General features: G+C 50.9%; 3 protein-coding genes across 4 annotated transcripts; 2 read left to right on the top strand and 1 right to left on the bottom strand.

Annotated features, from left to right (window-relative positions):
• Positions 1 to 12,750: 12,750 nt before the first annotated feature.
• Positions 12,751 to 19,283, top strand: RND1 (Rho family GTPase 1). The gene is made up of 5 exons (XM_030835224.2): positions 12,751 to 12,962; positions 13,737 to 13,824; positions 16,435 to 16,544; positions 17,418 to 17,552; positions 18,235 to 19,283. Exons 1-5 carry the CDS (start codon positions 12,843 to 12,845, stop codon positions 18,478 to 18,480), a joined length of 699 nt encoding a protein of 232 aa, XP_030691084.1. The 5' UTR covers positions 12,751 to 12,842; the 3' UTR covers positions 18,481 to 19,283.
• Positions 19,284 to 23,048: 3,765 nt separating this feature from the next.
• On the top strand, positions 23,049 to 38,119 carry DDX23 (DEAD-box helicase 23). The gene is made up of 17 exons (XM_030835225.3): positions 23,049 to 23,152; positions 27,449 to 27,657; positions 28,066 to 28,170; positions 30,650 to 30,743; positions 30,854 to 30,919; positions 31,471 to 31,609; positions 31,898 to 32,031; positions 32,168 to 32,280; positions 32,524 to 32,667; positions 32,763 to 32,988; positions 33,300 to 33,445; positions 33,777 to 33,954; positions 34,692 to 34,934; positions 35,375 to 35,526; positions 35,730 to 35,838; positions 36,624 to 36,798; positions 37,236 to 38,119. Exons 2-17 carry the CDS (start codon positions 27,449 to 27,451, stop codon positions 37,457 to 37,459), a joined length of 2,457 nt encoding a protein of 818 aa, XP_030691085.1. The 5' UTR covers positions 23,049 to 23,152; the 3' UTR covers positions 37,460 to 38,119.
• Positions 38,120 to 39,021: 902 nt separating this feature from the next.
• CACNB3 (calcium voltage-gated channel auxiliary subunit beta 3) lies at positions 39,022 to 51,533 on the bottom strand. 2 transcript variants are annotated; one of them, XM_030835227.3, is made up of 13 exons: positions 51,365 to 51,533; positions 44,188 to 44,310; positions 43,843 to 43,965; positions 43,266 to 43,381; positions 42,919 to 42,983; positions 42,699 to 42,718; positions 42,420 to 42,500; positions 42,151 to 42,209; positions 41,873 to 41,982; positions 41,418 to 41,569; positions 41,109 to 41,204; positions 40,845 to 40,994; positions 39,022 to 40,389 (listed from the first exon to the last, which is right to left on the bottom strand). In XM_030835227.3, the coding sequence occupies exons 1-13, from the start codon at positions 51,404 to 51,406 to the stop codon at positions 40,075 to 40,077; spliced, it is 1,452 nt and encodes a 483-aa protein (XP_030691087.1). In that variant the 5' UTR covers positions 51,407 to 51,533; the 3' UTR covers positions 39,022 to 40,074. The 2 variants fall into 2 exon arrangements, with proteins under 2 accessions (XP_030691087.1, XP_030691086.1); XM_030835226.3 differs by lacking the exon at positions 51,365 to 51,533 and adding an exon at positions 47,950 to 48,517.
• Positions 51,534 to 61,834: the final 10,301 nt, after the last annotated feature.

Below are 61,834 nucleotides of genomic sequence, written 5' to 3' on the forward strand. Positions count from 1 at the left end.
TAGCACAATTCTGGCTTCTCCACAGAGCCCATTATAGCATTCCCAACCCCCTGGCCCTACCAGCCCTCTCCCCACCTCACACCAGAGCAGACTGGGGAGACCTCTCAAAACAGCCAGGGCAAACCCCACGTCCCAGAAGAGCAGGGGTTGGGGGGGGGCAGGCAGTAGCTATAAGCCACCCCCTCCCCTGGCTTTGTTTACTGGACTAGTGGATTGGAGATGGGATGGGGTAGAGTGGGAGCTAATTCAACACTGGCCCTACGACCCAACTGCTCTTCGAAGCCCCTGAAATTGAATATAAAATGTTGTATATAAGTTCATTATAAGCTTTTTTCCTGGGTACTGGGTACTTAGCTTTCCTCAGATCCACAAAAGGGATCTGCGATTTCAAACTCCCTAGATCTGCCATTTGCTAGCTGTGAGAGCTTAGGCAAATTACTTAACCTCTCTGAGTCCTCACCTGTAAAGTAGGGATCATAATTCTTACTTCCTCCGCAAGATTGTTGATATCTGGTGAGCACTCGGTAAGGGGTTATTCTTGTCATAGTTATTATTACTATGAGAGGGGGCTAAATGGAGGACCCCACCCCCTTATTCATTCCACACCCACAGCCCCTCAAAGTGACAGGTCTGCCCTCTCAGTAGGAGGCACTCACCTCCTCCTTCCTCCTTTCCCTGCCCCGCCCCAGGCTGGGAAAGTGCTCCAGACTCTGATGGGAAGCTGGCAGCTTTCAAGAGCTTCGTCATGAGGTGGAATTTCCAAGCTCAGGTCACCAAGTTATGCCAGTTCCTGAAATTCCTAACTCCGATTTCTCAGCTGTTGCCATGACCACTTTTTCCCGTTTCTGGTTAGGTTAGTCCGTGTGTGTGTGTGTGTGTGTGTGTGTGTGTGTGTGTGTGTTCCTTTTCACTGTATTTTTAGACTTCGGAAAAAATAAACACAGTTCACACACTAGCACCCACCTGATCTTTCGTTTCTTCACAGGCATGGGGGTTGGGACATTTCTTTCCATGACCATTCTTCAACCCTGCCCCACCCCATCCATTCTTACCTTCCGCTGAACATTTCCAGACTTATCCCACCCATCTTTCATCACTGCCTCTCTCATCCCCTCAGCACAGATAAATGTCGATTTTAACATGATTCTGAACTGTATGTGTCTCTGGGTCTTTCATCCTTTCTATACTTTTGTCTTGTTTCCCTCCTGGAAACTTCTCCCACTCTGGCGTTTTTTTCCCTCCCTTCAGAAGAGGCAGCTCTATTTCTGCAGTTCTATTTCTGCAGTTCCTGGCTTGTCCCACTGTGACAGCACCCTGATTCAAAGGAGGAGCTGGGGAGCCAGATGAACCGAGGAGCCTGCACCCCACCAATTAGGTTTAGGCTTCGTCATCAATAAAACAGCATTTACCTAATAGAGTTGTAGAGAAGTTTAAGTGAAATAATGCAAGGGAAGTACTGAGCACAGTGCCTTGTAGGTGGCAAAGGCCTTGATAATGGAGCTGTCATTCAATGAACCTGAGGGTCCTCCAGGACGCGGGGCTATTTCTCAGCCCTCTTTCATTCAACTCCATCCACATGCCAGTCCGAGTCCCGGAGCTGGACTTGGTGCCGCCAGTGTCTGAAGACACAGGTGATATCGAGAGGCGGCAGAGGAGAGGTGTGGGAAGGGCTGAGAATTAGATTTGCGAAGCAAGAGGAAAGGATTTGGATTATTCAGTCTGGGGAAAATCGGAAGGAGGAAGGCAAGCCTCTTAATAATAACAGACTTCAGGGCTCTCTGTGTCAAATTCTGTTTTCTCTCCCTCAGGGAAGAGGAAGTGTTGGGGTGGAGAGACTAAGATTGGTGAGCAGAAGAATGTCGCAGCTGTGGATGAAACCCTGGCTCAGGAAATCCACGTCCCTGCCAAGGAAACCAAGGCTCACAGAGGTTGCCTAAGGTCACAAGGTAGCAAATGCTTGAGGTCTTGGGCACAGACCTCAGCCCACTGGACACAGAGCCAAGGCTTTCAACCGGCTTGCTGTAGCCAGAGGCCAGGAGTCCCAGGGGGTCAGATGGGATGGCAAGCCCAGCGGAGACTCCTAGTTTGCTTAAGATTCCCAATCCCCAGGAAGTGCTGGCAAGAATGTGAAGTAACGCAATGACTGGAGACGTGAGAAATCTCACCCAGTTCACATAACTGGGAACAGGATTCAAACCTGGGCCGCGTGGCTTGAGCCTGGGCTCTCCACCTGTGCTGCCTCTGGAAGCATTGAGTCAGGTTTTGTACCTGGTGGGGCTGACTCCTGAGCGGAGGTGCTAATGAAGTCCTGGACCGCCTCTTGGACCCTCAGAGGACTGAGGATTGAGTGAGACAACGCAGACAGGGCACAGCACACAGGAAGGACCAACATGCTTGTTCTCGTTATGTCTGGCTGGCTCCAGTTCTGCCTTTCCATGTTTTGCTCTGTGCCTGGGTTTATACCTTTGGCCTTCACTAACCTAGAAGCAAGTTTCTGTCCTTCTTCAGTATCTGTCCTCAATAAACAGGATTGTGGGCTAACAGGTGACCGCCTGACCCTCTCCATCCCACCCACTGCCAGACTCTGGTTATCTGGAGCACATCCTTGGCGTGCCCTGGAAGACTGGACTGTAGGTAAGCCGGAAGGCATCCAGAGAGTAAGTCCAGCCTCGCACTTTGTAGATGAGGATGCTGGGGCCCAAAGAGAGAGAGAGGCCGGATCAGGGTCATTCCTTCGTTCTATCAACATTCACCGAGCACTGCCATGCTCCAGGCACCATTCTAGACGCTGGGGATACGGCAGGAAACAGTAGCGAAAAGACCCCACCAAGTCCACTTTATCAGAGTAAGCCAGAAAAATATCATGGTGACAAGTGCCAGAGAACATGAAAGGGAATGGGCAAGTGGCCACTTGAGTCGAGTTGACCTCTCTGGGCAGATGCCACTAAACCCAAGAACTAAGGGATAAAATGGTACCAGTGGCGATAATCAAAGAGCAGGGCACTCCAGGCAGAGGGAATGCAGCGAAAAGGCCCCAGGTACAAGTAGAGTACACTGTACCTGGTAAAGGTGAATGTTTTGGGGAACTTTAATGTCAGCATGAATGTGTGTGTGTGTGCTGTAAATATGTATTTATATGTAAATGTATATGTACATAAATTGTGAGTGTGTGTATGTTTTAGGCTGTGATGTAACATGTATTTCTTTTTTTTTTAACATCTTTATTGGGGTATAATTGCTTTACAATGGTGTGTTAGTTTCTGCTTTATAACAAAGTGAATCAGTTATACATATACATACGTTCCCATATCTCTTCCCTCTTGCGTCACCCTCCCTCCCACCCTCCCTATCCCACCCCTCCAGGCGGTCACAAAGCACCGAGCTGATATCCCTGTGCTATGCGGCTGCTTCCCACTAGCTATCTACCTTACGTTTGGTTGTGTATATACGTCCATGCCTCTCTCTCGCTTTGTGTAACATGTATTTCTGACTATGACTTGGGACAGAAAAGTTTGAGAGCCATAATTGGAGGAAGCAAAAGTTCAGCATGGCTGGAGCATAGTAGGAGAGGGGAAAAATGCCAGGGGACAAGGCAGGTCATGTATGGCTCTAAAAGAAACTGAACTTTATTCAAAGTAAACCTGACCCCATAGGAAGACTTAAGCAGAGGATGGACATGACCTGTGTAGTTTCTTGGTTTTGTTTTAATCTTGCCATTTAGAAATAGAGAAACTGAGTCTCCTTACTTACAGTCATTTTGCCACCAAAACAGGTTTGCCTTGCTTTTGCAGGCAAGAAATTTGAGGGCAGGCAGAGGAAAGTTATACTTCTGTCCATCTTTGCCTGATCAAGGACCTCCTGGAGGAGCCTGGGAGAGTGGACACACAAAGATCCCCAGGGAGGGACTTCCCTGGTGGCTCAGTGGTTAAGAATCTGCCTACCAGCTCAGGGGACACAGGTTTGAGCCTTGGTCCGGGAAGATCCCACATGCCGCGGAGCTACTAAGTCCGTGCGCCACAACTACTGAGCCTACACGCTGCAACTGCTGAAGCCCGCGTGCTCTAGCCCCCGCGTGCCACAACTACTGAAGCCCGTGCGGCTAGAGCCTGTGCTCTGCAACAAGAGAAGCCACCTCAATGAGAAGCCTGTGCACCTTAAGGAAGAGTAGCCCACACTCGCCACAACTAGAGAATGCCCGCGCACAGTAACGAAGACCTAATGCAGCCAAAAAAAAAAAAAAAAGGAAAAAACAAAACCCCCAAAACAAAGGTCCCCAGGGAGGCTGTAAATGAAGGCAGAGCAGAAGGAACTGAGAGAGTAGAGGAGGGTGAGGGATTTGCCACACTGGAGGATGAGGAAGTGGCTGGACATGGGAAACTGGACAGGGAGTATGTCTGGCTCAGGGTTCACATCATTTCCCAGCTGACTCCCATGTTCCTAAGGTCCTCTCCCCCCACAGAATTCCCCCTAGTATGAGGGCTCCCTACCACTCACTCAGCAAGCGGCCACCTTGGTCCTGACCAAGCCCTGGTGGTGGCAAGAGAAGGCAGGAAGCCCTACGTGCTGTGGTCTCCCCACTGTCCTGTGCTCCGAGTGCCTATTCCATGTATGGGAGCTGCACTCACTTTGGCCACGTTCTGCTCCTCTGTTCCCCACTCCCACCCCCCAACTCAGCCCAAACCAGACAGAACAAGGCTTCTTCAGGACCACTGTCCTTACCGCCTCCCCATTTCCCCTCCTGTCCCATCCTCAGCCGTCTTTTTCCTCCTAATTCAGGTAGCTTTTTATCTTTCTTCTCCTATATAAGCCTTTACACACACACACACACACACACACACACACACACACACACACACACACACACACACATGCATTCACTGGTCGTCTTCCTCCATTTCTTGCTTCCATGCCATCCCATTCCCCTAGAACATTGCCTATACCCTGGCCCACCTCTCAGCATCTTATTCTTGTTTTACATCATAGCTCAATGCTACTTCCTCCAGGACATTTTCCTAGAAAATTCTCTTTCCTTTTGTTCTTCCTTCCGATCTCTCACCAGATTCATATAACACCACCCAGCTCCCACAAAGAGGAACACAAGAAAGAGAAAAGCCCCAGGAATAGGCCTGGCCTTCATAGCTAGATTTTGGCTTTCTCCTGTAGAACATAACACTTTCACAGAATACCAACATCAAACGAGGCCACCCAATGCCCGTGACAGATCAAGAATAAGACCTTTTCATAGTCGCATCCAAACACAGGCAAAAACAAGAACATTGTCCAAGCCACAAAAATGAACAAACAGGGACTTCCCTGGTGGCGCAGTGGTTAAGAATCCGCCTGCCAATGCAGGGGACACGGGTTCGAGCCCTGGTCCAGGAAGATCCCACATGCCATGGAGCAACTAAGCCCATGCACCACAACTACTGAGCCTGCGCTCTAGAGCCCATGAGCCACAACTACTGAGCCCATGTGCCATAACTACTGAAGCCTGTGCGCCTAGAGCCTGCGCTCGCAACGAGAGAAGCCACCGCAAGAAGCCTGTGCACCACAACGATGTGTAGCTCCCGCTCGCCGCAACTAGAGAAAGCCCACGTGCAGCAACGAAGACCCAATGCAGCCAAAAACAAACAAATAAATAAATATTTTAAAAAAAGAACAAACACCCCCCTATCCTAGCTAATACGAGTGGCTGCTGCTCCTTTACCAATCACAGTGTTAGCCCTGCTTCATTCTTTTTTTTTTTTTTTAAGCTGTGTTGGGTCTTCGTTGCTGCACACGGGCTTTCTCTAGTTGTGGTGAGTTGGGGCTATACTTCGTTGCAGTGTGTGGGCTTCTCACTGTGGTATCTTCTCTTGTTGCAGAGCGTGGGCTCTAGGTATGCGGGCTTCAGTAGTTGTGCCGCACAGACTCAGTAGTTGTGGCTCGCAGGCTCTAGAGTGCAGGCTCAGTAGTTGTGGCGCACGGGCTTAGCTGCTCCACGGCATGTGGGATCTTCCTGGACCAGGGCTCGAAACGGTGTCCCCTGCATTGGCAGGTGGATTCTTAACCACTGCATCACCAGGGAAGTCCCCCTGCTTCATTCTTATTTAAGGTACCCAACTGTAGAATCCTCCAGCTTCCTGACAGCCTCAAATCCAGAGTAACCTCGCTTTCCCGACCACTCCCCCAATCAGAAAATATAAGTCCAAATCCTAAGCCCTTTTCCTGGATGCCCCATAGTTCCGCCATGGTGTGAGTTCTTATTGAAATGAGTCCACAAACCCAATTTTGTTCAGCTACAAGTGTCTGCTGGTGGTCTTTGGCTGGAGGGCGTTGACAATCAAGAACAACATACAGGGACTTCCCTGGCGGCGCAGTGCTTGGGAATCCACCTGCCAGTGCAGGGGACACGGGTTGGAGCCCTGGTCCGGGAGGATCCCACATGCCACGGAGCAACAAAGCCCGTGTGCCGCAACTACTGAGCCGTGCTCTAGAGCCCGCAAGCTACAACTACTGAGCCCGCATGCCACAACTACTGAAGCCCGCGCACCTAGAGCCCGTGCTCTGCAATGGGAGAGGCCCCACAATGAGAAGCCCGCGCACCGCAATGAAGAGTAGCCCCTGCTCGCCACAACTAGAAAGGGCCCGCGCGCAGCAGCAAAGACACAACGCAGCCAAAAATAAATAAATAAAATAAAATAAATTAATTTAAAAAAGAAAAACATACAGGTATACTTGTATGTATTTTTTTAAAACTACAAACTCCTATATTTCAGATTTTAAGTGTATTTAATGATATTTTAGTACCAGATTTCCTTTCCTAATTATGTTTTCAGGCAAACTGCCTCACCCCCCCAAATCATCTGCTCTAGCTGGTTGCATTGATTCTTCAGTCCTTGGGCACGCTTAGCATTTTCCTGCATCTGTCCTCTGCCCTTACCAATCTTGTATCAAAATTGAGGTCCAGGGACTTTCCTGGTGGTCCAGCGGCTAAGACTCTGTGCTCCCAATGCAGGGGGCCCGAGTTCGATCCCTGGTCAGGGAACTAGATCCCACGTGTATGCCACAACTAGAGATCCCGCACGCAGCCGAAACAAACGAACAAACAAATAAATAACATTGAGGCCCAGGTGAAACCACCCTCTTGGATAAGCCTTCCAGGATCACCTAACCAGATCTGACCCTTCCCTCCTCAGCACTCCTACTGCACTTGGTTTCAATTACCCACCAGGCTTTTGCTTTATCTCCCCATCATTGCTGTAAACTCCATGAAGACAGGGACTGAGTCTTTTTTTTTTTTTTTGCGGTACGCGGGCCTCTTACTGCTGTGGCCTCTCCCGTTGTGGAGCACAGGCTCCGGACGCACAGGCTCAGCGGCCATGGCTCACGGGCCCAGCCACTCCGCGGCATGTGGGATCTTCCCGGACCGGGGCACGAACCCGTGTCCCCTGCATCTGCAGGCGGACTCTCAACCACTGCGCCACCAGGGAAGCCCAGGGACTGAGTCTTAAAAACTTGGTTAACACTGTAGTGGCTGCTCCAGCTAAAAAGCCCAAAGGGTCAGGGGTTCCCATGGCCAGGAGCCAGGGATCCCTGAGATCATGAGAAGTTATGGTGTAGGACTGAGAAGTGGAACACCTGAGTCATACTAAGGAGGGGAGAATGGGCCTTGCCCTGCTAGACCCCTGGCAGGGTGGCAGGGTGCCTGGGAGTTCTTTGTAAGGATCCCTAGGGCAGAGAAAGTACTGGGTTTGTGTATGCTCTGCTAAGAGTCAGAGTGGATTTGAATTTGCTACCACACTGAACACCTTGGTATATTATGCCACTGTCCCAGATAAGGACCTTATCACAGTAATCAGAGCCAAAAAACGATAGGGCAGCCCTGAGCTTTGAATGTGTGGTACACACACACACACACACACACACACATTATCCAGGCTAGTGGTTTTTAAACTGTGTTCCCTGGAGTTTGTTCCTTAGAGGTACGCCAGGAGGGGAGAGAAGGCTGAGTGAGCCTCACTGCAAGTGCCTAATTCTGATTCAACCACTGCAGTTTTGTTTTCCATCTTTTTTCACATTTTGGAATACTGCATAAGACTTAATTTGTAAAGGAGTTTACTATGAATACATGTTAACAACACCATGGAGATGCAATCAGCAAAATCCAGAATGTGGAAAACACTATAGAATAAACAACCTGGTTTCTTCATCACATAAATTGAGAGGAAAAAAAAAGGAGATGGAACCTATGAAATAAAAGACACTTAAGAGCCGTATCAATGAAATTCAACGAGTGGACCTTGTTCAGATTCCGATTTAACTAAACCAAGGTGTGACACGATTGGGGAAATTTTAGCACTGACTGGATATTTGGTGATATTAAGGAGTTACTTATTTGTGACAATGGTATTTTGATTATGTTAACGAAGAATCCTTTTCTTTTACAGATGAGTACTGAAATCTCTATGGATTAAATGATATGATGTCCAAAATTTGTTTTAAAATCATCCAGGACTTCCCTGGCGGTCCAGCAGTTAAGACTCCATGCTTCCAGTGCAGGGGGCATGTGTTGGGGGCGTGGGTTCGATCCCTGATCCAGGAACTATGATTTCACATGCCACACGGTGTGGCCCCCCCAAAAAAATCCTTTAAAAAAGTAAATAAAAAATAAAATCATCGAGTAAGGAGGTGTAGTGGGGAGCAGTGGCTGGGGGGATAGATGAAGCAAGATTGCGTGGATGATTATTGAAGCTGGGTGTTGGTTACCTACGGGTTTATTGTATTATTCTTTCTACCTTTTTAAATGTTTGAACATTTCCACACAAGTTTTAAAAAAAAAAAAAGTTAAAGGAGGGCTTCCCTGGTGGCGCAGTGGTTAAGAATCTGTCTGCCAATGTGGGAGACATGGGTTCAAGCCCTGGTCCGGGAAGATCCCACATGCCGCGGAGCCACTAAGCCCATGCGCCACAACTACTGAGCCTGTGCTCTAGAGCCTGCGTGCTGCAATGAAGAGTAGCCCCCTTTAGTCACAACTAGAGAAAGCCCACGCGCAGCAATGGAGACCCAATGCAGCCAAAAATAAATAAATAAATGAATGAATTAAAAAACAGCAAGTTAAGGAGATTCCATAAAGAAGATTTGGAATTATAAACTTATTTTTAAAAAAGTAACAGCTTTATCAAGATATAATTCACATACCATACAATTCACCAACTTAAACTGTACAATTCAGTGGTTTTGAGTATATTCACAGAGTTGTACAATCATCACTACAATCAAATTTAGAAGTTTCATCATCCCAAAAAGAAACCCTGTACCCATTAGCAGTACTCTCCATTCCCCCAGCCCCTAGAGCCCCAGGCAACCACGCATCTACTTTCTGTTTCTTTGTTCTGGACATTTCATACAAATGAAATCATATAATATGCGGCCTTTTGTGACTAGCTCCTTTCACCTTAGGATAACACTTTCAAGTATAACCTTGTTTAAAATTTTTCTGGTCTTGGTGGGAAAGAACAATCTTATAAATTTATTACTCTGGCTTTGGATTTTCAAATAAAGACTCTTGGAAGAGGTTTGAACAAACTTGGGGGAGGGAGTCTAACTGCAAAAAAAAAAAAAAAAAAGGCTAAAAAACCCTTCTTTAGTCCAAAGCCCTCACATTACCTACAAGGAAACAGGGGCCCAGAGAGAGAAGAGACTCCCAAACACACACAGCTTGTTAAGGGCAGAGCTGGTCCAACACCCAGACCAGCTGAATCTTGGCTCCATCCTTTTTTCACGTTGCCACGCTGCCTTCTGAACACACACACACACACACACACACACACACACCACAACTCATAAACTTGTGACCCACAAAATACCTTTGGAGACACATCTTGAGAATCAGCCATGATGGGGGCTGCTCCATCTCACGGCTCAGGCTTTCTGCTCCTCTTCCCTGAAATGCAGCCACTCAGGGAAGAAGCAGTGTTAGCACCAGCTCCCAGAATTCCTATCTCAGTGGACCTTATGGATGGCAAACTTATTAGAAGCCAGAGGAAGCTGTTTGCAGGGCAAGAACAGTTTTTACTTATGTGAATGTTTATTTGAAGTGGCTTGGGCGCGGGTATGTGTAGGCGCAGGCTGGTAGAGAACATGGGGGAGAGAGAGGGCTAAAGCCTTTGGGGCTGCCATTGGAGGGAACCCAGTTAAGGGTTAAGAGGCTGTATGGGAACCCCACTGATGCCTCCAGAACTGAGTCCAGATGAGACTGAGGGAGGAAGGCACCAGGAAAAAGGCTGAGGGAGGGGACTCCAAGCTGAGGCAGACTGTGATCTTACAGCTGTTCCTGGAACGCTCCCAAACCATATTTATGGGCAACTCAGAGAAGCTGCCAGCCTGCTGGAAAAGGGCAAGAAGAGGACAAATTCTATAGGCAGAACATTACCTGAGGGCTGAGGATGAGGCCTGGGGAATGGTAGGGGGAAGAAACTTCCAGAGAGCCTGCCTGGGAAAGGAGGGTAACCAGCCAATGGTAGCACCTGGATAACTGTCCTTCTACCCTGGAGGTTCCCTGAGGTGATTCCTGATCCCTGGAAAGAGAGCCTTAGGAGATGGGCAGAGGACAGCGCAAGACTTAGCCTCAGAGCCCTTAGCCAAGCAACTTGGACTTGGATGCCATAGGCTTTGATGGGAGGCACACTGGCTAGGCTACATTCTCAAAATACTCTCCATTCTCCTGTCTGTCGAGGGCATTGCAATCTTACCCTTAGAGATCTGTCCCTTTGGGTCCAGGGAAGATTTTTAAATTAATTAATTAATTTATGGCTGCATTGGGTCTTGGTCGCTGCTTGGTGTGGGCTTTCTCCAGTTGCGGCGAGCGGGGGCTACTCTTCTAAGGTATGTGGGCTTCTCATTGCGGTGGCTTCTCTTGTTGTGGAGCATGGGCTCTAGAGGCGTGGGCTTCAGTAGTTGAAGCACGCAGGCTCAATAGTTGCAGCACATGGGCCCTTGAGCGCAGGCTCAGAAGTTGTGGCACAAGGCTTAGTTGCTCCACGCATGTAGGATCTTCCCGGATCAGAGCTCGAACCCATGTCCCCTGCCTTGGCAGGCAGATTCTTAACTACTGTGCCACCAGGGAAGTCCCCAGGGAAGACTTTTTGGGTTTTTTTTTGCGGTACGCGGGCCTCTCACTGTTGTGGCCTCTCCCGTTGCGGAGCACACGCTCCGGATGCGCAGACTCAGCTGCCATGGCTCACGGGCCCAGCCGCTCTGCGGCATGTGGGATCTTCCCAAACTGGGCACGAACCCATGTCCCCTGCATCGGCAGGCGGACTTTCAACCACCGCGGCACCAGGGAAGCTCTCCAGGGAAGACTTTTAAACATCCTTCGTAACAGGGAAAATACCCCTGGGTGGGGCAGCAATGATGGTGAATTAGAGTAAAGCTCAGATGGAACAGGACCCCGGCTGTGCTCCAGAGGCACTGGCCTTGACGAGGTGAAGGGACCTAGAGAAGTCTGGCATGCTCTCACTTTTGTCCAAGGTCAGTCTTACTTCAATCCCTTATCCCCAGGACGCCTCATCTGGGCTGTCTTTGTTCCTGAATAATCAGCGGGTTATTCAGGCTGCGGACGTACAGTGGGTCTGTCTAGCAGAGAGGCAGTAAGATGAAGGCCCTGAGGGCTGAGGGCTGGCAGGCAGTTACGTAGCTCATCTCAACCTCATCTTGCCCTCCAGCTTCCTAACCCCGAAGTCCCAGTCCCAGTCTTCCATTCTGGACTTTAACCAGGTGACACACGCAGTACCTCAGCGTCAGTAGGTGTCAGCCTGAAACTGGACCTGTGCCTGATTCATCCAGGAAGCTGAACCCAAGCAGCAGAACAAACACTCCTAAAGCAACTCCTGCCAGGCCTGGAGTGAGAGGTTGTCTGGCGGAACAGACAGCGACTTTGTTTGTTTTCTACTCCTTGCTCCCATCCCCACTTGCCAGATTCCCTCATTCCTTTCTCTCTGCCCAGCTGTGGGTCAGGAGCTCTGTGGGTTTTTTCCAGATGATGCAAGAAAGTTTCTTAACTTATTTATTTTTGGATGAAGGTGATTTCTGAGAAAGAGACGGGAGTTGAAAGGGGTCCAGCAGGAGCTGATAAAGGGGTCCAGCAGGAGCTTCTGTGGGAAATGGTTTGGGTGGGGATTAGATAGAACAGAGGGGTCAGAAATTTCTGGGACCGCCCCTTCCCCAAGGGGTGTCACCAGTCTACAATTTAGGCAAGTCCTGTTCTTCTCCTGGGACAACTCCAGCTCGACCTCACTATCCACATTCTTAGCTAGTTTTTTTTTTTTTTTTAAACATCTTTATTGGGGTATAATTGCTTTACAATGGTGTGTTAGTTTCTGCTTTATAACAAAGTGAATCAGTTATACATACACATATGTTCCCATATCTCTTCCCTCTTGCGCCTGCTAGTTTGTTTTTGACACTAACTGGTGGCCACACAAGACCATTAAATTTTGCTTCATTCCCCCTCCTACTCCCAACCCCAATACAAATGCAAAACAACGTGGGAATCCCCTTTCAGAGGAAGCAAAGGTGCAGCTTTAAGAGAAAGGGAAAGAGCTTTCAGAGAAAGAGAAAGAGGACTCTGACTCAGAACCTCCTGCCATTGGCTGCTGGAGGGGATCCCACCTCAGGGATTGGCTGTGGCAGAGTCCGCCCCCTCTTGTGATTGGCTCAGCCAGGGTGATATAAGGAGGCTGTGCCGGCCTCTTTTTCAGTTGGAGAGACACAGGGAATCGGGCTGGGTCGTGTGCTGAGACGCACCTGGCGCAACGTTATCCTCTCTGAATCCGAGTCCAGGTCCCGCGGAGGCTGCAGCCATGAAGGAGAGACGGGCCCCCCAGCCAATCGTGGCCAGATGTAAGCTCGTTCTGGTGGGGGATGTGCAGTGTGGGAAGACAGCTATGTTACAGGTGTTGGCGAAAGACTGCTATCCCGAGGTGAGCTGCTCGCCCGACGACTGGCCAGCTTTCCTCCTTGCCCGTATGCCAGCTGGGGGTAGATTCCCACCCGCCCAGGGGAGCTGTCTCACCCCGCCCCACCCCTCCCCATCCTCAGCCGCTTTCTGGCTGGAGGACCGCCCTGCCTTAGCTTCCCCTGAGACCTGTTCCACTTCTGCCGCCCCGAAGGCTCCTCCTCACCTCTTCACCCATAGGTCCCCCCATCAAATCCCCTCCTACCTCCCTTCATCCTGGAGTCTGCTCTTGGGAGAGGGAACTGGAAGCATTTGAGAGTCTGGGGTTTTTTCTTGACGTAATACCTGTCCATCCCTTCACCCATCCTCAAAGGTTCTATGCGCTTGTCCCCAGGCAGGCTTCTGCTGCTCCTTTCTGCTGCCCTGCTGGTCCAAGGGGCTTGTGGGGAAAAGATAAAGCGCTAGAACTGGCTTGTGGCTGTGACATTGGAAGACAGACAAATCTGGGGACAAGAGGAATCTTTGTGTGTGTCTCCCTAACCATCTAGGATATGGGGGGCTTGTCCCTGGCAGGCAGTCATTCACATTTCTTACTCTGATGGAGCAAACTGTCTGTGCCTCTACGCTCCCCTCCCTCTGTCCCATGTGGTCCCTCCTGCCCCGGGTATCCCCTCCTCTCCTTATCTCCTGACACTTTCGTGTCTCACTAAGATGAGCGGCTTCTTGTGTAGCCAGAACTAACTGGAGGGTTACAAGGGTAGGGACGCCCAGGGTGTGAATAGTTCCTCTCTTTTCACAGACGTATGTGCCCACTGTGTTTGAGAATTACACAGCCTGCTTGGAGACAGAGGAACAGAGAGTGGAGCTCAGTCTCTGGGACACCTCAGGTAAGACTGCTGGCCCCAAGTCCCCGCCTTCCCACCCCTACTGGTCTGCTGCAGCTGCCGTCTTTTAGAAATTGTTTCCCTCTTTGACGGGGAAGAAGGAGTTTGGTGCTTGCTGGAAACTGAAAGAAGGGGACCTGAAGATTCTTTGGTTGGGGTTGTGGGGAGAGTTTGGCCAACTCAGTTGGCTGGTCCAGGGGTTCAGAGTGGATAAACCCCAGAAGCTACTCACTTCTCTGGGTCTGGCTCCATCCTTCAGAGGGCTGAGATGGTGAGGTGGATGGACCCCGGAAGACTACTGGAGGAGGCAGTTAGGGCTTCTCCATTTCCACTCCCTGCCACCCAGCACACGCACACACAGGCTTTACTGCCCCAGAGCAAAGCCAAAGAAGAGGCAGGAGGCAGTGCTGCTGGAGGCCGTTGTGGGTGAGGCAAGGAGACAAGCCTGCTTTGGGGGAAATATTGCTCCTGACTCAGTTTTCTCTCCCGCATTCCATCTCAGGCCACTGCTGCCTGCTTGCCTGCCGCAGCTCAGCCCCACTGTCATACCTCTGCGGCTGAGGGATGAAGCGATGCATCGTCAGTGTTTTGGAGGGTGGGGGCTTAATATGGGGCATGGGCACGTTGTACCTAGTTGGGGGGGCTGTTGGCTCTGACTGGGCTCTGTCTTTCTGGATCGTAGAAAGCAGTATGTTTCAAGCCTCTCATCCCTAAACCTTCAGTGCTAGTCTATCCTTTGCTTTGATTCTGACCCCTTCATTATCTCTTTAGCCCAGCCCTTTTTTTTAATAGACTGAGCTCAGAGTCATAATTAAGGACTAAAAGCCAGGAATAGGAGAAAGAAAATAAAATCCACTTCTCTCCAAAAAATGCATATTCAGGCTGAGTTTAAGAGGAACTATAAATCACTAGGGGTTTCCTGTTACATATAAATATGCCATCCTACTCCTCCAAAGAGCTGTTATTCCCAGCATCCAATTTTGAGGTCTCGAAAGATTGGAGGTAGGGGATGGGTAAACGGAAAATGAGACTTCCTTTTGCTCCCCACTCCCCGAAACAAAACAAATTCCTCAACCTCAACGGAGGCATGCTTTCCTCCATTGCAGTTCCAGGGGCTGGGAGGCAGGATTCTGGTTTTCCTGGACTGTGCTGTGCTGGCTGGACTGGACTGGAATGCAGCGTGGCTGCATGATGTATGGTTTTTCGTCTGCTGTGCTCTGCCCACCTCTCAATCTTCCCAGAATCTTACTGCAGCTCATCTCTTTTCACTACCACCACCCCAAAGAGCCCCTCCTTCTCCTCTCACAGTCAGAATGCAGCCCTTGAATCCCAGTCCAGATAACGGAAAGTCAGCAAGGTGGTCTCTGTTCCCTGTGTCGCATCCCCCCAGCCCGTCCCCCACCCCCCGAGTTCTGAAAGGTTGCAGGCTATCGGTCATCCTCAAACTCCCTCTTGCAAATGAAGTGCCCACAAGGGAGAGGGAGAAGCAGGGGTGTGTGGGATGGGGCTTCCCAGCACTGGGGCCAGGGTTGAACCTGTTCCCATTATTCACTTGCTGGTCTTAGGGGAGGGGGATCGCTTGGAGCCAGAATGGAGGCGTCCTCCCCTCCCCCTTCCCCAGTGCTGCAGTGCTCCCTTTGCTCGGTGATGCTGTGATAAGACCCCACCTCAGAGAGGGATGGGGACCAATTGCTGAAGGAGCAAGCAGCTATCCCAACTCCCCTTTACTCCTTTTTTTTTTTAACAACTAACCCCCCCCCACCGCCTCAGCTTGGATTCCCCCCAGTTTCCATGGCAATTGCGGTTCAGGGAGAGGGGCTGCTTGCTATTCTGAGCACGGATTGTCTGGGTTCCAAATCTGCTACTCTTCCTTCCCCAGGGTGGAGGGGGGCAGGTTCAACCCCTAGCATTCTCCCGTATTGGACCACCTGAGTCTGCATTGCCTACTCCCCTCCCAGTGAAGGACCCTTATTCGAGCCTCTAAATCCCAGCTATGGGTGCTGCTGTCTCTGAGAACGCCTCCCTGAGATCTTGGGATAGGGGCTGCAGCTTTCCTTGTGCCCTTTACAGCGTAAGCTGATTCGGGTGGGAGGAGTGGGACACTGAATTCTTGATGCTCTCCCTCCCCTGCCAGCCTCCTAGAGTTCTGACCCCACGGCAAAGAAGCGGGGCAGCCACTTATGTAACAGGCAGATTTGTTCCTTCACTGGGGAGACCCTAGAGCAGAGGTTGGGCAGCAGGCAGACTCCAGAAAAGAGACCTTAAACAAGGCCTGGTCTCTCTGTAGGGGTAGGAGCAGCTTCCCCTGGGACTCAGAAAACTGGCGAACCTTCAACTAAGCCCACTGTAGGAGATCCAGACAGGGCCAAATTATACTCCACCTCCCTTTCATTTTGCCCCCTTTCCCTTTTTTAGGACTAAGGAAGATGATATTCTTGTACCGCAGAAGGCGGTCAGGTCCCAAGCTCCGCACTGGAGCACATTCCCCTGGGGCATGGGTGGGGCCATCTCACCTAAGGGACCAAGCATGGTATTCCCAGGGCTCTTTTGGTTTAGGCCTGTAGGGAGGGAGAATGCCATGGCTCACCATCAGCTCTCTCTCGTCTCTACCAGGATCTCCCTACTATGACAATGTCCGTCCACTCTGCTATAGCGACTCAGATGCAGTATTACTATGCTTTGATATCAGCCGTCCAGAGACAGTGGACAGTGCACTCAAGAAGGTAAGGCTGGATAAACTCTGCTATCTCTAGCTCAGCCTGAGAACAAAAAGGAATCTTGGGGACCTTGTCATCTAATCCCCTCTTGTGTAACAGGAAGAAACTGAGGCCAGGGAAGGCAGAGATTTGCCTGAGGCCACATTAGCTACAGCTCCAGGACTAGAACCCAGATCTCCAGTCCCCTCTGCATCCTGCCTCTGCCCCTCTCCTGCACTGCTCTGTCAGAGGCCCAGCAAGGGAGGGAAGTGTTGAGACTCAGGAAGTGAGGGATTGAGAGTAGAGAACCGTCTGGTGATATGGTTTGAGGGTCGGGGAAGGGGCCTTTTGGTGGCAGCTTTCATTGACCTTGATCCCAGGCCTTCTGGACTGGGCAAGCCAGGCAGGCCTGAGCCGAACTGCTGGTAGGAAATGCCTTGGTCCGAGTAGCAAGGTCTGCCCATACTGAGGAGTCCCAGGAAAGCTTGTGGAACTAGCCTAGTTTCCCAGAAGACTCTGGGATTATTTCCTTCCCTTGGAAAGAGACCGGTTGGCTTCTTCTTGGCTTTCTGGACTTGTGAAGCCCTCTGGGTTGAGGGGGCAGACCCATGCCCCATATGCTTGCCAGAGAGTGGGAGATTTGCCTCCGTGCTCTCTCTGGTGACTGGGCTGTTGAATTTGGGGACAGACTCTTGGAACAGCATTCCTGTGGCCCCAAAGCCCTCATGGGCAGGAAGATGATGTAATTAGTGCAGTGGTGGTGCTGTGACTCAGAGGGAGGGCTGAGCTGGTGGTGTACTGGATGGTGTGTGTGATGTTGCCAACTGGGTTTCTCCGGGTGTCCGTCAGCCACTGACTCTCCTTCCTTCCTCCTTCCCATCTTCTTGCATGGCTCTTCAGTGGAGGACGGAAATCCTCGATTATTGTCCCAGCACCCGCGTCTTGCTTATTGGCTGTAAGACAGACCTGCGAACAGACCTGAGCACTCTGATGGAGCTGTCCCACCAGAAGCAGGCACCCATCTCTTACGAGCAGGTGTGTGTGTGTGGTGTGGGGGGGGGGGCCCTCGTGTGTGTTGGGGGCTGAGTTGGGGAAGGCTACAGGAGAGGGCTTGAAATGTGGCCCCTGCTCACACTCACTCACTACGGCAAGAGAGAATTGGTGTTCTGTGGGGCCATCTGTAATCAGGAAACTAGTTACCTGGATAGAGGTGCTGGGTACCAGTTTACCCAGATTCATGCTATAGTTTGGCAGGTGAGCCATTCCTGTGTGTGCCACCTGCATTAGAATCACTAGAGGTGCTTTTTAGAATTCCTGACTCCTTATCTATAGAGTCACTCTGGGAGAAAAGTATGGGGATTGCATTTTTAATTAAGTCCCTGGATAACTTCTTATGCACATGGAAGTGTAAGGATCGTTTCTTTTAAACCAGTGTTTCACATTACAGTCATCCGGGGAGCTCTTGAAAATCCTAACGCCTCGGCATACCCCCAGAAATTCTGATTTACTTGTTCTGGCATCAGTATGGTTTAAAAAGTGTGCCAGGTGACTTAAGGTGCAGTCAGGCTTCACCTTCAGAAGATAATCAGCAGAGGGTGGTGGTGGGAGACTGGCAGTTGGGTCCATCGGAGCAGCCCTGGGGAGGACCACTGACCTTAGAAGGCAGTGTTTCAGAGCCATTTGGGGCACTGCATTGATGACCTCACTCCTCCCGCAGGGCTGTGCAATAGCCAAGCAGCTGGGTGCGGAAATCTACCTGGAAGGCTCGGCTTTCACCTCAGAAAAGAGTATCCACAGCATCTTCCGGACGGCGTCCACGGTGTGTCTGAACAAGCCCAGCCCAGTGCCCCCGAAGAGCCCTGTCCGAAGCCTCTCCAAGCGACTGCTCCACCTCCCCAGTCGTTCCGAACTCATCTCTTCCACCTTCAAGAAGGAAAAGGCCAAAAGCTGTTCCATTATGTGAAGCTGGGGTTGGAGAAGGGAGACAACCTCCCACTTCCCCCCTTGGGTTGCAGAGGCATGGGGAGAGGGAGGAGGAGACAATTTAGGACACTGGATGTGAGGTTTTCAGACGGCCACGGTGAGGGCTTGGAAGGAGACAGGAATGGGACAAGGAAAGAGCCGGGCCCAGCTTGAGGACCTGACACTGCGAAAGAACCATCACACCCCAAGCCAGGCACTAGGTGGTGGAGGGGCCAGCTGCCCCAGTGCCCTCCGCTCCAGAGGCAGGAAAGGTGTGGGGCTTTTGGGGGGGGGCATGCTGGCCTCATGGCTTTGGTTGGGGGCCTACAGGAGCCTCACCTTCAGCATCATGCCTCTTCCACACAGCGTTTCCATGCAGGCCAGGGGATGGGAGGGGTCCCTGAGCCCTTCCCTTCCCCTCCGAGGAGGCCACAGAGGAATGGAGAGTGGGGAAGCCAAGAGGCAGCTCCTCTGGGAGCTGAGCCCAGGTGCTTCGTAACTGGTAACTGAAATCAGAAGAGCAGGAGCTGGTCAGAGCCAATGAGAAGGAAACCTCATCTTTGCATAGCCCATGCCTCATGGAGAGGTGACATCATACATTCACATGCTTCTCACCTAAGTCCCCAGGGTCCAAGGGAGAAGCCCCAGACCCCCTTCTCTTGCAGCATGGGGGTGGTGGTGCTGCAGGACGCAGGGCTGGGTGGGGGTCACCAGACTTTTTCTGCCCTTAGGGCAGTATAGCTGGCATTTGTTTTATAGACTCTTGTCTTTGGAACCGGGGGGAGGGGGGAGTGTTTCAGTCTGTTATATGTTCTGTGTTTAAAGAAGAAAACCTATTTATTACTGAACAATATAGTACATATAAAGAAGTTGGCTCCGTATTCTTAGTTCCTGTCTCTGTTCCCTTTGGTCTTCGATAATGAGGAAAAGCTGTCTTGAGGTCCTTTCTGTGGGTTGCAGAGTGGCTGCCTCCACTGTTCCCTGGCACTTGCAACAAGGATCTCCTCCCTCTGCCCCACCCCCTGCCTCATCCCCTTCCCCACCCAAGTCCTGCTAAGCCAATGAAGATCTCCTTAGCCCTAGAGCAGGGTTTCTTAACCTCAGAACAAATGACATTTTGGACTAGATAATGCTTTGTTGTGGAGGCTGTCTTGTGCACTGGAGGATGTTTAACAGCATCCCTGGCCCCTACCAGCTAGGTGTCAGTAACACCCCTAAGTTGTCACAACCAAAAATGTCTCCAGATATTGCTAAATGTCCCTCAGTGCAAAATCACTCGTGGTTGAGAACCATTGCCCTATGGAGAGTCTAGAGGAGAGAGACAAGGTTCAGCGGAATCATCAGAAGGAGATCCAAGCTGCTGAGATCCCAACCCCTGCAGAAGATAGACAGACTGAAGCCAAGGCTGGGAGGTTCCAAGGGTTCTGGTCTCCTCTGAGTTCAAGGCGAGGTGATGCCTTCTGCTTTCTGCAACTTCCAAGTCCATGGCCTGTTGATGGCAGCTCAGGGGCCTTAACATCCCTTCTCTTCAGCTGCTTACAGCTCTTTTTTCCAACTTTCACAGTGTACTGGAAATAGTTACTGTGTATTGAGTACTTACTATGTGCTCAGTATTGTGCTGAGTGCTTTACCTACAATTTCACATTTTTTTCAATTTAGTATTTTTAAAAAATTTTATTGAAATATAGTTGATTTACGATGTGTTAATTTCTACTGTACAGCAAAGTAATTTCGTTATACCTATACATATATATATATATATATTCTTTTTCATATTCTCGTCCTAAACTGCCAATCCCAAACTCCCGATCCTCTCTACATTATCACATTTAACCTCATAAATGAAAATAGCTAACATTTGTTAAATGTTTACTATGGGTCAGGGCTGCTTATAAGTTCTTTATAAGTTACTTATTCCTCTGATAACGCTATGGGGTACTACTGACGTCATTCTACAGACAGGGAAACTGAGGTTCAGAGAGATTCATGTGCCTCAGGTCACACAGCTAGAAAGTGATAGAACGTGGATACAAATCCAGGCAACCTGGCTCCAGAACATGTGCTTTTTTTTTTAAGTTTAACCATTTAATTTTTTTTTCACTTTTTAAAAATTGAATGAGTCTTCAAATTCTATAGTGCTTTACAATTTTCAAAAGTTTCACACACATGATTTCATATAATCCCATAATAACTCTCTTTTCCCCCTACCCCTATATTGCCCCTTCCCTCTCCCCTCTGGTAACCACTAGTTTGTTCTCTACAGAACATGCACTTTTTACTGCTCTGCTATCCTAGCCTGGGTGGCAAATGGTATTATTATCCCTCTTTTATAAAAGAAGAAATAGAAAAGCCAGAGATTCCACATAACTTGTACAAGATCATACTCTGGTTAAGTAGTAGAGTCAGGATTCAAACCCAGTCTCAATGTTAACTGTAATTCCATGGGCCCCTTACTGCTAGCCATGCGGTACCTAACTAGGAGACTCTCTCCCTATGGTCCTTACTAGAATGTAGTCCCTCTGTCTCCATCTCCAAAGATGCATATTTGTGAAAGAACTAGCAGGGTAGGAAAAACCATGCAAGTATCCTTTAAGCTCAATGTCTTACATGTGCCGTGAGAGAGGTGTGCACCAGTACTGGGGGAACTCTGCCACTCTGAACTTGGACAAGCTTCATCAACTTTCTGGGTCTCAATTTACTGATCTTTAAAGATGACTGAGAATGGTAGCCTGGAAATGGGGAAAGAGTATCTACTCTGAAATTAAATGAACTTGGAGTTGAATACTGGCTCCATTCTTTTGACTATGTGGACTTAGAATCTTTCTGGGCCACAATCTCCTTATCAGTAAAATGGAGATAATGCCCATCTTATACTATTAGAAGAACAAGTAAAGTTAGGGCTTCCCAGGTGAGGCAGTGGTTGAGAATCCGCCTGCCAGTGCAGGGGACACGGGTTCGAGCCCTGGTCCAGGAAGATTCCACATGCCGTGGAGCAAATAAGCCCATGCGCCACAACTACTGAAGCCCATGCGCCTAGAGCCCATGAGCCACAACTACTGAGCCCGCGTGCCACAACTACTGAAGCCCGTGTGCCTAGAGCCCGGGCTCTACAACAAGAGAAGCCACCGCAGTAAGAAGCCCGCGCACCGCAACGAAGAGTAGCCCCCACTCGCCACAACTAGAGAGAAGCCCGCGTGCAGCAAGGAAGACCCAACGCAGCCAAAAATAGAAATAAATAAATTTATTTTTTTTTTAAAAAGTAATGTAAGTTAAGTGTCCAGCACAGAGTTGGGTACTAGGAGGTATCAATACTTAGTAAATAGCAACCGCAGCTCTCCACCTTTGGTCTGATTGTTAGCTCCACTCTGTGAGTGGATAGCCCTCCAGTGTTCACTTGGGTGAATTACACCCAACAGACCTGAGACAACTTTTCCATTCTCTCTGTGAGGTCCAAGTGTGCAGCTCAAAGACTGCAGAGTTCTAAGAGCAGAAATGTGCCTATCCCAGAGTTAATTTGGGCCTTTATGCTTGAGGCTCAGAGCTTTAGGATTATTTGGGCCTATCCTAGGCTCTGCTTCAGTAGAACTGAACACATTCAGAGAGAAAAACCAGAACTAAAGCTATGTGGGATTGAAACCAAAAAGCTGGTGATGGGAAAAAGGGAAGGAAAGAGGCATTAGTTACTTCCTGGTATCTATCTAAACCGTCCTAGAAGTTGCCAGAGTTTTTGTTTTTGTTTGGGAGGAAGGGGGGTAGAATTATGAACCATGTGACCAAAGAGAAACAAAGTGAAAGTACAATTTTGGGGGAAAAAATCTCATTGGAGGACTGAAAAGAGGAAACTAGGAGAAAGAAAGAACAAAACAGTATTAAGATAACCCAAACAACTGGCCAGATTCCAAACAGCAAAAGAGTGAAGAAGGCAAGTCCTATCTGGAATGTTGAGAAAACCAGGTGCCACGGCCCACGAGATACCATCCTTCCAGGAGGCCTTTGGAATCCATTGTGTGGGCTCATTTTGAGTTGCCACACTAACCAGGGTGTTGCCGCCTGGCCAGGGTTGCTAAAATGTCCTCCTAAACCTGGGATAGTCTCACACCGTGAATTGTCCCACCCTCACTGGGAAATACTAGGCTGCTCCTGTAACTTAACTTTTAGTTTGTCCACCCGTAAAATAGGGCTAATAATCTATCTCAAAGATTTTCTGTAAAAACGCTTTTCCATAAACGGTATTTATAGTTGTCACTGTAGTTGCCGGTTATAATTACGTGCTATCTAAGGAAGGCCTTAAATTTCTCCGTTGTAAGCCACAGGCCATGATGTCATTAACTACAGTTTCTAGGAAAACCAGCATATTCCAGGAGGACTGCGCTCGCGGAGAGAAAAACCTTTTGAGAACAGCCGGCCCACGAAAAACTTCCTCCCGCAGACTCAAATGTTTGGCGAACCACATTGCCCAGCGGCCCCCGCGGCCAGGGGCCGACGCTCTCACCGTGTATTCTGGGATTGGTAGTTTTCAGGTGCTCGCTCTCGGCCCGCGCTGCTCAGCACCAGGAACTCGCCTTCCCAGCTTGCCGCGCGGCCTGGGGAGCAGCCCGGCGACCAGGAAATGGGGAAGATGGCGACTGCTCGGCGACGTTGAGGCCGCGTTGGGCGGTTCGGACTCAAGAGTGGTGAGTCTCGGGCGATGGAAGCGTTTTCCAGCAGCTTGCAGAGAAGGCGAGAGTGAGGGCACAGCGGTGGCTCTTGTCTCCGGGATAAGACGGGAAGAACGCCTCAGGGAAGGGGCACGAGCTTGGAAAGCTCTGGCGGGCAGGAGCGAAAGGGCGCGGGCCCCAGCGGGAGTGTTGGCTCCTGGGGGCACAGGGCAGGTCCCTGGACGATGTTCCAGGTCAGACCTTTTCCCACGCGCACAGCACCTGTGATACCCTCAGTCCGACTTTATTCCTTCATGTTTCGAGTAGCCCTTGCTTCAGCCGAACTGAAACTCTGGTTTTTCTCCCAGAACCAGTCATGCTTTCCCGCCTCTGCGCCTCCTGTATTATTTCTTTTTCCGGGAATGACTTCTTCCTGGCACCTTCAGTTATACATCTTCAGATTCTACCTATATTTCAGTGCTCAAGAGCTACTTTCTCTACAGTCTTTCCAAATTCCCTTTTACAAGTGAAAGTAAACTTCTTCTTTGAACTCCTGCAATAATTCATTTGAGCCTGCATCTTGCTATGTGTCTCATAACCCTCTATTGTTTTGTAAGCTTCCTGTGGACAGGATCTTCCTGATTTCCTTTTGTAACTCACACAGCGCCTAGCGTGGTGCCTTGCATACAGTGGATGCTTGATTAGTACATAGTTCATTGAATGAAAAAAAGACTCTGCCCCTGCCCTACAAGAACTGAGGAACTCAAAGATGTGGAGGTTTGTGATAAGTGGAACCTATAATAAAAGTTTCCTACGTTTACTTTCTTCTTATTTGCACTTCTCATTCTCTTCTAAGCTCACTCCACTCAGCCTTCTACTCCCTCCATGCCACTGAAACAGCTCTTGTCAAAGGTCGCCAAGCCATCTCTGTTTTTCCAAATGCAAGGGTCACTGCTTTATCTTCTAGTCTTTCTCCACTTGACACAGGTAACCCCTCCCTCCTTGAAACACATTTTTGACTTCTGTGTTGCCGTACTTTACCATTTTTTCTTATTTCTCACTGGCTGTTGTTTCTTTCCAGTTTTTCCCTCTGGCTCCTCCTGTGCCTGACTTCTAAATGTTACAGTGTTCCGGAGGTCAATCCTGGGTCCTCCTCTAATTTCTTCTTTAACTAGAATGCCTACTTAGGTAATATCACTTAGCGTCCCATGGCTTTAAAAGCAATCTATATATTGATAACTCAAGTTACTGTCTCCACACTCTCTCTTGAGTTGCAGAATTACATTTTCAACTGCCTTTCTGGAATCTCCACTTGGTTTTCTTATTGACATCTTACACTCAACATGGTCAAAATGAAACTTTTGATTTCTTCTAAGTCTTTTCCTTCCCCAGTCTCCTCTGGTCACTAATGGCACTGTGAACCATTTAACCAGTTGGTCAGACCGTAAATTTAGGAGTTACATCTGTCTCTCCTCTTTGTTTCCTCCCTTCATCAGTAAGTCCTATCAGCTCTGCCTTCAAAATGTACCCTGAAGCCCTCTACTTCTTTTCATCTCCATTGCCACTTTCCTAGAACAAGCCACTGTCATCTCTTGTGTAGACTACTGTAATAGCATTCTCAGTGGTTCTGTGTCCACTGTTGCCTCCCTACCGTATGTTTTCTTGCAAGTCACCAAAGTAATTCTTTGAAAATGTAAAATAAGACCACATCACTTCCTGTTTATCACCTTTCTAAGGTTCCCACTGCAGTTAGATTAAAATCCAAGTTCCTTTACCCTGGCCTGAAACACATTTCCATGATCTCACCCCTGCCTACCTCCCTGAACTCATCGCGAATCAGTCTTCCCCCTTGGTCACTGCCACTGAGCCACATGAGTCTATTTGTTTTGGCCCTGCTGTGCAGCCTGCGGGATCTTAGTTCCCTGACCAGGGATCAGACCATGCCCCAGCAGTGAAAGTGTTGAATCCTAACCGCTGAACCGCCAAGGAATTCCTCACACGAATCTATTTTATTTTTTTTACTTATTTTTTATTTTTATTTTTGGTTGCGGTGGGTCTTCGTTGCGGCATGCAGGATCTTCGTTGCGGCACGTGGGCTTCTCTCTAGTTGTGGTGCACGGGCTCCAGAGCGCGTGGGCTCTGTAGTTTGCGGCACACGTGCTCTCTAGTTGAGGCGTGCGGGCTCAGTAGTTGTGGCGCACGGGCTTAGTTGCCCCGCAGCATGTGGGATCTTAGTTCCCCGATCAGGGATCGAACCCTTGTCCCCTGCATTGCAGGGCAGATTCTTTACCACTGGACCACCAGGGAAGTCCCACACGAGTCTATTTTTAATTGGCAAACATGCTAAGCTAGTTCTTGCCCCAGTGCCTTACTGTCCCTTCTGCCCAATAAATTCTTCCTCTGATTTTTGCAGACTCTATTTCCCATCATTCAAGTCTCAGCTTACATGTCATCTAAAAAATTCTTTCCAGAGCCTTCTATCTCTTGTTCATACTGCTCCCCATCATGTCACCCTGTTTTACTCTCTTCATTAGCACTCATTACTGTTTGAAATTCTCTTATCTTTCTGCCTAACTGTTGTCTGCTTCACTGGAATTTAAGCATTATGAGATCAGAGACTTTGTTTTGTTTACTGCTGTACCTCTAGTACGCAGAATAGTTTCTGGCACCTACCAGGTACTCAGTGAATATTTGTCGAAAGAATGCTGATGCCCAGGATGCTTTATAGAGAAGATGGCCTTTCCTCTGGATTGTTTTCTTTTTTTCTTTAATAGAAGAGGGCTATTTTATTTTATTTATTTTTATTTTTGGCTGCGTTGGGTCTTCGTTGCGGTGCGCGGGCTTCTTCTTGAGGTGAAGCATGGGCTAGAGCACGGGCTCTAGGCTCATGGATTTCAGTAGCTGTGGCTTGCGGTCTCTAGAGCACAGGCTCAGTAGTTGTGGCCCATGGGCTTAGTTGCTCTGTGGCATGTGGGATCTTCCCAGACCAGGGATTGAACCCGTATCCCCTGCGTTGGCAGGCGGATTCTTAACCGCTGTGCCACCAGGGAAGTCCCTGGATTGTTTTCTTAGGGCTATAAGTGGACGAGACATAAGTATAATTTCCATGTGATATGCATGACGTACTGGCAATTTTGAGGTAAAATGGGTTGTTTCCGCCTTTTGAAAGTGCTACTTGTTCATTTTTTTCTCTTCTTTACATACTCTCCCTTCTTAAAAATACATGGCAGGAATTACATGGGAAAGGGGGATCATAAGCTAAAGCTTAGGGAACTGTTATTTCCTTGGAACCATTTGGGGTTAAAGTAAGTTCTGAAAATATCCTGAGGCTTAGGGATGGTGGTGGTGATGGTGGAATAGAGGCAGATTCAGACTTGCTGTCTGAATTTAGCACCTGGCTGAAGAAAATTTTGTAGTCTGAAGGACAGTTGACAGTGTGGCATGGTGTTCAATGTCCCCTAGGCAGTATGGGGACAGAACAAATTCCTGCTCAAACTTTTCATGGAACTGGATCATAATCAAGGCTGTGAAAATCTGAGTAGGGAACATGAGTCAGAACGTCTGTGATCTCTAGTTTCTGGTACACTTCTTCCTCCCTCTTCCCCTCCTTCCCTCTCTCCATTCCTCCCTCCCTTATTTTAAATTCTAAAATAATTGTAGGAAGGAAGGAAGTCGTAAAACCAAAGTGTATGGAGTCCTATGTACCCTTCACAAAGTTTTTGCCATTGTATAACTAGAAATACATTTCTTTTAATCTGAGTAAAAGTGAGTTTCTCTATTTGAATTTAGGTTTCCTTGAGGTGCTGATCATAATCCCAAATCTCTAAGTTAAACTCCTTTGTTCTCTTTTGAGCTTTCTTTGTGAGCTCAAGAGAACTTATCTCCCTTAGATGTATATACGTTGACTGATCCTGGTGGGCTGGCAGACACAATAGACTCCTAAGATAAGCAAAACAAGATGTTTCTAGAGATAGCTAGTATACTATGCATTAACATTTCTTTTAATACTCTTGCAGTCTAATTATAAAAATAAGGTGTATTCATTGTATACTTTTGGAAATGAATATATACAAAAAGGAATCCCAGAGAAATAACATAGCATTAATGAATAAGAATGGGCCTCTGGAGCCAGACTGCCTAAAACTCTGACACTTAACACCCGTGTGTCCTTAGGCAAGTTACTTTATACATCTGAGCTTCAGCTTCTTCATCCGTAAAGCATGCATACCAATATATCTACCTCAGAGGGTTGTTTTGAGATTAAGTAAATTATTTGTAAAAAGTTTAGAGCAGTACCTAGTACATAATAAATACTCCTCTTACCCATGACAGATGGCAGGAGAGCTGGCTGATAAGAAGGACCGTGAGGCTTCACCTTCCAAGGAGGAAAGGAAGCGATCTCGGACTCCTGACAGAGAACGGGATAGAGACCGAGACCGGAAGTCTTCCCCATCTAAAGATAGGAAACGGCATCGTTCAAGGGAAAGGCGTCGAGGAGGCAGCCGTTCTCGTTCCCGTTCCCGTTCCAAGTCTACAGAAAGGTAAAGTAATTTTCTGTTTGTTACGTGAAAAGGGAGTGTACATTTCAAACTCCTTTATTCTTGGTTCCTCTGATGCCTCCATATTAGGGCATTAGTCTTTCATACATTTCTCTTAGTTCTTAAAGGTTAATAGGGAACTTGTAAGATGAAGGTCCAGATGATCAAGGAAGATAGTTCATCTGTTCACATAATCCATGGCCTATCATTGCCACTGATACTTAGCAGTACAGCTCTGAGCTCTTAGACCTTCTTAGAATTCCCTCATAACTTCTTGGGAAACACATTTTCCAATTTGTAAAATATTACTTTGGGGAGAAAAGAGCATGGGAACCTTCTTAGGGCTGCAGTGAAGCAGGATACTCAGGACTCAGGAAGTGTCATGTAATTTCCTAAATGTGGTGTCTTCAGAGAACGCCGGCACAAAGAACGAGAGCGAGATAAGGAGCGTGATCGGAATAAGAAGGACCGAGATCGGGATAAGGATGGGCACAGACGGGACCGCAAGCGATCCAGGTACCTGAGGGAGTGGGAGTGGGCTTTAGGGCAACACTCTGGTCGCTTCCTCTCTGCATCTCAGCTGGCTCAGCTTCGGGGGAAAGTAAATTTTCCATAGCGAATCCTATTGGCAGTTATAGTAGAACTGTCTTTTTTAGAAGGCACACACCTTCTTTAGAAAGGATAACCAGTTAGTGAAGTCACCACTTCTTGAGGGTCAGCTTGTTCTTAGAATTTAGTTTGAAAAGGTTACCACCCAACAAAACAGCTCCATCGGACCATTCAGTTTTCTAACCAGAATGTACAACATACATTTGTTGGGATAGCTTAATGCACCAGTATCTTGATCTCTTTGTTCTGGAAACTTTTTTTTTTTTTTAATTTGTTTCTTATTTATATTTTGGCTGCGTTGGGTCTTCATTGCTATGCGTGGGCTTTCTCTAGTTGCGGCGAGTGGGGGCTACTCTTCGTTGTGGTGCGCCGGCTTCTCATTGCGGTGGCGTCTCTTGTTGCAGAGCACGGGCTCTAGGTGTGTGGGCTTCAGTAGTTGTGGCACGCGGGCTCAGTAGCTGTGGCTCACAGGCTCTAGAGCGCAGGCTCAGTAGTTGTGGCGCATGAGCTTAGTTGCTCCGTGGCATGAGAGATCTTCCCGGACCAGGGCTCGAACCCATGTCCCCTGCATTGACAGGGAGATTTTTTTTTTTTTTTTTTTTGGTGGTACGTGGGCCTCTCACTGTTGTGGCCTCTCCCGTTGCGGAGCACAGGCTCCGGACGTTCAGGCTCCGGATGCTCAGGCTCAGTGGCCATGGCTCACAGGCCCAGCCGCTCTGCGGCATGTGGGATCTTCCCGGACCGGGGCACGAACCCATGTCCCCTGCATCGGCAGGCAGACTCTCAACCACTGCGCCACCAGGGAAGCCTCTGGCAGGCGGATTTTTAACCACTGCACCACCAGGGAAGCCCTGGAAACTTTCTATACAAAGTTTTTATTAGGCCCTGAATCTGTAGATTAGAATTCAGGGCAAAGAATAGAATTCTTGCAACAAACGCAGTGGGGTTGAGATCTCTTGCATATTAAGCTTATAGCAGGTGTGGGGAAAGATTGCTGGGGCTGGTAGGAAGGAGAGATGAGGAAAGGACATATATAGCAGTATCTGGGAAGGGTGTATGTGGGTGGCCATGTCGGCTAAATTTATTGTGTATTCTCAAGTAATGCAGGATTTTTTTTTTCTACTGACATGCATATGCTGTTTGGAGGAAATAATTTTTTAATCAAAATATAGTTGATTTACAATATGGGGTTAGTTTCAGTTGTATAGCAAAGTGATCCAGTTTCGCGTATATATATATATATATATATATACACACACACACACACACACACACGCACACACACGCACACACGTGTATATTTTCTGGTTTTTTTCTATTATAGGATATTACAGGATATTGAATATAGTTTCCTGTGCTATACAGTAAATTCTTTTTTTTAAGAAATTTTTTAATTGTATGTTTTTTATTTTTAAAAAAGTTTAATTTATTTATTTTTGGCTGCGTTGGGTCTTCGTTGCTGTGCGCGGGCTTTCTCTAATTGCGGCGAGCGGGGTCTACTCTTTGTTGTGGTACATAGGCTTCTCATTGCCGTGGCTTCTCGTTGTGGAGCACGGGCTCTAGACGCACGGGCTTCAGTAATTGTGGCACGCAGCCTCAGTAGTTGTGGTTCGCGGGTTCTAGAGCACAGGCTCAGTAGTTGTGGCTCGTGGGCTCTAGAGCACAGGCTCAGTAGTTGTAGTGCACGGGCTTAGTTGCTCCGCGGCATGTGACAGCTTCCCGGATCAGAGCTCGAACCCATGTCCCCTGCATTGGCAGGCAGATTCTTAACCACTGTGCCACCAGGGAAGTCCCTACAGTAAATTCTTGTTGTTTATTTTATATATAGTCATGTGTATCTGTTAATCCCATACTCCTAATTTAGCCTTCCACGCCCCCCTTCCCCTTTGGTAACCATAAGTTTGTTTTCTGTGTCTGTGAGTTTGTTTCTGTTTTGTAAATAATTCATTTGTATTATTTTTTAGATTCCACGTATAAGTGATACCATATATTTGTCTTTCTCTGTCTGGCTTCACTCAGTGTGATAATCTCTAGGTCCATCCATGTTGCTGCAAATGGTAATATTTCCTTCTTTTTTATGGCTGAGTAATATTTGGAGGAAATAATTTTTGATATCAGTAGTGAAGATCCACCTCCCAGAAGAGAATAGTCTCAGAAAAGGAGATTCAGGTAGAATGGGGCCAAGATAGGGTCATTGTTAGGTTTCAGAGCAGGCAGAGTGACCAGGTCTGCAAAAGGAGCTTCAGGACATGTTGGATGACCGTGGGCCAGTCTTGCTGAGTCGTGGGAAAACTTCCATCCTCTTTTGGCGAGCTCAGTCTGAGCCTCATCCAGGGGCTAGGCTAAGAGTGATCCATATCACTTTTCCTGTTCCTTTGCCTTTAAGTTTATCTCCTGGCCGAGGAAAAGATTTTAAATCTCGGAAAGACAGAGACTCTAGGAAGGATGAAGAGGATGAACATGGTGATAAGAAGCCTAAGGTAAAAAGGGGAAGGATTTTTTTCCTCATCTTCCTCTTCAGTTCAAGCCCAACTTTGTTCTTCATAGGGAGAGAGCCTCTATGGACTGAAGTCCTGTGTTTTATCTTCAGGCCCAGCCATTATCCCTGGAGGAACTTCTGGCCAAGAAAAAGGCTGAGGAAGAAGCTGAGGCTAAGGTAAGAGCTTGAAGGTCTGTATTAGTTGGCTGGGGCTGCCATGACAGAACACACGGACTGAGTGACTTAAACAACAAAAATTTATTTTCTCACAGTTCTGGAGGTTAGAAGTCTGAGATCAGATGGGGTTGTTTCTTCTGAGGCTTCTCTCCTTGGCTTGTAGATGGATGTCTTTTCCATATTCACATGCTCTTCCCTCTGTGTGTGTATGCTCCTGGTATCTCTGTGTGTCCAAATTTTCTCTTTTTATAAGGACACAGTCAGATTGGTTTAGGACCCAACCTTGGAGCCTCAGGTTACCTTAATCACCTCTTTAAAGGCTCTGTCTCCAAATACAGTCACATTCTGAGGTACTGGAGGCTAGGGCTTCAACATGTGAATTTTGAGGGAGACACAGTTTAGCCCGTAACAGGGTCCTGGGCCTATTTATGTTTTCCTTAACATGTTTAATGCCTGAGCAAATATTTTTGGGCTCCCTGCCATCTTGCCATCAGTGGTGTGATTATACCCTGTTCCTAGATCATTGTTTACAGTTGTAATCTGTTTTGTAGCCCAAGTTCCTCTCCAAAGCAGAACGAGAGGCTGAAGCCCTAAAGCGACGGCAGCAGGAGGTGGAGGAGCGGCAGAGGATGCTTGAGGAAGAGAGGAAGAAAAGGAAACAGTTCCAAGACTTGGGCAGGAAAATGTTGGGTTCGTTTTCTTACCCTGTGGCCCCTAGACAGGGTAGGGAAGGGTGGGAATGGGATTGTGGTGTAACTTAGGAGAGCTAGAAAGCTATTTGCTCTGAGTTTGGAAGAAGGAAGGATGGGGCAAGTTTCTGAGAAAAATATCTTTCTGTTAGGTCTCCATTTCCCTTGTATCATAAATCTCCCCCCCCCCATTTTTTTACGCATTTGGTGTCTGTTGTCTGGATCTCCTCCATGCCCTCTTTTTTCTTCCACTGAGTTCTTCTGCAGCTTTGCTTTCTTTGGTCTACAGAAGACCCTCAGGAACGGGAACGTCGGGAACGCAGGGAGAGGATGGAGCGGGAGACCAATGGAAACGAGGATGAGGAAGGGCGGCAGAAAATCCGGGAGGAGAAGGATAAGAGCAAGGAACTGCATGCCATTAAGGTGCAGGCCTCAGCTCTGTCTTCGTGGCCCCACGCTCCTCACACACTAAGGAGGCTTGCTTGTTGGGCCAGTCTGATCTCTGTATATGAGGTTTGGGCCTCCCGTTTGATGGGCTTTGTGTTCTGTGCCCGGGCAGGAGCGTTACCTGGGTGGCATCAAGAAGCGGCGCCGGACGAGGCATCTCAATGACCGCAAGTTTGTCTTTGAGTGGGATGCATCTGAGGACACTTCCATTGACTACAACCCCCTGTGAGTGTCTTCAGGCCTCAGTGCTAGGTCTTTTAAACTAGGCAGTTGCTAGAGAGAACCAGTGACTACAGAGATAGAAGTAAGATAGGCTGGGATGAGGAGATGGGTAAAATAGTAGTTAGCCAGCCCTCTGGGCGATGAAGGCCCCTGGCTGGAAGGGGAACTGGTAATGTTGGTAGTCTGCACCTCCATCCTTGTGCTTAGCAGCTCCTTCTCTTTTCCTCTTCCTCTTCTCAATCCCAGGTACAAAGAACGGCACCAGGTGCAGTTGTTGGGGCGAGGCTTCATTGCAGGCATTGACCTAAAGCAGCAGAAACGAGAGCAGTCACGTTTCTATGGAGACCTAATGGAGAAGAGGCGGACGCTGGAAGAAAAGGAGCAGGAGGAGTGAGTGGGCAGGGCTGCAGGTGGTTGGGCAGAGCCGAGTCTACAGGAAGGAGATGGAGGATACGAACCCCTTCATTCCCCATGTCCTGCTCCAGGGCAAGACTCCGCAAACTTCGTAAGAAGGAAGCCAAGCAACGCTGGGATGATAGGCATTGGTCCCAGAAGAAGTTGGATGAGATGACAGACAGGGACTGGCGGATCTTCCGTGAGGACTACAGCATCACCACCAAAGGTGGCAAGATCCCCAATCCCATCCGATCCTGGAAAGACTCTTCTCTGCCTCCACACATCTTGGAGGTCATCGATAAGTGTGGCTACAAGGTATGAAGGAGCAGATTGGACCAGAAGGCCTTACGTGTTCCCAGATTCTAGGGGGTACGGATTTAATTTGAGAACAGAGAACTTTGTTCCTAGACTGTTCGGTGCCTTCTCTGCCAGTGGGCACCAAGGTGACGTCTCTCAGTTTCTGGTGGAAGTATTGTTTGTTGATTGTGTTTCTTCTCGGGTCCCATTCCTGTTCACTGTGCTTGGTGTCCTCCCATTGTGCTAGCATATGTGCCCACTCTGTCAGCAGCAGCCGCCCAGGTAGTATAATTTTGCCTGTACACGTTACTGTCTCTGGGTCACTACAGGAGCCGACACCTATCCAGCGTCAGGCAATTCCCATTGGGCTACAGAATCGTGACATCATTGGAGTGGCTGAGACTGGCAGCGGCAAGACAGCAGCCTTCCTCATCCCGTTGCTGGTCTGGATTACCACTCTCCCCAAAATTGACAGGTGACATCAGCTGACACCAGTTGGTGAAAATGGCGAATGAGCATTTGGTTTTCTTTTTAAGTCTATAATCAGAAGCCTTTAGTCTGGGTGATATTAGGGAATAATTGGATCATGATATCAAAGAAGTGTATGATTTTATTGCTGGCAAGGACCACTCCCTGGAGAGCTTGGCTATCCCGGCATCTGATTTTTAAGAGCAATTGTTACATTCTTTTCCCACCACCCTCCTCATTCCCTTTAGTTGCCCTTAAGAGTGACTTTGTCTTGCTCCTGTTTGTGGTTGGATGAGAACCAAAGCTCATGAAACTGTGGAATGCCCCATTTACCACAGGATCGAAGAGTCAGACCAGGGCCCTTATGCCATCATCCTGGCCCCCACTCGTGAGCTGGCTCAGCAGATTGAGGAAGAGACCATCAAGTTTGGGAAGCCGCTAGGCATCCGCACTGTGGCTGTCATTGGCGGCATCTCCAGAGAAGACCAGGGCTTCAGGCTGCGCATGGGTTGTGAGGTTTGTTCACCTAGCCAGCAGCCAGCCCGCCATTTGGGAGGGCTCTCTGTCTGGGGGCTCTGTTTCTAGTTTCTGCCATAGATGTACAGTAAATGAAGAAAGGGGCTGGTATGTATGTATGTGCTGTTATTTATGGGGGACTTATGCACCAGGGATTGTACTCTGTATATCATTAATTCTCACAACCACCTTAAAGAGAATAGATAACGGTATTTCCATTTTACAGGTGAAGCTGAGAATCAGGTTAATAACTTGCCCAAAGTCACAGCTGGTGATGGGCAGAGCTGAGATTCATATGTGAAGGCTGTGCTCTTAATCGCTCTGAAAGACCATGTCGTTGATTTTGTGTTGCCTTCTTCTTAGGGTAGGGGAGGAGAGCTTTTTACGAGAAGTCTGCTGTAGGAATCAAGTCTTCTGCAGGCTTCTTAGTGTAATCCCTTTATCCAACCCCCTCCATAGTATCGCTTAGTCTCTCTTCCGTCGAAGAAAGTTCTGTTGATGTTGCCTCTTCTGTCTAATCCCTGGACCTTACTCAGAGACCCCATTCATTCCTGAAAAAAATCCAAGGTAGCAACAAGTGATTTCATGCCACTTCTCAGGAACTTTCACTACCAAACATAACTGGAGGTTGAGGTCAAAGTTCCTTAGCATTGGGGATCTATTGGGTGGATAGTTCACAGAAGAGAGAAGAAAGGGGTACCTGCTGGGGCCACACATGATTCCACTGTACCCCCCAGATAGTGATTGCTACTCCAGGACGTCTGATTGATGTGCTGGAGAACCGCTACCTGGTGCTGAGCCGCTGTACCTATGTGGTTCTGGATGAGGCAGACAGGATGATTGATATGGGCTTCGAGCCAGACGTCCAGAAGATCCTGGAGCACATGCCTGTCAGCAACCAGAAGCCGGACACGGATGAGGCCGAGGACCCTGAGAAGATGTTGGCCAACTTCGAGTCAGGAAAACATAAGTACCGCCAAGTAAGGCTGCTTCCCTAGGCTGGGAAAAGTTGGGCAAGTTGCCAGACCTGCTCCAGGGCCCTTCTTGCCCTAGGCAAGTGCATGTTTCCAGAATGGTGAGGCATGGCTCCCCATGTACAGTCCTCTCACAGTCCTAGCAGTGTAGCCTCTTAGCCCTGGAAAAATGATTCCAAACAGTCATGCTACTGCCCGCCACAGGTGCTGGCAAATGCTCTCAGCCCTTCCTGTTAGCATAAGATGTAAAGTACTCTGCTGAACAGGCACTGAGGAAAAGAAGTGGGAAGGCAAAGGACAGTTCTCTCTCTGTCAGGCACTACTTCTGTCAAAACTCACACCATGGCTCATTTTCTGTTCTGCAGCTTGGGTTGCGCTGCCTGTGCTGATGGTGGGATGTGTGATGTGTCTGCCTGGGCCCAGCGCTGAACCTCTTGTTTTCATAGACAGTCATGTTCACGGCCACCATGCCCCCAGCGGTGGAGCGTCTGGCCCGGAGCTATCTTCGGCGACCTGCTGTGGTGTACATTGGCTCTGCCGGCAAGCCCCACGAACGTGTGGAACAGAAGGTCTTCCTCATGTCAGAGTCTGAAAAGAGGTATGGGGGCAGCTGAGCCAGGGGAAACAGAATGGAGAAGAGGCTTTTTTTAGTGCGAGTGGTGGCTGGAGGGCGACTGTTCTGCCGTGTTGAAGAGCTGGGCATTGGAGATCCTGGAATTGGTGTTTGTAGATCAGTGTTGGGCATTTCACTTGGAGTGGAGGGTAGTATGCATCTCATTTTTCTCTTCCTCTTCTCTCCAGGAAAAAGCTGCTGGCAATCTTGGAGCAAGGCTTTGATCCCCCCATCATCATTTTTGTCAACCAGAAGAAGGGCTGTGATGTTTTGGCCAAATCCCTGGAGAAGATGGGGGTGTGTCTGGGGAGGGAGAGCAATGCCTGGTCTCTGGTGCTGCTTTCTGAAACTAGACGGGCCCCCTAGGCTTCTGCTTTCAGTGCTTACCTACTCTGGAACCTCTCCAACATTTAACAAGCCAGGGTCAGAGGGAAAAGGGTGGTTGATGGGGATAAAGAGGACTTGGTCGATTGCTGTGACTCCCTGTCCATTCCAGCAGTGCCAGCCACAGCTGCCTTGGGTCTTCCTCCAAGTGTGCTGGGGCCAGGGAGAGGTTACGAGACACATCCTGGCAGGATCTGAGGATATGGAGTAGAGTGGGTCAAAGTGTTTCGTGTTTATTTATGTTTGGGAGAGAGGATGGTGTTGTCAGGAGGGAGATGTTAGTGATGAGTGTCCTTTACTCCTGATACTGGCGTTGGAGGGGAAGGGTGTGTCCTTTCCACTCAGGCTTAAACTTCCTTAAATTTCTTGGTCCCTGCTTTCCACCCTCATCTCTTACCCTCATTCTCTCTTTCACTACTTCTCATCTGTTTGGCTCCACATCTCACCCCTGATTGCTTTACCTTTGACCTTGCCCTGTCTGTGTCTCCCCTCACCACCACCCCCAATCTCTCCTATCCCTTTCTTCAGCTCATCTGTTCTCTCCTTACTTCAGTTGCCCTTGTTCTCTTCTGCCTCCTTCCCCTTTCCATCTCCCTTGCTGCTCTCTGCAACCCTCCCTCCTCCCAGTCCACTCCCTCCTAACTTCTGTCTTTCCATGATCCCATTGCTCTTTCTTCACCTCACCATTCTTCCAACAGTACAATGCTTGTACGCTGCATGGTGGAAAAGGCCAGGAGCAGCGAGAGTTTGCACTATCCAACCTCAAGGCTGGGGCCAAGGATATTTTGGTGGCTACAGATGTGGCGGGTCGTGGTATCGACATCCAAGATGTGTCTATGGTTGTCAACTATGATATGGCCAAAAACATTGAAGGTAAGTGCAGGGGAAAGCAGCTTCAATCCAGGTAAAGGGAGATTCCTTGCCCGTTTCTCCTCGAATAGCTCCACTGAGGAGGCTCCTGCTGTCAAGTCTCACAGCTCTGAGCCTAGGGCTGCTTGTCCCAGTGAGAAGAGCTCCTGCCCTGTATCTCTCTTGGGTGTGTTGTCCCAGCTCCTGGGATTGCACTCTGTCTTCTGGGTATGGAGAAGAACGGAGCTGGGCCACTCCGTCTTAACGTGGTAGGATGGCCACCATCAGCAGTGCTAGCGGGCAGAGCACCGTGGGCACTGCAGATTCAGGCAGCGCGAGCTGTGTTTACTGCCCTCAGAGGTGTGGTGGCAAGGATGAAGCCTTTAGAAGTGGAGGCTTCACGCACTGCTCACGAGGGCATCTGGCCTGGCGCCCTGAGTGACATTCCTCCCCCTCCTCAGATTATATCCACCGCATTGGCCGCACGGGACGAGCAGGCAAGAGTGGTGTGGCCATCACCTTCCTCACCAAAGAGGACTCTGCTGTGTTCTATGAGCTGAAGCAAGCCATCCTGGAGAGCCCGGTGTCCTCCTGCCCCCCAGAGCTGGCCAACCACCCCGATGCCCAGCACAAGCCGGGCACCATCCTCACCAAGAAGCGCCGGGAGGAGACCATCTTTGCCTGACACAGCACTCTCCCTGCGGTTCGAGGCTGCGCCCTGGAGCCTGTTCTTCAGGACCCTCACGTCTCTTCCCAGGTCCGCACTATTATGGGGGCTTAGGAAACAATCAGACTCCCTGGCCCAGACCCTCAGTTCTGAAGGCCTGAGTGTGGGGCTGTAAGAGGAGAGGAAGCTAGGAGGCAAGGAGAACAAATTACCCTAGGTTTTGGCCCAGCCCTGCCCCTCCGGCGGGCTTTGGGATTGCATTGGGCCATCAGCTCTTGCCAGGTATGGGGGCAGCCAATTGGCACTGCCTCCTAGACTGAACAAACCTGGCTGCCGGGCTGGGACTTCTTCGGCACAGACGTGACTGTGTAAGCTGCAGCACCATCGTTGCCCTAGGTGACCCAGGGGATCTGGCACTGAGGAGTATGGATCTTGGACTCTTATTGTCATTTTGACAGCTGTTTGCCCTTTCGGATTATCAAACAAGTGGAGAGCCTTGCTTAGAGTTGTGCACGGCCCCTGTGCCGAGGGGTACTGTGCACTCTAGGCATCCCTCACCCGGGGAATTTTTTAGCAGGTGTGGGGATGGGGAGCTGGCTGAGTCCTTGAAGTCAGAGTGAACTTTCTGTTTTCTATTCTCTGAGAAGAGTTTGTATGTTCTGAGAATAAATACACAAATATTAAGGCTGTGTCTTAGTTCTAGCTAAACTCATCTCCCAGGTCCTCCCTGGTACCACAGAAGACCAGGAGGACAGCATTGGACACAGTGGATTCACTTGGGAGATGAAAGAAAATCAACATTCAAAGAAGAGCCTAGGGTCTGAGCTGATAGTTTAAGTCTATAGGAGGTGCCTGAGGGGAGATGGAAAGGGCACCGACAGCAGGACCGCGATGCATGTTGCCTCCCCTGCTCTGGCTTCACAGAACTTGAAGCTCTGGCCTGGACACCCTCCAGGGAGCTTTGCACAAGGGTGAGAAAGGAAAGCAGTTGTGAAACTTTGGCAGGTGAAGCAGTCAGAACCACTCTCCCGCCCTGGTGCAGTGTGCTTGACACCAAGTCTTCAGGACCTTTGCTTGTGGCTCCCTAACTGCCGAGCCCACTGCTCATGGGAGGTTGTGGAGACAGGCACCAGAGGCACCACGGAAAGGTGAGCTGGGCCCGGCTGAGTTCAGGTTGTGGAGAGAGGGCTAGAGGGCTGCACGGCCTGGGTCCTCCCCCAGTACTCTTATCACATGCTCTTCCTTACCCATCAAAAAGCTGGGCAAGTACCTGGAGTTCAAGTTGCAACTACTTCAGGACCTTTTTGGCCTGAGGTAGGGACCGTGTAAGGTGACTAAGCCTCTTCTCCACCTCCCCAAACAAGTCCCTTCTGTGCCGCTGAAAGTTTCCCTCCAGGCCCTGGGCATGGAGGGGTACCTGGGAGTATAGTGCCTCCCCAGCTCTGTCCTTTTCCCTTCCCATTTAATGGGTTCTTTGTGAGAGAGAGGCGGCCAGGATACTTCTTTACCTCCTCCAGACTTGGCCCTGCAGTGAGGAACTTGGCTACTTGAGCCAGCAGACATACACCAGGAGCCCGAGGGATGGTGCGTGGTGTTTATTAGTGATGACGGTGAGGTGGGGCAGGGTCCTGTGGAGCATGCTCTGTAGGTCACACACTAGAGCCTTAAGGTGGGTACACAGGGCCTCTGGGGGCTGTCCACTGGGTCCTATCTCTCCCCCTCTAACCCTAACTTAACAAGCAGCTGCTATGAATCAGGGAATAAAGTCTGAGGCCCGTATCCCCCAGGAGGCATGAAGGCCAAGAACAGAGATGACAGGATGCAAGAGCAAAAGAATGAGTGGGGCAAGGAGGCCCCTGACGCTGTCCATACGTTCTGCGCTACACACGCCCTCCCTTCCCAAAGCCCCAATCCAGGTGGGCTCCCGTCTGCCATTTGGCCTGACCATGTCCTGGTCCTTCAGATGTTAGGAAGCTTCCTGGCAGGTGAGGAGAGCCCTTCCCTTCAAGGGCTTCAACTGTGAGGCCTTTGGCCCTAGCCCAGCCTGCCTGTGCTCCAGCCTCGTGTGTGGATGCCCCACCCCAGCCGATGGATGGGAGTGCCACCCTGTTGGGCTTTGATTGTCTCATTTCTAATGTGTGGCAGTGAGGCGAGTGGAGGCTCTCACACCCCAAAGCACAACCCCTGAGTCCCTTGGGTTAGGATAGTAGCTGCTCAGGGACCTTGTTTCTTCCTCATGTCATGCTGCCCACACCCCACCTTCTTGTCACTTTGAGGGGGCATCCCTTCCCTGAGTCTGGTGGGAAGGCCCCTGCTAAGGGGATCCTGGCCTGAGGGCACTGCCCAGTGGGGCAGCTTCTTGTGCAGGAGGAGAGGAAGGTGCCAGGGGTGCAGCACACACAGCTAGTACCTGGAATGGGAGCCTAGGGGGGTCACTGTGCCCAGGAGGTGAGGGGGCCCCACGCTTCTCCCAGAACCTTGGGACTGCAGGCAGCCCTGGAGCTGGGGCTGGGCAGGGGGTTTTGGGGGCTGAGCCTAGTGCCAGCCTAATGCCAGTCTAACTCCAACCTGCCTGGAGCGGGTGCCCCAGATAGCTGTGCCTGTGCCTGCCAGGGTCGGGCAGCAGGAGGCTGTCAGTAGCTATCCTTGGGCCAGGGCCGGTTGCGCTGCCAGTTCCGGTCATTGTGGTTGTGCTCCGAGTCCTGCGCCAGGAGCCGGTCTTGGGGGTCGTGCCCGTTAGCACTAGGCAGCCCCGAGGTGTGTTGGCGGTGAGGCTGGTACAGGTCCTGATAGGCATCTGCATAGTCCTCCTCCAGGTGGCGGGAGCTGCGCTGCGAAGATCCTGTCCAGGCTTGGCGGGAGCTCTCGCTGGCCTCATCGGAGGGCATCAAGCTGTCCCGCTCGAGGGGTGAGTGCTCCTCGCCACGCTCCCCTAGCAGCTGCTGGTTCTGGGGCAAGACAGAAGCTCTAAGTGAGGCCATGTGGACCTCGCCTTGGCCTCCCTGCCACCTCCAGCAGGGTGGGGATTTCTTCCCCCTCAACTCTCAGGCCCTGCGGACACGAAATAGTGCAAGGAAGGAGAAGCATACTGGAGCATTCTCCCACTTCAGACACGGAAAACTGGAGCTTCTGACTCCCACAAAATTCAGGCTCTGCCTTCAAGACAGACTAAGGAGAAGGGTTTGGAAAGTGTGTTTCTTTGGAGTCCTAAAGAAATAGCCTTTGATCACGCATCTCATTGCTTTATTCCCTCTCATCAGGAAGTGCCTTCGCCCATATGCCCTAGCTCTGCTCTCTGACCCTTTGGCCTTCAAACTGGAGGCCAAGGGTGATCCTCCGGGCAGGGAGGGGGCATTGTTTTGGCTGGCTTAGCCTGAGCATCTGTGCCCTTGGAAATGGCTACCTGAAGTCCAGGTATGGTACTGGGAGGGCCGAGAAGTCCAGGGCCGGGGGCTGGGTGGTGGGTGGCCCTCCAGTAGACCTCCAGGTACTCAGCCAGGTGCTCACAGGCATCCTCCAGCTGGTTCTCATCCAGAATCACATCGAATGACTCCTGGAGGGAAGGAAAAGGGGGAATATTGGCTTCTTCTCAGCAGGAGCCCTCCACCCATCTCCAGCACTCCCCCAGCCCTGGAAAAGCAAGAGCGGGCACAGGAGTACCACTCACTGGTGGGCACTGAACCAGCTTATCATATGCCATCATCTGTACAGTCAGGTGCTTCATCTGTGACTTCCCCCGGGAGCGGATGAGACGCTGGAGTACCTGAGGGAAAAGGGCAGAGCTGGGCCTACAAAGAACTGGGCATGTCCCCGACCTGCGATACTGCATGAGGAGCAGGCGAGGATGACTTAGAATTGTGTTAAGGGGCAGCAGGAAAAGGGGATTCAGGAGCCCTTGGGCAGGGACCAAGCAGAGTTGTACCACATTCTAGGAGGGCAGCCCTGTGGGCCTTCTCCATCACCACCACTGACTTACCTTCGGTGAGGATACTTTGACAAAGACGATGATGGGGGCCAGTGAGGTCTTGGCCAGCTGTGCTGGGTGGTTGATGGTGTCAGCATCCAACACTACTAGCTGCAGGGACTTGGCCAGCTCGAATATGCGCTCGATCTCACTCTGCACTTCAGCTATGGAGGGTGGGAGGGAGGGAGCGAGCCGCAATGCTCACCAGTGGCTCCACCCCATCTGACTCCAACAGGGCTTTGGGGGCTCCCAAATTGTGGATGGGAAGGGACTGGAGGGAGAGCGTGTTCATCAAAGCCTGGGCAGGCAGAGGAACAGAGAATTGAGACTGGGTTCGGTTCTTGCCAATCCTGGGGCAGGTGGAGAAGAGGTTGGGCAGGAATGCAGTTGTCGGGGAAGAGAAAGGTAGGAGAGAGGTTCTCACTAACGCTTGAGTGGGCAGAGAAGCAGGAATGGGGACTTCTCACCAATGCTGGAGCGGGCAGAGGAACGCTCAATGATGGTCCTTTTGCCGGGATTGTTGAGCACAGATCGCTTTGCCAGTGAGAGGTCCGCTGTGACTCGGGTGATGGAGATCCTGGGGTGGGCATGGAGAAGCACAACCCACCTTTAAATTTCAAGCCTAGGCCCCTCCCTACCCAGGTCCTACCAATTTTCACTTTAGAGAAGCCCTTGCTACAGGCATCTGGAAGGAGACAATGATTTCTCCCTGGTTCTCATGCCTCCGCAGGCCAGGGCAGCTTACCTGCCATCAAACCTATGTTTGAGGAAGTCGAAGAGAGCCTTCTGCATCATGTCTGTGACCTGGGTGGGAGGGGTGAGGGGAAAGGCATGCAACTGACTGGGGGCCGTCTTGGAGGGGGGCAGCATCCTCAGGTGCGGCCATGGAGCCCAGCCCCTCCACACCCAGACCTTGGGGGATGGGGAGGGGGGAACATCCCCTTCCCCTGTCCCTGGGCCCTTCCTGTGGCAGGTTTGGTAGAGGCAACTCTGGGGTCAGGGACCTCTTCTCACCTCATAACCTTTCAGAGAGGGTCCCACCAGCACCACAGGCCGCATGGAGGGCACCACATCATAGGGGGGAATATGTTCCGCCTGCAGAATTGACCTGAGTTCAGGCAAAGTCATGGCTGTGTGGCCTGCCCTTCACCTGACTGGGGTGGGGCAGATTCAGAAGTTCTGGGCCCCCTCCCCTCTGTGTTTTCTTGCCCCTCCAACAATGACTGCCCAGAAACCTGTCCCCACAGCCAGAAGCCATGAGCCCCCCAAGCCCCAGTCCCTTCCTTGACTCACCTGCTTTTGCTTCTGCTTGGCTTTTTGGAAAAGGAAATAAAAGATTAAAGTTGGTGAAGCGGGGAAAGGCCCTGGGGGCACGGTATTCCCGTCCCCAGGGGAGACCCTGGGCTTCTCCCAGCTCCAACCCCTTCCCACACTGTTCACCTGGGAGACTCTCCCTTCCCCCTGTGTCTGAGTTACCCACCTACCCAAGACAGGTGGGTTGAGGGGAGGCTACCTAGAGATGGAGGAGGGGAGCGTCGGTTGCCAATGTCACTCAGGCTGGATGGGTTCCCAGATCTCCTAAGAGCAGAAAGGGAGGTCAATAAGCGTCTTTGTGTGTCTGTTCTAGACAGTATTTAATAGTTGTATACGTCTCCTCACATTTTAGCTAGTGAGGGAAGTGCATGTGACGGGAGCATTTGTGTGTGTGAGCTTTGATGTGTGTCCATTTGTGAATGCATACGCTAGGTGTGAGTGTGCATATTTGTGGGGGGGATGTGTGTGCATGTGTGGTGAAGTGGACTGTGGGTAAAGTGCACACGTCCGGGGTGTATGTTTATTGAGTCACAGCCCTGCTCTCACCTGGCCTTCTGCTCCTGCTTGAGCCGGATGCTCTCGAGGCGCTGGGGGCTGGGGATGAAGGCGATGTCCCCACCCTCTTTCACTAGCCGCCCGATCCACCAGTCATTGCTGTACTTCTGGGGGTGGGGTGGAGCGGAAGGGGCGGTGAGAGGAGGGGACCCAGGCCTCAGTCCTGGCACTTCAACGTGAAGGAGCCAGGGAGGCATTGGGAGAGCGGGTCTGAGGAAGGCAGCACGAGGGGAGGGGGGCAGGAGAAGGTACCAGAGGGAAGGGCAGCCAGGTTTGAGACCCCCAAGACTTCAGCGTGAGGCATCACAGCTGCCACAGGGAACCTAAGATGCAACTAATCTAATGGCTTACTTTTACAGATATGGAGACTGAGGCCCAAGCCAGGCCTTAGGAGGATGGAGACCCTGAAGATTAGGTCTTGGATATGAGGGTTTTATGGGGGTGTGTTAAGCATAAGAGTTGAGGAGCTTGGGGAACTTGTTTATAAATGAGGACCGAAGCAAGAGGAATGGGAACTGGGGCAAAAGCAGAGAGATTAAGTGGCTTCTATTTGGAGGGGGGTGGTCACCTCTTTAATGTGCAGGAAATCTTTGGCCTCAAAGTTGACTCCAGAGCCCTGGACGGGGCATTCCTCATCCAGCACACCACAGTAGCTGACATTGGTCCTCACAGCAAACGCCACAGGTTTGTGCTGGAGAATTTGACCAGTGGTGCAAATGAGGGGAGCCTCAGAGCACCCCTTCCAGTTTCAGTGCCCCATCAGCAGAGGGCGGAGGCCCCATCAGTCTGCCCATCCACACACACACCATTTCACACTCACACACATCCTGCCCATTGACCCCTCGAGACTTAGGACCTAGCACAAGTTTCCACCCAGTCTGGCCTGTCCTGCCCTCAGCCGGCAAGATGATACCTTGGCCCTTTCAAGCTGCTGCTGAGCCTGGCTCTCCACTTCACGCCGGGCACTCTCCCGGTCCTCCTCCAGGGATACGTCTGAGTCCAGAGATGGGCGGCTGGTATAGGAGCCAGCTGAACCCTGGCATGGGGGAGAGGCTGTGACCCATGGGCTCAGGTGTGAAGGGCACTAGAGAGGCACCTCCGAACCCTACAGTGGTGCCTCCGCTAACCTCAGCCTCTCCAGCTCCACGGGGGTGGCTGGGCCCGCCAGTCCCCCCTGTCTCCCCAAGAAGGGCCCCAGTGCCTCTGGGGCTGCAGAAAAGCCGGCCCAACCCATATGTGCTATGATCTGGGCCCCTCCCCCCAAGCCTATTAATACTGCAGCCTCGAATAGAGCTTTCCCTTCCCTCCTTCCTCCCTTTTCTCCACTTGACCATGTCCTGTTAGGCAGAGGGAAGTGAGATGTACTGAAGATGATATATTGGAGATGATTTGGAATCTTCGGAATCCAAAGACCCAGCCCTCTTGTTCACATCAGCCTGCAAAGCAGCTTGGAAATTATTTCCTTAAAATGCCTGGGAGGAGTACAGCCAGCCAGCAACAGTCAGGAGACACTGGTTGGCAAGGCACTGGTCCTGAGTGTCAGGATACAGCCACCCACCCCCTTAGATCCCATCTCCTCCAGTCCCTACTCTTCCAGGGTGAAGAGGAGACCACAGGGCTCCCAACTCCAGAAAGTTACTCCCTCTCTACTCTCCCCACCCCCACTTTCTTTCCTCTCATACCTGCTGGGACAACTGGCCAGGTGTGGGCAGCAAACAAGACAGACTGACCAAGTGACACAAAGCTATCTCCCTAAGCCTGGGTGAGGTGGGGCCACACCTACCACCTGGCCTACATCTCCCCACCCCTTGCCCAAGGGGATATCAGCCCTGGAGGAAGGCTGAGGTGGTGCCAGGCAACCCAGCCAGGAGCAACCCTGGGGATGCAGGGAAAGGGTCTTTGGTAACCTGAGCCAGGAGAGTGTCAGAGTCCTGCCCATTGGAAGGGCCTTTGGGCAATGAAGGTGCATTTGGAGGGTTGCCGAGCTCACCTTCAAGGCCATGAGGGAGATGCACAACTGAACAAAGGAAGCTGGACCTTAGGGCAGGAGGACAGAAGTCAGGCTGGCTGGGTTTCCCCCTCAGTCTAGGGAAAAGGGAGTCTTTTGTTTCCTGCTTCAGTTTCCCCTCTTTATGGGCAGAAGTCTGAAAGTGCCACTTCCATCAATTCTGAGGGGCAGGTGGCAGAGATAAGGCAGAAGCCTAAAGGGTCCGTGTGGGAATGTGTATGTGTATGTGTGTTTAGTAGAATGTTCTCAGGCTGAGGAACATTCCTTCAAGCCTACTGTGCATAAAGGCAACGGAGGCCAGATTCTTGGTGGGGAAGACAAACTCACACACCTGCCCCAGCCCCGCCATGGGCAAGAGGACTGGTCAGACTGATGTCAGCCCAGGTCCTAGAGCGTAAGCGAAAGACAATGTCTGTGGTAGACCCAAGGCGTGAAGATAGCACAAGGAGGGAAAGTCCTGCATATTACAGACAATGTTCCCCATCTCTCGAGAACCAAATAAGGCTGGCTTGGCAGCAGGATAAAGAGCAGCTGAGCCCCAGAAAGAACCTTTGCACTGTCAGTCAAGTGGGGGTCCTCCTTCCAGGGGCCTGGGGCACAGGAGACACCTCTGTGGGAAATGGCTATCTGAAGTAAATAGGGGCCAACAGGCTAGGAGGCAGGAGGCAAGGCAGGATGACCACTCGCTTTGATAAGTGTACATCAGATGCCTCCTAGTTGCCCAGACCTGTGCTGGGACAGGAGTCTGACCTTTACCCTCTGTTCTCCAGGATCTCAGCCTAATTTAGTCATCTTTGTGTCCCTGCCTGGGGCACCTGGGTTACCTGGCCTCTCACCCTAAGACGGGAATGACAGGATCTCTCCCTAAATGTTTAGTGAGTCGTGCTCAGACTGAAATCCCCTCTCCGTTATTCCCAAGTCCTCAGAGCTCACCCATCACTCCGGGAACGGGGCTGCCCTGCCAAGCATACTCTGGGGTCTTGCCTCCCCCGGCCCTGTTATGCCCAAACAGCCAGAGCCTCAGTACTTGGGAGCTGCCAGGAGTTGGCACAGTGCCCTGGTGGTGCCCCCCTTGCCTGGTGAGTGTGTGGGCAGGCTGCAGCTCCACTCTTGCCTGGCACGGGGGAAGGAGAGGAGGGAGATGAGCCGTTGGATTTATTTAGAGCCTGATTTCCCTCCTACTGCTTCAGAGGGGGCCCTGGGGAGAGCAAGGAGCCAGGCAAGAGAAAGGGAAGTGGGGGAGGGTAATCCAGGAACCAGAGAAGGGTGGGGAGCGAGCGATGGGTTAGCAGGCTGCCCCGAACACCATCCACACGTCAGGCTTCACCTTGCAACAGTCCTAGCCTTCTCAACCAGGGACAGGAAGAACGTTCTACGGCCCTCCAGCCCCACAGAGAGGTTCATTCTCAAGCTCACCTTGGCACCCTGGGCCGTGCCAGCTGTCCCTTCAACTGTCAGAAAGAGGTGTTACCACAGCCTTGAAAATCATCTGCTCTAGCCGCAATGTAATTAGCCCCAGAGGCCCAATCAACGGGGAACTGGGCCCCAGCAGGAGCCCAGTCCCAGGAAAGGACTGACAGCTGCCTATTCTGAGCCCTAGGACTCATCTATCTTGGACTTTGCAGCAAGAGATGGGAGAAGACTCCAACACTCCCCTTTCGACTCTGGAGTGCTCTACCCTCCATACCTATCAGGGACTCCTTCTAAGCCATCTAGTTGCTCTCATAAGGAGGTCTTCTTGTAGGATATTTGAGAGAAGGGACTGAGCTGCTGCTGCCCATCCTTGGCCCCATCTTTCCAGGCACTCTCCCTGCACTCTGAGCTCCGGGAATCACTGCCTAATGAGCTGATTTGTCTCAGTGGGTCAGGAGATAAAAGCAAAGAGGAGAATTAAATATTTATCAGCTGCCTGGTTCTCTGAGCGAAGAGCTTCCTCTCCATCCCCAGGCCCTCCATGCTGAGCAGGAGCTCAGGATGCCCGCTGCTCTGAGGATGCCTCAGCAGGAGGAGTGGAATGGATGGGGCTCAGTCAGCTGGCTCATCCATGTGCTGGGTGCCCAGTTTTCAGCCTGGGAGAGAAGCTGGGCTGGAGGCAGGGTGAGGAGATAAGGCAATGCTCAGGGATGGACAGCAGAAGGGGATAATGGAGGTCCTCAAGTTTTATGATCCGTCTGTCTGAAGAGGCTGGTATCGGATTCTCTGCTGTTCTCCAGGCTCCCTAATTTGTCCTTTACTTGAGGCACAGGAGGTCTGGATTGTCCCCCTCTGCAAGGGCCCCGGCTTCTCCTGTAGCTGTTGTGTTCAGACCCCATAAATCCTCCCTTGGGAACTCCAGACGTTGCATGAGGCCTCTCTAAAGCCTCTGTGCCCTCAGCCTCCAGCCCCTCCTCCCTCCACCCTTCCGTCCTGGGCTGTGGAGCCACCTGCTCTGAGCCTTTCCCCCACGCTGGCCCCTCTTGGCACACACCCGATACCCCTTGCTCTAGGACGGGGGCACTGGGGAGCCTCTGGCATGAAAACCCATCTCCCCACTTTCCTGGAGCGCCCTCCTACACGCCCTGCCCCGCCGCAGAGGCGTTTTTCAAAGTCCTGAACTGGGGTAAGGGTCCAAGGGAGATGAGGTGTCACCCCAACTTCCCCACCCCCACCCTCCCCGTGGGCACTCACCGCCTCCGAGTCCTCAAACCCGGGCACGTAGGAGTCGTCATACATGGGGGAGTCCGGGTGGGGGGAAGCGAGCGGCGCCAGGGGCGGGGGCGGCCCCGAGGCAGGGGCGAGGACAGCGGGCCGCGCCCGGGAGATGCCACCGAGCCCCGCAGCCCTGCGGGCGGCGGCGGAGAGCGAGAGCGCGAAGGAGGGAGCGAGTCGCGAAGACCAGCTGCTCCGAGCTCAAATCACCGCTCCCCCCACCTTACACCCCCCAACCCTGCCGGTCCCACCCCGAGCGCGGCTGAGGAATCTGGCGCCGGCTCCGACAACAATAGTGCCCGCCCACCTGCCCCCCCTCCCCGGGGGCGGGCGCGGGGGGCGGCGGGGGGCGCCGGCCACCCGCGGAGCCCGAGACCCGGCCGGGAGAGGTGGCCGACGGGAGCCGGGTAGAAGGTGGGTCCCCAAGCACCTATGGGGCAGAGGGGCGGCGGAGAGGAAGGGGAGGAGAGACTGCGGGCGGGGCGGATCCTGGCTTGGAGGAGGCGGGGCGAGGAGAGATGCAGAGACAGAGACATACGGCAAGCCAGGAAATACTCCGCCGGGAAACAAAGGGCTGGAGCGGGGGAGGGGACGCGGAGACTGCTTGGGAGACGAGACCCCACCGAGAAAGGAGAGGGCGCAGGTTAAGGAGAGACAGGAGAGAGAGAGAGAGAGAGAGAGAGAAAGGAGGTACAGAGGCAGAGGGAGGAAGAGGGGAGGCAGGGAGGTGGGAGACTGGGGGAGACAGAAGAGGCGGGGCGGGGGCGGGGGGGCAGACGGGGGAGGGGCGGCAGGTGAGAGGGCGGGGTGTCTGGGCCCTGGCGGCACGCGAGACTCCAAACGCAAACCCCGCAATGGTACTGGGGAGGAATGGATTTAGCGACCCCCAGGCCAATGCCGAGAAAGTAGCCCCTGCCCTCCCTCCGTCCTCCGTCCCCCGTCCCCAGGCGCTTTGGTCCCCTCAGTGCTGGGACTCTTGCAGCAAAGGACCTTGCTGCGCACCCCGTGCGAAGGGGGAGGATTGGGGCCCGGCCACCCTGCACCTGTTGCGCGGGCAGATTTCATCCTAGTCTGGCCAGGATGGGGGTTCCCTTCCTCACTTCCTTGCCAAGGACTGTGCCAGGCATTGCCAAGGCATCGTGGGAACTGGCGTAGGGAGGGGCTGTTTTAGGCGAGCCTAAAGGGAAGAGGAAAGAAACCAGAGAGCCGAAGTCGGGGGATGGTCGTGGCTTGGACAGAAGGTGAGAGAGCCTGGCCACGCGGGGGTTGGGAGGGGGAAGGGCAAGTGTCCCCAGAGTCACTAGTGTAAGGCCAGATCCCCTCCTTAGCAAAAGGATGAGGCTGGGCTGGGGTGCCTAGTATCTGGGTTGGAGCCACATGTACTGCTCTACCAGTCAGTATCCTTCAAAAGGGGCACCCAGATTTGACGTTGGAGACTGAACAGCAGCCCTTATCTTGAGGAAACTTCCTCAAAGATCCACCCATTTGAGCTCCAGAGCAAAATTATTCCTTTGAATTTTGATGGCCTACCTACCCCTTCATCCCCTCCTTCCCCGTCCCCTGGGGGTGGGGGTGGATGTGAGGTAGACAGAGGGTTACACTTGGAGAGCTTCACAGCTCAGTCCTTCTCCACTCCCAGTGTCTCACACCCACGAGGGTGAATCCGCAATTTGCTCATCCCTTTTCTTCCTGGGCTACAGGGGAATTAGTAAACCAAAACTCTGACAGGGTTGGGTGAGATCTACGGTAGGAAGCACTGTACGTGGGAGAGAGAGGAAGACCACCCGAACCAATTGGCTTCCCACTTATGTCACTGGTTCATGTTCCCTTAGCAAGAAAAAGAGAAGGGGCCTCATCTTAAGACTATCTTTAGTCTGCCTTTAGTCTGTCACCATCCTGTGAGTGGTGCATTCCAGCCCTGCCCAGCATCTTCCTCCTGCTGAATTTGGTGAACAACTTTGTTGGAGCCCCTATGGCTCACTATTGGGGGAAGCAGTCTGCTTTCACGGTTCCCTCTCCTGAGGCCAGCACCATTTGGGGTTTGGTTATATGTTGGATTCTTCTGTATTGGAAGTTCCCAGACACTGTCTTCTCACTTTGTGCCCTCTCCCACTTCCTCAGTATTCCTTATATCCTCTTCTATTCTCTGTCTCTTCAGTTCCTTCTGTCCTTCCAGAGGGGCAGAAAGGAGGCATGAAATGTGAAACGATAAGACCCTCAAGGTGCTCTCTCCTGGGAGATGATTCTAATGAAGAATACAGCTACTGGGGCTTCTGATTCTCCCCATCCCTGTATTTACTCTCCTGGCCTCTCCTTTAGGGACTCTCCCCACCACCAGGGTGTCCATGGGATTGTAGGTAACAGTGGATCTGCCATCAACCTCACTCCTTCCTTACACACCTTGTTGTCTTCATCCCCATCTGGGGCAGTGGTGTCTAAGTCTGCTCACAAAGCATGAATTACCATGCTAACCACCCCCACCCCCGGAGATGTGTTCAGGTTCCTCATACCTGGCCCATCCCCTGGGTCCTGCAGGAGCTTCAGAGCCTCTCCTTGGTTCCCTTCTCTCTGAGTTGCTACTCACTGCCGCCTTCCATTTCTCACCTTACCCACACCTGCCTGCTCTAGTTCTCATGTAACAAGACATGTGCCTGTCAGTATCCATGTGGTCCCTAACCCCTTTTCTTTTCCCTGGCTGAGCATAAGAAGAGAAAGCTGAGGGGCGGGGAGGGGAGAAAGGATTCAAGGAGAGGATTCCTCCTGCCTTCCTCTTTCTTAGGAGAGAGTCATTAGAGTGGTAGCTGGCAGGTACTCAAGGCATGCAAGCAGGACATGGGGGTCTTGGTGGTGGTGGGGAGCCTGAATAACCAGGTTTGGGAGTTGGAATTCTTGGGAGCCTCCAGAATGCATTCTGGCTTCTCCTGTAAGTGCACCAGGAAGCGGGACAGATCCCAATCCCTGAGTGTTGAATGGGGAAGCTGAGGCAGGAGCTAGGACCTCTAGGAAGTCCTTCTCCCTAGCAGTATTTAAGATCTGGACAAAGCCAAAGCCCCTAGCGTTTAGCTGCTGGGCTGCCCCCAGGGAACCCAGGGAGGGCGCGCGCGGGGGGGGGGGGGTGCTTGGCAGAGTCCTCCTCAGTCCTCACATCTAGCCCCTTTCCTGGCTCCCCAGACAGTCCTCCCTCCCCCCCCCCCCACCCCATCCCAGTCCCAGTGCTTAGAAGCTGCCAGCACTGGCCGCTCCCTCCTTTTCTACCTGCCACCTCTACCCTTAGCCTCACCTACTCGGCCTCCCTCCCTCCCCATCGCCGCAGTGTCCCCCAAATGCGGGCCCTCTTCCTAGCTCGCAGTGGGGCTCTCCTCCCACCCACTGGGGAGGGGACCCTCGCGTTTACCTCATTCAGCAGGAAGGTTGCACTGGAGTCAGAAAAAGACATAGACCGGGCTGGCGGCCTCTCCCCCTCCCCCGGGCCAGGGGCTCCGAGGCAGGAGCAGGACCGGGCCGCTGCTCTGCACACTGGCTCCCGCCTGCACGCCTGGCCTCGCCCCACGACCGCCAGGCTCCGACGGCTGCTCCCTTCCCTCTCTCCGGGTTCCCTCCCCCTTTCCTCCTCCCTCCTTCCCTCCCTCCCTTCTCTCTTCCTTTCTCTCCGCCTCTGTCACTCTCTCCCTCCCCTGTCGCCTTTCAGTCCTGCTCTCTCCATTTCCGTCTCTTCCTCCTCTCTACGGTCCATGTTCTCTTCATCTGGGTGCCTGCTACTGTCCTTCCATCCCTATATCTCGCCTCCCTTCTCCGACCCCCCCTCCCTCATCTTCTTCCTCAAACCCCTCCCTAGAAAAGATAGGGACTCCGGAGCTCCCACCGCCACAGGCAGAAGGGCGGCAGTAGCTGGGGGGCTGCCTGGACTCCGGGGCTTTAGGCCCCTGCTCTGTGCGCCCGGCGCCCATCCTCCAGCGCCCGAGGAAGAAAGGCGCCGCGGTCCCAGCGACGGCTTCGACCTGTCCTCAGCAGAGGAAAGGATCGAAAAGGAAGAATGCTTGTGTACGGCTCGCTAGCTCCAGCGTCAAGCGCCCCCTCTGGGTTCCGGGGAAGCTGTCCTGTCACTGCTCTCTCCCGGGTTCCGGGGCCGCGGGACTCAGCCCGCAAAGGCGAAGAGCGAGGCGAAGCGGCTCCTCTCCGACCGGCTGCAGCGCCCCCTGGGCTCATTCACCCGGAGGTCGCACACGCCCTCCAGGTGGTGGCACCCGTCCGGGGTCCCGTCTGTCGGCCGGCAGGGGTCCGGCCCTGCCAGCAGGGGCCGCTGCCCTGGGCAGAGCAGAGGCGGCGCAACTCGGAGCCAGACCCCCTCCGAAGCCTAGGACGATCCCCTCACCCGTTCTTCTTTCCAGGAACTGCGGTCCCACCTCCAGACCCCTAGTATGGGACTCCAGGCTGCACCCTATCCCCACCCCCGTGGGGCTCCTTTGAGATCTTTGGATCTTCTGGGGCCCTGGCCGCTCCTACCTCCATCCTGGTCTCCAGGGGCGCCCCCTCTAAGCCCGGCAGCGTCCGGGCCGGGCCTGGGTAGCAGGGAGTACGGAGTCGCGGGACCGGTACCCCCTCCCGCCCCGTTCGGCGGGCACATCAAATAGGACAAGCCCAAGTTCTGGCGGGTGAAAGGGGGAGCAGGGGTGTAGCCCCAGCCAGCTCTCTCCCTGCACCCTTGTGAGCGGATCAGCTTCTCATTGGTCCCTCCAAACCCCCAATACCCCCAGGCTGGACACTCCTCCACAACAAAAACGGCGGCTGGAGGGAGGCGGCGGCCGACTCCGTTGCGGAGACAGATTCATCCTGAAGCGGAGTGACCCGGGGTCCTCAACGTCTCTCTCGGCATCAATTAGAACTCTTCCCTTTCAGATCGAGGGCGTTCCACTCTCCTCCTTGGCTTTTCTTTTAAGTCCTTTCCCCTGGGGGTTTCCGACCCTCCCCCCCCCCATCCTTCCACCCTCTGGGGATCTTTGGAAGACTTTCCTCCCTCTCTGTTCAGCTGACCCTGCCCTTGCCCCTATTCCAGAGGGAGGTACATTGGGGGAGAATCAATTCTCCTCTTTCCACCCCCAGCTCCTCCTCAGGGTTAACCCGAAAAGTTCTTTGGGAGGGCATCTCCTCCTCTCCCTCTCTGGTCTAGTCCATGGATCCCCTACCGCCCACCTACCCCTGAGTTACTCAGCTTCATCTATTCAGAGGAGATAAAGAGGTTGTGTGTGTGTTTTTAAAATGTGCGTGGAGGGTTTTTGTTTTGTTTTGTTTTGGCTCTAGTAGAGGGAGCAGAAGCTTTGCCTGTCATTTGGCAATAAGACCCCGAGGGAGAGAGGCCCCTCCCTACACCCCCGCTGACCACAGCTAATGGACTAGCTCCTCTGGGCCTTGGGGCAGCTTAAGTTTCCGTAGGAGAAGTGGGGGAGGGAGGTGCTGGCCAAGGCAAGCAATTGTCCCTGGCTTCCCCCTCCCTCCCTCCTCTGCAAGAACTTACAGCCTAGAACACCATCGCCCTCCACCGCTTACTTTAAAATAGAAATATCAGTGACTTCTCTCTGATCCTATCAGAGGGAATCTAAGTGCATAGGGGCAGCTCTGCACCCTTCACTTTTTCTCATTTCCATTCCAGCTGCTGGAGCACACAGCCCTCTCTCTTCTGCCACTGAGAGAAGGTAGGAACCTCAGAGCTAGAGCCGGGAGCCCAGCCCCCGTGTCCCCAGAACAGTCCTCTCCCAGCCCCTTCCATGTGAGATGACTGGCAGGAGTATCCCTCTCTGGGCCCTGTCCAGGACCCACACAGTCTTCCTCCCCACTTTACCTCCCTCAGTACCACCATTTCTGGCCCTGACCTCACAGTATCTGGCACTCTGTTCAGAGGGGCCTCTAGCCTGGAGGCACTCCTGTGAGCCATACCTTAGCTTGGCCCCTTCAGCTGCAGGCCCCCAGGGCTTCCCAGGCAGCCTTCATCCCTTCTCCCTAGGGTCAGCTCCCCCTCTTCTCTAACCTCCTAAGTTGTCAGGACCTCAGGATATTTGACAGGGCCTCTGCTAGCCCTTTTGACTAGGCTTTGTGCAGATGCAACTCTGCATAGGTGGTTGCCCTACTGATCTGCAGTTGGATTTCAATCCCCACTTGCCTTGTCAGCAAGGCATAACTCGCACAGCTGTACTCAGTGGCCCCAGCATTTGAAAACCTGTGTACCACAAAGGACAGAGAACAAAGATCACCATGTCCATCCCTTTGTACCTACTCTACCGTGAGCTTCTGAGGAAGCTCTGTGGAAGTCGTTTCCACATGGAATCCCCATTGCCAACTCCAGATATTACTCTGGGGAAGTTCCTCTAACATCAAACCTCAATCCCTCCTGCTGCAATCTCTGTCTTCTTTTTCTGGGCTCTGCCTCTGGGCCCATGGTGATATTTGATGCTTCTAGGCACTTTCAGGCTCCATCCCCTGATGCAGCATTTGCTATAAATAAGTCTGAAGAGTTTATTGCTGACAGTGCCCAGCAAGACTGCAGCTTCCTTCCCACACCAGGCCTCTCTAGAGGGACTGGGCTCTCGGCTGTGGCTCCAAGGCCCAACTCCTGCCTGCTCTGGGGCAAGTGGTGTGACTGCGCTGTGGATCTGGGGGTTCCTTTTCATACCTGGGAAGGAGGGAAGGCGAGAGGGCTGAGATGCTTAGTTCTCGTTCTCTTTCTGCCCGGAGTCTGGTTCAGCCTGGCACACAGTAGGTGCTTGACATATGTTTATTTTAGTCTTAGATCTCAGTTTCCATTGCATGTGATTGGTGATTCCAGTTCCACAAAATACACTGGACAGAGGAACAAGGCTGGGACAGGAGCAGTACTCTAGGGCTGCCCCAGGTGGAGGAAGGGGTATGAGAGGCAGGATCCCCAGGGTGGCCTTGGGAAGGGGGGCTGGCCTCGACTTTGCCTCCTTCTCTCCTTTGCTCTTGCCAAACTCTTAACACTTTAGGACCCTGAATCACGGCACGACCCAAGGGGCCAGTTCAAGTCCTTCCTCCACTCCCATATATTTACAGGCTTTGTAAACATCAGAGGCAGGGAAGTTGGGGTTGAAAAGAGATGGGATGGGGGTGGGGAATCCCCGGGAGGGGTGCTGAGAGTTGGATTACTGAGGCCTAAGTGGGGGCAGAGTTCCCCAAGTGAGGGCAGTGGAAGCATCCCAGGGCTTCCAAAAGCTGGGACAGAGGAGACTTGTGCCTCCTTTAGGAAGGTGGCGCTGCTGACAAGAGGCTGAGTGTGGCTTCAAGAAGGCTCAGAGCAATGGGGATAAGGCTGACCCTGATGTATAGCTGGAGTGAGTGGGATGAGGCCCTGAGTTTGTGTCCTTCCTCTCTGCCCCTCTGGCTCGCTGCAGTTTCTAGGCTCCTTTATCTATCACGGGATCCCTGACCTCTGTTTGGATCTGGCCCCTCTCTAACAAGAAGTAGGGCAAGAGGTGCCTGTGGTGGGGCTGGAGACTGGGTACCCTTCTACTTGCTTGCCCTGGCCTTCCAGCCCTCCTGATTCCCACCACTGTCATTTTAAGGATCTGAGCTGTGGTAGCCATCTCCAGCTCAGAATGAGGGCATGGTGCCCGCAGCCTCCCTGGGAATGAATTATTGAAGGGAACGTTGTGCTAGCTGCTTGGGGCGGCTGCCCCTTGGGCTCACCATTGCCTCTTATTCTGCTTCTCACTGCTCCTTCACCAGCTGTGCGGGGGATGAGGTCTGGGCACCTGGGAAGGGAGAGGCCTTAGGAACTGGAGGTATTAAGCAGAGGCTGGAACTGGATAGGGATGGGGAAGCGCTGACTCAGGCCTTGGGGACAAGCCTCCTAGGGAAGAGGGAAGAGGACTGGTGAAGAGTTGTGGCCCCTCATCATGGATCAGGAGGGCAGAGGGGGCTGGCGGCCACCCTGGAGCCAGGTTGGGAAATGAGCCTGGAAGACCCTTGACTGGAGGAGCTGCCCAGCGTTGCAGGTGTGAACTCCTACATGCCTCTGGAGTAACACAGAGCTGAAAGGAGTCTGGATCCTCCTTTGAGTCAGCACTAGGTCATTCAGGGGAGCTCTGTGTAGAGCCCTCTGTCCCTCCCTGGGAAATAAGGGCCTGCCAAGAATGCACGAGAACCACAGAGCTGCTGGAAGCGGGTGTCAGCAGATGGGAAGGGTGAGGGGTGGGTATAGTTAAGTGTCAGGGTCCTAGGTAAGCCATTGGTGGAAAGAATGCAGGATTTGGAGTCCAAAAACCGTCAGGCAAGTCCTAATTCTATCACTCACTAGTTCAGGCAAGTCACTTAAAAACAGTTTTCTTACCTTTAAAAAGGGGAAAGGGGCTTCCCTGGTGGTGCAGTGGTTGAGAGTCCGCCTGCCGATGCAGGGGACGCGGGTCCACATGCCGCAGAGCGGCTGGGCCCGTGAGCCATGGCCGCTGAGCCTGCGCGTCCGGAGCCTGTGCTCCGCAACGGGAGAGGCCACAACAGTGAGAGGCCCGCGTACCGCAAAAAAAAAAAAAAAAAGGGGGGGGGGAAGAACAGTCCTTGCTCAAGAGGTTCTGTGAGAATTCAACAGGAATATTTGTGTTTCATAAAACGTAAATTCCTATGTAAAAGTTAGTTGTTATTATAAACAGGGAAGCAGCACACAGTGGAGAGAACCTGTCGGGAGTCCGTGCCCTGTGGCTAACCCATAGTCCTTCCACTTCTGAAGTTAAATGACTTTTCAAAGGCCACAATCAGTGGCTGCATCTGGTTTCAGACTCAGATCTTCAGATTCTCTCTCCTGGGTTCTTTCCATTCTACCGTGTGGGCCGGATACTCTGGTCCACCCTGACCTTTCACCCCGTGCTCAGCACAGGGGACTTGCCCTGAAAAGTCCTCCACACCCGGATGCCACAGCGATTAGTACTTCATTCCTCTGTCTTATGCTTGGCCACACCCCTGTCTCCTTCAGGAATAACACAGCAAGTACATTTCTTGACTTTCCCCTGAAGCAGCATAAATGATATTATTGAGTATTTGGAATGTAGTTTAAAAATAACTTTTTATTATTGCAGAAGCAGTGGTCATGTATTGGAGAAAATTAGAAAATACAGACAAGCAACAAGACAAAACAAATCAAAACATATTAGTATTCTCACCACCCAGACATTACTGCCATTACCGCTTTTGGTGTAATTCTTCTGGATATCTTTTTTCTTAAAAAAATTTTTTTAAAAATTGAGATATAACTCCATTGTATGAAGTGCACATATGTTAAATGTACAGTTCCGTAACTTGGGGGCACATATATCTATATGTCGATATCTGTGTAATCACATCCAAGTTAAGGTCTATGACAACCCTCACTCAGAAGTTTTCCTTATGCCCCTTCACGGTCAGTATCCAGCCTCTTGTAGTGATGGCTGTTGAGGCTCTTATCACTGTAGATTACATTTGCCTGTTTTGAACCTCATATAAAAAGGATCGTACAGTGTGTACTCTCTTGTATCTGGCAGCTTTCCCACAATATTACATTTTTAAGATTCATCTTTGTGGCATTTATCAGCATTTTGCTCTGTGTGGTATTCCACTGTTAGAGTATACCATAATTTATTTATCCATTCTCCTGTTGATGAACACTTAGGATGTTTCCAATTTTGTCTATAATGAATAAAATTACTATGAACATTCTTGAACATGTGTCTTTTGGTAGACATATGAACACATTTCTCTTGGATATATATACCAAGAGATGGAATTGCTGAGTTATTGGGTAGTCTGTATCTTTTTTTTAATGCACACCCACACATACACACAAATGAGTGCTCCTTTTTTTTTTTTTTTTTTTAGCGGTACGCGGGCCTCTCACTGTTGTGGCCTCTCCCATTGCGGAGCACAGGCTCCGGACGCGCAGGCTCAGCGGCCATGGCTCACGGGCCCAGCCGCTCCGCGGCATGTGGGATCCTCCAGGACTGGGGCACGAACCCACGTCCCCTGTATTGGCAGGCGGACTCTCAACCACTGCGCCACCAGGGAAGCCCAATGCTCTTTTTAAAAAATATTAATTAATTTTTGGCTGCATTGGGTCTTTGTTGCTGCACGTGGGCTTTCTCTAGTTGCGGTGAGGGGGGGCTGCTCTTCGTTGCAGTGCGCGGGCTTCTCATTGCGGTGGTTTCTCTTGTTGTGGAGCACGGGCTCTAGGCGCGTGGGCTTCAGTAGTTGTGGCTCGTGGGCTCTAGAGCACAGGCTCAGTAGTTGTGGCGCATGGGCTTAGTTGCTCTGGGGCATGTGGGATCTTCCTTGACCAGGGCTACGAACCCATGTCCCCTGCATTGGCAGGCGATTCTTAACCACTGCTCCACCAGGGAAGCCCCCCTCATCAACTTTCTTTTTTTCTCATCCCAGTCAATGTTCAAATCTCCCCAGCTGGACCCAAAATGTCTTCTACAGCTGATGTGGTCTAATCAGTATCCAATCAAGGATCACACATTGCATCTGGTATTGTATCCTGTAAGACCTCACCTTAGGTTCTTGCTGGCTGGTGGCTGGATACATCAGTTCCTTGTCACGTGGACCTCTACATAGGGCTACACACAACATGGCAGCTTCTGAGAGAGAGAGAGAGAGAGAGAGAGAATAGAAGCCGCATTTTCTTTTGTAACCTAATTTTGGGAGTGACTTTTCATCATTCTTGCTGCATTTTATTCCTTAAAAGCAAGTCACTAGATCCAGCTCACACACAAGGACTTGAATACCAGAAAGTAGGGATCATTGGGAGCCGTTTCAGTGCTGCCTACCAATATGTTATAGATGGGAAGATATATAGTAATTTAAGGGGCACTTTCACATATATATACGAAGGCAGATACTTCTACCTCCATTTTACGGATGAGAAAACAGCCTCAGAGAGAGCTTCCTTTTTCATCCTATCTAAAGTACGTCCCTCCAGTTACCTTTGATTACATGTTAATTTCCTACAACACACTTTAAAAAACAGACTATTTTTAGAGCAGTTTTAAGTTCACAGCAAAACTGAGTGGAAGGTAGATTTCCCATATACATGCTGGCCCTACGCATGCACAGCCTCCCCCAGTAACATCCCCCACCAGAGTAGTACATTTGTTACAATCAATAGAGTCTGATTTTGACACATCATTGTTCCTGGAAGTCCATAGCTTACATTAGGGTTCACTCTGAGTGTTGTACATTCTATGTACAACAATTGAACTCATTCTATGTACAACAATTCTATGGGTTTTGACAAATGTATAATGGCATATACCCACCATTACAGCATCCTGCTAGAATAGTTTCACTGCCCTTAAAACCCTCTGTGCTCTGCCTATTATTCATTCTTCTCTCCCCTGCAGCCCTTGGCAACCACTGATCTTTTTACTGTCTCCATAGTTTTTTTTCCCAGAATGTCTTATGGTATATTCATACAATATGTAGCTAGATTCTGCAGTATACTTTTCATGATATATAATTTTCTTATTCATTTGCCTGTTTGTTTATTATCTGCCTCCCTGGACTCGAATGCAAGTTGCATGAGGGCAGGAACCTTGTCTGTCTTTTTTACTTACCATTGTATCCCAGTACCTAGAATTGTGCCTGCTACCTAGTAGGCATTAATGAATATTTGCTGAATATGTTTTGAGGTTTGTCCATGTCACATTCTGATTGGAATCCAGGCCCCCCTGACTTTGCAGCTGGATCTGTTCATTACACCGTACTGGGAAGGAAAAAAGATGATGGGACAGGGAAGGGGAAGAGCAGGAGGAGGAGTGAAGGCAAGAAAGGAAGAGGGTAGGGGGCAAATAGCTTTTCTTCAAACACACTTAGTTAAGGGGGCAGCTCTGGAAAGCTATCCTTTCCCCTGAGAGCCCTGCCCCAGCAAAAATCCTTGTTCCGGTTCTTCTCGACATGGTTGACAGAGGCTCACGTTTGTTTTTTGTTTTTTGCTTGTATTTTACTTTTATTTACATTTCTAGAACTGTTTAAAATACAGAAAAACACAAAGGATAAAACAATAAATACCTATATCCCTATCATCCAGAATTAAAACTTTTTTTGAATTTTATTTTATTTATTTTTTATACAGCAGGTTCTTATTAGTTATCTATTTTATACATATTAGTGTATACATGTCAATGCCAATCACCCAGTTCATCCCACCACCACCCCTCCCCCCTCACCACTTTCTCCCCTTGGTGTCCATACGTTTGTTCTCTACGTCTGTGTCTCTATTTCTGCCCAGCAAACCTGTTCATCTGTACCATTTTTCTAGGTTCCACATATATGCATTAATATACTATATTTGTTTTTCTCTTTCTGACTTACTTCACTCTGTATGACAGTCTCTAGATCCATCCACGTCTCTACAAATGACCCAATTTTGTTCCTTTTTATGGCTGAGTAATATTCCATTGTATAAATGTACCACATCTTCCTTATCCATTCATCTGTCGATGGGCATTTAAGTTGCTTCCATGACCTGGCTATTGTAAATAGTGCTGCAGTGAACATTGGGGTGCATGTGTCTTTTTGAATTATGGTTTTCTCTGGGTATATGCCCAGTAGTGGGATTGCTGGGTCATATGGTAATTCCAGTTTTAGTTTTTTAAGGAACCTCCATACTGTTCTCCATAGTGGCTGTATCAATGTACATTCCCACCAACAGTGCAAGAGGGTTCCCTTTTCTCCACACCCTCTCCAGCATTTGTTGTTTGTAGATTTTCTGATGATGCCCATTCTAACTGGTGTGAGGTGATACCTCATTGTAGTTTTGATTTGCATTTCTCTAATAATTAGTGATGTCGAACAGCTTTTCATGTGTCACGTTTGTTTTAAGCAAACAAAAAACTTTACCTAATATTAGGGAAGAACAAAAAGAAAACAAACATTGAAAATGCATGAACTGTAAAACACTCCAGGAGAGACTGAAGTAGAAAGTTCCCATTCTCACTACAGCTGGCTTTTTCTTTGGACTCTCAGCCTTGGGCCCTTTATGGATCTTGCTCCTCAGATAATTGCTACCCAATTTCAGAGGGTTTTTTTTTTTTTTTTTTTTTAATGATTTTGCAATCCCCTCTTATGCCTTCCGGGTTTCCCTGCCTCCCAGCGCCCAGCCTGTTTGCATTGGTGGGAGTGAGGACACAGTAGGATGCCCTAAGCATGAAAAAGATTATGATGATCCCTGTGCAGTGAAAAACAATTCAATCCAGAAACAATTCAACTGCAAAAAAATTTAAGAAGTTTAACGAAACTCTGAACATTTCCATGACAAATTTGATGTTTAGGGGAAAAATGTCAAATGTCAAATAAATAAATATTTTTCAGCGCCCTGTTTTGCTGGCACTCAGCATGCCTGTTGAGTAAACAGTCACTGTTAACCCCCGGGGGGAAATGTGAAACTTAGGGGAATCATGGTATATTGCCACTTTCCTCATTTGGAGTATTTTCCTGAATTGGCATTTCCCTAAATGTTTATCTTGAAAAATTTTAAACCTTTCTGTAGGTTTAAAATTGCAAGAATAGGGCTTCCCTGGTGGTGCAGTGGTTGAGGGTCTGCCTGCCAATGCAGGGGACACGGGTTCAAGCCCTGGTCTGGGAAGATCCCACATGCCATGGAGCAACTAGGCCCGTGAGCCACAACTGCTGAGCCTGCGCGTCTGGAGCCTGTGCTCCGCAACAAGAGAGGCCGCGACAGTGAGAGGCCTGCGCACCGCGACGAAGAGTGGCCCCCACTCACCGCAACTAGAGAAAGCCCACACACAGAAACGAAGACCCAACACAGCCAAAAATAAATAAATAAATTAAAACAAAAACAGTTAAAAAAAAATTGCAAGAGTAATACGACTGT

The sequence above is a fragment of the Globicephala melas genome, chromosome 10, assembly GCF_963455315.2.
Source record: "Globicephala melas chromosome 10, mGloMel1.2, whole genome shotgun sequence".
NCBI lineage: Eukaryota > Metazoa > Chordata > Mammalia > Artiodactyla > Delphinidae > Globicephala > Globicephala melas.

What these genes read in the sequence shown, in the direction of transcription:
- CACNB3 (XM_030835226.3), bottom strand. Translation starts at nt 47,994, where the DNA reads ATGTATGACGACTCCTACGTGCCCGGGTTTGAGGACTCGGAGGCG. An exon ending in ATTTCCTGCACATTAAAGAG is followed by an intron (nt 43,382 to 43,842) that starts GTGACCACCCCC and finishes CCCCACCCCCAG; the next exon opens with AAGTACAGCAATGACTGGTG. An exon ending in CTCCCCTCCTCCATCTCTAG is followed by an intron (nt 42,719 to 42,918) that starts GTAGCCTCCCCT and finishes TTTTCCAAAAAG; the next exon opens with CCAAGCAGAAGCAAAAGCAG.
- RND1 (XM_030835224.2), top strand. Translation starts at nt 12,843, where the DNA reads ATGAAGGAGAGACGGGCCCCCCAGCCAATCGTGGCCAGATGTAAGCTC. An exon ending in CGAAAGACTGCTATCCCGAG is followed by an intron (nt 12,963 to 13,736) that starts GTGAGCTGCTCG and finishes CTCTTTTCACAG; the next exon opens with ACGTATGTGCCCACTGTGTT. An exon ending in TGGACAGTGCACTCAAGAAG is followed by an intron (nt 16,545 to 17,417) that starts GTAAGGCTGGAT and finishes ATGGCTCTTCAG; the next exon opens with TGGAGGACGGAAATCCTCGA.
- DDX23 (XM_030835225.3), top strand. Translation starts at nt 27,449, where the DNA reads ATGGCAGGAGAGCTGGCTGATAAGAAGGACCGTGAGGCTTCACCTTCC. An exon ending in TCCATTGACTACAACCCCCT is followed by an intron (nt 32,281 to 32,523) that starts GTGAGTGTCTTC and finishes TCTCAATCCCAG; the next exon opens with GTACAAAGAACGGCACCAGG. An exon ending in AATCCCTGGAGAAGATGGGG is followed by an intron (nt 35,839 to 36,623) that starts GTGTGTCTGGGG and finishes TTCTTCCAACAG; the next exon opens with TACAATGCTTGTACGCTGCA.